Below are 72,089 nucleotides of genomic sequence, written 5' to 3'. Positions count from 1 at the left end.
TACTTATTTTTTAGCTCAGCACAGCTGAGCCTTAGCAAAATAAACTAGGATTTCACAATGAAAACCTGTCTTAATGTCTATAATTACCTGTGTCAGATGGAACCTCTAATGACTGGAGTGGCTCTCTGCCAAACTGGTCTTCCCTTTCTTTTTCTTCCTTTAGACACTGAAGTCCTTTTCTTGAGCTCTAGCCCTAATAGTTGTTTATCTGTTATACCTGTTGACAAATCTTTCAGAAAATGAATAACAACCTATGATTTTTTTAATTTGTTAATTAACAACATTTGTTAAATATCTGTGTACATTTGCAAAGCCCCAGGGATACAAAGATAAAATGAAACTATCTTTGTTATCAAAAAGCTTTCTTCTTCCCTAGCTGGGTAAGGCAGAGGCACACTTAGATAAATATTATGTAGGTTAAATTGAGGTATAAGAGAAAGAGCTAATAATGGGAGAGATCAGAAAATTTTTCTTGGAAGGGGTAGCACCTGAACTGAGCTTGGAGGAAGACAAAATAATTATGAGATAAATTAGCCCATTCCAGACATAGGATAGAAGTAGGAGGGATGAGCATAGAGGGATAGGGCACCATATGCAAATGCACAGAGGTAGGTAATAGAGTGTTGAGTTTGGGTGGAGTCCAGTTTGGCTGGAATTTAAAGTTCATGAAGGGAAGCAGTATGAAATTTAAAAAGTGAAATAAGAGTTAAGGCAGAAAGTTAAGTAAGCATAAGAGTGTATAATTTTTTTTTTATGTTAAAGGCAGTAGGGAATGATTGAAAGAATATGAATAGGCAGCTCACTGGATAGAGAACCAGGTCCTGGGTTCAAATCTGGCAGTAGATACTTCCAACTGTAAGACCCTGAGCAAGTTATTTAACCTCAATTGCCTAGTCCTTTCCTGCTCTTCTGCCATGAAACTGATATTTAGTATTATTTCTAAGATGGAAGGTAAAGGTTTGAAAAAAATGAATATCAGGAAGATTGATAAACGGTCAAAGGCTATGAATAGGAAGTTTTCATATGAAGAAATCAAAACTATCTATAGTCATACAAAAATGCTCCAAATCACTATTGATTAGAGAAATATTAGAGAAATACAAATGAAAACAACTCTGAGATACTACTTTATGCCTTTCATATTGGCTAATATGACCAAAAAGGAAAATGATAAATCTTGGAGGGGACGGGGGAAAATTGGGACACTCACTAATACACTGTTGGTGGAGTGTGAACTAATAAAACCTTTTGGAGAGCAATCTGGAACCATGCCCAAAAGGCCACAAAACTATTCATATCCTTTATGCATATTTGATCTGTCTCCCAAAGGGAACAAAATAAAAAGAAAAGAAAAAAAGGAAAACAAAGAAAAATATAAAAAAAAATTATAGTAGCTCTTTTTTTTATAGCCGAAGAGATGTCCCTCAATTGGGGATGGCTGGCCACATTGTGGTATATGCCTGTAATGAAATACTAATGCTTTGTAAGAAATGACAAACAAGATGAGTTCAGAAAAACCTGGAAAGATTTATATGAACTGAAGCAAAGTGAAGTGAGTAGAACCAGGAGAACATTGTATCTGGGAACAGTAATAAAGTATGATGATCTGCTGTGAAAGACTTGCAAAGATCTAAGACAAACCCAAGGGACTCAAGAGGAAAAATGCTATCCACCACTATAGAAAGAACCATTGGAGTATTGTATAAATGGAGATTTTGAACCTTTGATTTTATTCCCCAGAAGTCCTTAGTATTTCCCCAAATTCCCTATAATCTCTCCTGCGTCTCCACATTGGCAAGATCACCTTATTGATATTTAAGTGGATGTTTGCTCCTCCCAGGCTCTCTCTTTGACCTGCGACTGGGCTGAATTCAGGAAGTTCTTTTGCTTTAGTTATTATTAATAAAACTTTATAAAATATAATATTTAGTTATTGTTTATTAATTTTAATATTTACAGTATGAATGTAGATCAAAGCATGCCATTTTCTCTTTATCTTTCATGAGTTTTTTCTTGTTTGCACAATGTGTATCTTCTTTCACAACATGAGAAATATGGAAATATGTATTCCATGACAGCACTGGTATAACCTATATCAGATTATTTACCATCTTGGAGGAGAAGGGAGGGAGGCAGAGAATCTGAATTGCAAAATGTCAGAAAACTTGTTAAAAATAGTTTCTACACTTATTAAAAAAATTAAAAATAAAAATAAAAAAGTTTATAAGGAAGAGAGTTACATGATTAGATCTGTGCATTAGAAAGATTATTTTGGCAAATATGTGAAGGGAAAAGACTAGAATATAGGCTGTAAATCCTGGTGAGAGGTGATGAGGGATAGAACTGCCTACATCTCCACCTACCATCTGTTACCTGATTTTGGGGGCACTTACTGGAACATAAAACCCATTGTCCACTGTTAATCTGCCTTGATATAAAGTGTTTTTTCTTTAAATCCTTAGTTATAGTTACATGATGAGATCTGCTGACCATCCTCGATCTGCTCTATTCTACTATCAGCTGAGCTCTGGTCCTAACCCAAACTCACCGCAAGCCTATTTGTTTATTCTTTAGAGTTAATTTCATTTGAATCCTAACAAAAGATAGAAAACAGTTGATAGCACACAAAAAAATTTATTAAACACTTACTGTGTGCCAGACACTATGTTAATCAATGAAGAGATAAATAAAGAAAGGCTCTAGGAGCCTAGATTCTAATAAGGAAAAACAGCACATATAGGGTATGAATTTTCTCTAGGTCTGCTCTAGTTCATTAATCATGATGAGTACCACTTGTGCATTTTGGGGAGTATATTAACATTTATCTTAATTTTCAAATTAGATTAACCAGTATTTTATTTTATTTGTTTTTTTGAAGTACCTGCTCCTACTCTTATTGTTCAATATTTCTTTTATTTTAAATTTTATTAATTTATCCTTTGATTTTTAATATTTCCACTTTAGGTTTTATCTTGGGGTTTTTAATTTGTTTTCTTTCTAGATTTTTAAGTTACATGCCCAATTCATTGATCTCCTCCCTCTCTATTTTATTGATATTGGCACCTAGGGATATAAAATTTCCCCCAAGTACTGCTTTGGGTGTATCTCAACATTTATTTTCATGTATTTAATAGGTAACATTTATAAAACATTTTTTAAGATTTTTATAGCATTTTCAGTATTATCTCATTTGATCTTCATGACAAGCCTGTAAAGTAGATGCTATTATTATCCCCATTTTAGAGATAAGGAAATCAAGTCTTACAGCTTAAGATATTTGCCTTGCATCACATAGATTGTAAGAGACTGAAGTAATATTTGTACTCAGTTCTTCTTGACTTCAAATCTAGCAATCTACTCTGTCTAGTGGTCTCAAAAAACTTTCATTAAGTGACTGCTACATACCAGGCATTGTGCTAAGTGCTGGAGATACAAAAACAAAAATGAAACAGTCCATGCTCTCAAGAAGCTTACATTCTCCTGGAGAAATATAACATATTCATAAATAATTGAAAATAAATTGATGACATGAGTTGTAAGTATTGAATTGTAGTCTCATAAAAGGTCTTGCTCTCTTAACTCTATAATTATTTTTATCATAGTTTATTCATTTGAACAGTTCACATTTTTTTAGTTTCTCAGCAAAGAATTTTTTAAAAAACACAACTTCCACTATAGAATGGTACTATATATTGTTTCTAAGGAAGAAGAGGGATGAGGGTTAGGCTAAGACTTCACCCACACCTTCTAAATGTAATTCTTTTCCTTTTTCTCCCATTAATCAGCCAAAGGGTCTCTAACCAGTCTACTGAGACTTTCCTGTAGATTTACTTTCTAAAAAAGCTCTTTCTTTCCTAGCAACAATTCTAAGACAGAAGGGCAAACAGGATTAAGTGATTTGCCCAGAGAGGAAGTGTCTGAGGCCAGATTTGAACCCAGGATCTCCCATCTCCAGACCTGGCTCTATCCACTGTGTCATCAAACTACCCCCCCCCCCCAGCATAGAATTAAAATAAAAAACTATTGGGGCAGGTTCATTTCTGAGATTTCATGCAGGTACTAATATTTGTTTTCCAGAAAACTGTGATTTGAGAATTTATAAAGTAGATATTGAGCCAGGGGTATATGCTCATAAACCTGGTTTTAAAATAAATAAAGTTTCCAAAGTACTGAATGATAATAAGCATTTGCATTTTGGTTTTGTAGCATTTCTATATAACATTTATTTTGTTAATGCCCATCTTTTCTTTTTCATTTTCTTCTTTCTTTTTTTATGGCTATTTCTTAGAGAATTTTAATGGATGTAAATCATTTCTACAACATGGAGGCCCAAAGAACCCAGAAACCATTTCTACCAACAAACACTTTCTCATTAGTAAGAGAGATAAGGTAGCCAAGGACTACAAGTGGTTTAGAATACTATTGTATTAAAAAAACATTTTGAAGGAGAATGAAAAATTATGAGCATCATTGCTTCACAAAACAACAAAAAGCAATGGAGAGGAAAATGAGTATGCAGAAAATTTGGCATGATAGCCAATGTACAGATTATCCCAAGACTGCTTATTATGGATGAATAGATGTGTTTAGATAGGCTGCTTATGTAGTTAGAGTAAGAGATAACAGATGGGCAGCCCAACTGTGGTGCTTCTATCTGTGAAATAGTAAAGACTCTGAGGCAAGCTTCCAAAGGGTAAGGTCAAGCCTCCATGGAGGATTTGTGGAAGGACACAGAAAAGAATTCTACATCTCATTCTCATCAAATTTCATTTTACAGTCTATAAAGCAGGTAATCAACATCCATTTGGTGAGTCCATTGGCACATTTATCTTGGACAGTCACTACCGATGGGTAATACATTGATTCCAGAACTGAACAGGTGGAAGAGAGTGAGTGGGATTGTATGTGGAAAAATCATTTAGCATTTTCAGCAATCCCAAGCAGCTTTTGGACAGGAAACTCCATCTTTTTAAGGCAAATAGTCTCTTGGTGGTGCAATGTGGCTATGAATGGTTTTTAAGAGATGTTAAGAGTAAGTCTGGAAGGATATTGAGGTGGCACAATGGGTAGAATGCCAAGCTTAGAGTTAGGAGAACCTGAGTTCAAATCTGATCTCAGATACTTTCTAGATGTGTGAACCTAACTAAGCAAGACACTTAAACCCATTTACCTAGCCTGTACCATTTTGTCTTTGAATTGTTACTAGGATAGAAAGTATGGGTTTTTTTAAAAATCTAGAGGAAGGTCTCAATAGATTAATTAGAGACTCTATGGTTGATTAATAGAAGAACAAGGGCAAGAATCACATTTAGAAATGAAGGTATTAGAATTAATTAGAAATTAGAAATGAAGGGTTTCAGCTGCACCATTGGTCAGAGATGTACTAAATGCACTGATGCTTCTCTTTCAATAGATATCATTTCAATGACTTTCATCTCTGAGCAAAATCTTTCAAATTACATTTGTTCCCTTATCTTGTTTGTACATTAGGTCTCAAAGGCCTCTTTAAGATTCAATTATACCCATTCCTCTGTATGTAACAAAATTTTTAGTTGCCATGAAAATCGTATTTCAACAAAGATGCTAAACTTATTGTATATTTAAGAGATATAAGCTAAACCAGAAACTAAAAGGTTTTATATAAATGTGCCAATTAGAATTCTTCTTCTAAAGCTTCCCTTTGGTATTGTAGGTTGCTCCTTGTAAATAATTTTTTAATTCACATTTCTCCTCTCAAGCTGGATATATACTTAAGGGATTCCTTTAGGATGCAGTTCACTGACCATCGCAATAAACTAGTATGTTTTAATAATGTCCTGTGCTTCTTCAATGATCATTTCTAAAATTTCTGGTTTCTTTATATAAGCTTTGAGTGGTTTCTGAAAGCATTCTCTCTGTCTCTCTCTCTTTCTCTCTGTCTCTTTTCTCTGTCTGTCTCTTTCTGTCCCTCTCCCTTTGCCTCTCCATCTCCATCTCTTTCTCTGTCTCTTTCTATCCGTCTGGCTCTCTCTGCCCCCCTCTCTATAAATCCCCAAGATTCATGTCATTTTGTAATAAATGATAATAGCAATTATACTTATGGAACATGTTAGTGTTTTCAAAGAACCTTCCTTATAACATTGTTATGGTAAGCATCAATGTTATTATGCCCATTTTACAGATGAGAAACCCAAGACTAGGAACAAAGTGGTCTGCTCAAGGTAAGTATTTAAGGCAGGATTTCAATCCAAGTTTCTTAATGCCAAGCCTAACATATTTTCCATTGTGCCATGCTGTTCCTTTGTAAGAGGTCTAGTAAGTGTAAAATAATTGCAGAAATAATGGAATAATAATAATGTTTTGAGTCTTTATTTTGTTTATTTTATCATCCTTGTCTTTGACATCTAAACCCACATGATCCTGAAACATTTTTGACTCTGTTTTTTAGTTATTAACACGGGGCCTTTTAATATTTAAAGCTAGGTGACAAGTGGATAGAGTATTGTACCTAGTGTCAGGAAAAACCTGAGTGTGAATTATGCCTCTGATGTATACTTAACTATGTGATTTTAGGCAAGCCCTACAATCTCTCTCAGCCTCAGTTTCCCCATCAGTAAAATGGGGGAAAATAAAAGCACTTACCTTATTGAGTATTTAAGGATCAAAGGAGATAATGCCTGAAGAGTGTTTTGCAAACTTTAAAGCACTGTATAAACATTAGGTACTGAAATAATAATAATAATAATAATAATAATAATAATAATAATAATTTCTTTCCAGTTGTTCTTGCTCTCTTCATTCTTGAATTATCTTGGATTGATTTGTTTGTGTAAATGTTGAATGTAGAGTGTTTACTCTTAAAGGGCAAGGATTTTTCATTGACTTGTCTTTCTGTTTCCAATGTAGAAAGCATGTATGCCAGATCCTAGAGAGAGTAGAAGGAAAGGGACCCCCTAGTCCATCTCCATTTTACATAGGAGGAAATGAAAGCCCAAAGAGAATAAATAATTCTTTCAAGGTTACGTGGGTAGTCAGGGTCAGATGTAGAATTTGAACTCATGTCTTTTGAGTCAGTATACTTGTTTGTGTGTGTGTATGTGTGTGTGTGTGTGTGTGTGTGTGCAAAAGTTTTTAATTTTATATAAAAAAATCAGGAATAGATTGTGAATAATGGTGAAAGGTAACTACAAAGAAACTACAAAAAGCCAGGATGCACCCATTCCTACTATTTAGTAATAGCTTTGGAAAACAAGGTTGGGGATAATGGTTGATAAGAGAAGGAGGGGGCAGAGGAGGCCTGAGGTACATTGTTGTTGTTTAGTCATTTTCATGTCTGACTTCATCTGGGTTTCTTGGCAAAGATACTGGAGTGGTTTGCCATTTCCTTTCCTAGCTTATTTTGTAGATGAGAAAACTGAGGCAAACAGAGTGAAGTGACTTGCCCAGGGTCACATAGCTAGTAAGTGTCTGAGTCCAGACTTGAATTGAGGAAGAGTAGTTTTCCTGATTATAGGTCCAGCATTCTATCCAGGGCATTACCTAAAGATAGAGAAATAAGGCCAGTGGCTTGAGAACTGGCCACTCAGATGAGGTGGGATGAGCCATCCCAAAGGAACAAAGACATGAGCAGGTGGGTAAAGAAAACTGCCCAGCCTGATCAGCAGGGTGGTGATGGGATGAAGAATCCCTCCAAAACCTCCTCTCACCAGAGGTCCTTGGTGCTGGCTTCCTGGGGTTTCTTTGATCTCAGAGAACAAAAGACAATTCAGGACTCTGTCTCACTCAACAGTCCCAAGAAAATCCCATCCTTGTGGAATCCCAGACCAGGGCTAGAAGGCTCTCAACATCATAGGTATGCTCATTCAAATTGTGAGGAGATACTAGAGGAAGAGACCATACAGAGAAGGCAGATCTGAAATTAACTATTCCCATTCACCCAGCCATCCTATTTAAAATTCTTTATTGGAAAAATAAATCTCCATCTAGAACAAGGAGAAAGAATAGCATATTACCTGCTAGCATAAACAGAGTCCCACCATTGCCTACAATACACTTTGGGATCTGCAAGAATCCATTTTCTAGATATGAATCCAATGACCTTGGATGAGTTTGATTGAGGTTGAGGGCAATTTTTGAAGTATCAAAAGATGAGGAAACAGTGAGAGGGGCAAGGAGTATCCACTAATAATATTTTCCCCTTAAAAACCACACCACAGATCTCTTCTTATTTCAAATAAAAATGAAAGAAAAAATAAAGATACATAAGTAATAGGTTGCTGGAGGAAATAGGAAGACACTAGAGGCATCTAGGGCAGGAGCAACTTGAGGCCATGCTCAAGGAAATTTTTTTTTTAATTGGAAAGCTGAAAGGAAAGTTGACTTTTTTCCTTAAAAAAGAAAATGACAAAAATCATTTTTATATAAACACTTGCCTTTCTGTACCTTCTCTCCATCTACTTCATTTTCTCTAAAGGCTAGTTCAACTTGTTCCAAGTTTCCTCCTTGACATTTACACAAAAGTAATAGCCAGGGTTGTGCTGAAGCCAGCTCAAAATAGAGCTGGTTGTAAATTTCCAATGTGAGCAATTAACACCTCAGAAATTGGCAAATGTTACAAATTGGGACTTAATTTATTATTTTGTTGATTTCTAGACTTAAGGTACAAGAGAAAATGTTAATAATGTAGTTTAAACTTAAAAGTGAGTCTTGTGTACATTATTTTAGAGAGCTAGTTTTTAAACATTTACCAACACATCACTGGCTATTTTCTATTCTCTCTGCTTCTTGATGGAACCCTAGGAATAGTCATAAACATCTCCATTTGTTAATACCTCTATCTCCCTCGCCCACTTCATTAATTGCAGTGTCTTGAATATCCTGTCCCTTCCTCAAAGGGTATCTCTGCCCTGTTCCCACACAGTAGGATAGCTTGGACAGAAATCAGAGATCTACAAGGCACAACACATTTGTTGCCTACACCACCCCCCAGAGAAATGATTAGGTCCTCCATGTTCCCCTTATCTGAATTGTTCCCTTCCAAGTCATTAGACTCCAGGATGCTGAATATTAGACCAGGTATAATAAAATCCTAAGATCAAAGTTGAAAGAGATTTCCTTTTCTGGTCTTCACTTTCAGGCTGGTGTATTATGGTAATTTTTCAGTGAAGCAACTGAGGCTTAGAGAGACATGATAGGAGCTGGTCAGAGTCTGGGGAATAGGATAAGGAAGAGGGACATTTCTTGTATATCTTTTAAAACATACATTTCTACCTTTCCCTCCTGATTAAAAGCACTCAATTTGGGGAAAGAAGGGAAAATAAGTTGGAAAGAAAGTGGAGTCAGTGAGATGGGGCTCCTGTCTCCTATTTCCATCAAATGATGCCATATTTCCCTTTTCCCACTTAGCACCCAAGTGAACTGCTCCCTAATTGAAGGGCTTCATATGTAGAACTCACTTGTAGGGGCTTTCTTATACGTGGACTTCTTCCCTATATAATGGTTACTTCCATCCTTCCTTTTCATTCATACAGCAGTAGAAACATATATAGTACAAACAGGAAATGCATGACTCCACTAGCAATGGCAGCTGTCTAGACTTTGGTCTTCTCAATGATGCCCACAATTTTCTTCCTTCAAGGAAATTCCTTCTTGGAAATGATCTTATTGTCTTCTGAACCCTCAGAGTCCTAGATTGAAGGTTTTCTTTATGATGACAAGGAATTGGAAGTTGAGAGGTTGACCATCATTTGGGGAATGGCAAACAAGTTGTGGCATATGATTGTGAAGTGATATTACTTCACCATGAGAACTGATAAGCAGGTTAATTAAAAAAACATGGAAAGACCTACATGAAATCAAGAATGAAATAAACAGAACCAAGAGAACATTATATACTGCAAGAGAAATATTCTTTGAAGAATAACTTGTGTAGGTCTACCTCTAGGGAAAGAACCAATAAATAGAAATAAGCAAGACAGTTTTATACATATGTCTATCTTTTTGTCAAATTATGCCTTCTCTAGTGTGTGGGGAAGGAAGATACATTGGAGTTTTAATGTAAAAAACATAAATTTGAAAACTAAAAAAAATTGAAATTGTATCAGAATATCTCATAGGGTAGTTCAAAGTTATTAGTTTCTTGCTCTTGGGGAGTCCCTTTTATATTCCTATGATCTAATGGGGCTCAGTGTAAGTTTCACAGGCTTCACACATCTCTGGAGTCCATCACTTTCATGTACTGGATGGACTCAACCATGGTTCTGGCAGTTATGAGCAGCTGTAGAGTGAGAAAGCTATGTTGGGGTATGGCGCCTCAGAGTGCTGAATGGCTGATGTGTATGGAGCTCAGGATGGGGACCTAGCAAGAGAAGTCATCTGTACACTTCATTTTCTACTGTAACATGGTGCCTACTGAGTTAAAGTGAAATAAACTAAATGAAATGAGATGACTTGTCATCGGTCCTCATTCTACTTTTCTCAAAGCTGTGTCTTCAGGTAATTACTTTTTTCCTCCACTAAGAGAATGAACCAATGGGTCTTGTCATAATCCTTTGAATTTAGTATTTCACGATTTGAAAAAATGTGAATAATTTCACACATAAGTTTGGTTGTGAGTTTAAAAAATTATTATGCAGAGTCAGTGATCTTTCCTTTCCTTGGGGTGGTTTCCTACTCACTTTATTCATGCCTTTTAGGCAAGAAAATCTGTAATGTTCTGGAAAATATTTTTCTCTGGGGCTTGGCTTTAAACTGGCTATAAATATCACATTCTCCCTCTCCAAACATTCTATTACTTCTTTCTAAATAGTACTGAACAAGTTTTGGTGAAATCCATGCTCAGATTAACACAACAATATGGATAGTCAAATGATTTGGCCATACTGGTAGTGGTAGTGATAGGATCCTCAGGGCATCTTCTACTCTCTCATTTTACAGATGATTAAACTGAGGCACAACATGACTTGCAAATTATGCCAATTCCCAGTCTAGTATTCTGACTACTACTCTGCTTTATCTCATATTACTGTTTAAATTAGTATAGTTATTTTAGAAATGAATTATAGAAGCACCTTTTCTAATCCTTTCTGATTTTCCTCTGGCTAATATAGAAACACAAATATTCTGATTGATATCACTAAATCTTGAGAATAGGTTAACTTTGGAAATGTAATATAGATAGCTCCCAAATATCAGAGCTGAAATTTGGAATTCTATGCTTGGGACAATTTAGTTGAGCTGAGGCCCATTGTGGAGGAGGTTAGAGAATCTATAGTAAGATCACTCATGTAGTTGAAATAGACTAGAGATAGCTATCATGGGATTTGAGGATATTGAGGAACTATGAGGCCAGGGTATTTGAAGAGGGTAGTTGTTAATGTATTGAAGAGATTGAAAATTAGGAGAAGGAAGGAGGAGGAACCTGAAGGTTCATAGAGGAGAGCAGTAGGGATATCAGTACACTTGAGTTAACTTTAATAAGAATTAATATAAGGCAAACTATTTCTTTAAGTCCATTTTCATTAATGTTGAAAATGGCAGAATAGTGCTTTTTGTATGTAAAGGAAACGATTTCTATGAATTATCCTTGGATGTAGAAAATTGTTGCTATTGTGGATGAACATGTTGGTACTTAATATTAAGAGAAAAAGAATTTTGTTTTAATAAGCACTGCTAAAATAGGTGTATGAAGAAACACCATTTTCACATGGAATTTGAACTATTTTGGAGAACAAATGATAGGAAGTATAGATTTGAGGATTCTGGGATATCTTAGCAAGGTGGATTGATGCTTGAGAGAATAGTCTAACATTATAAAGAGTCAGAGAAAGATCTTTTATTTGTTAAAAAATTTAAAATATACATTCAACAGTTTCATGGACACTAGAAATAGAAACCCTTGGTGGAGACTTCAGAGCTAAGGTATGATGGGTACCTCCTTTAATTTGCATAAGGAGGTAAAAACTAAGAAAATAAAAATCATAAATATTTGGAGACTAGAATATGGTAAAGAAAAAAGGACTATCTATTTGAAAGGAGAAATTTGTGACTTTTTAAAAAATGAAAAGTGAATTCTTGAGAGTCAAGAGGTTTTCCTTTAAACTGTTAAAACAAATAGTATCAGTAACAGTGAATAAGTAACCCAAGGAGAAAAATGGAAGACAGTAGGGGATCTGAAAAGCTGCTTTTTGGAAGTTGGAAGGTGTGGAGAAGAGAGAAATTATAAGAAAATGCATGCAAAGGACAGAAGCTGGAGATGGGTCATCTGTCAGTCAAATGAAGATTCCATTTGGAATGTGACCGGGAAAAATAGTTTGGAGCAAAGTCAATTGCTGGACTTTTTCTAAGTTTTTTGCTTCTGGCTGATATGAAGCAAGAAACTGGGTTTATCTCTGGGACTTGGGATAATCAAGTTGGAGGTGACCTGGCTGATTTGAAGAAAGAAGGACAATAGTTCTTACATCTCTCTCTCTGACTGACTCTCTTTCATTCTAGTGACTGAATTGCCATTTCTCTCAATATCCTCCAACCTAATACTCACTGTAGAGAATAGGGATATCCTGTCCCTCTTACCTTATCCTTCACCCTTGTCCTGTCTTCCCCAAATAAAACCCTTGTTTGACAAAGAAGATTAAGAACTATTTCAATTGAAACCTCACAGCTCATACTGTGTGACTTGAAGGAAACTCAATAAGGAGGGAGGGGAGGCTGGAAGGCTTCTGAAGATGGAGGTACAAAAAGGGAGGAGGTTAGGCAAAAATAAGATAACTACCTGATCCATTAGTTATCCAGTATCCATCAAATATACACCCTTCAAATCATCTGTTACAAAGGTGAATGTTAGAAGTATCTGTTGATGTAGGACTTCAGCTGAACAACTTGTGATTGGAGAATTAATTGATTAAATTTTTTTTAAATTCAAAGATATTTTATTTTCCCAATTATGTTATGATAATTTTCAACATCTTTCCCCAAATTATAAGATTTGAAACATTTCCTTCCCCTTATTTCTTCTTCTCACTCAGAAATAGCAAGCAATTTGATTTGGGCCATATGTGTATTATCATGCAAAAACACTCCCATATTGGTCATTGTTTTAAGAGCACACTCATATAAAACCAAAACTCCCAAATAAAACCATAAATGTGAAAATGAAATGTAAATGTGAAAAATAGTTTGCTTTGATCCTCATCCATCCAACTCAATAGTTCTTTTTCTGGAGGTGGATAGGGATAGCATTCTCCACTTTCAGGATTATCTAGATCATTGCATTGCGGAGAGCAGCAAAGTTTTTACAGATAAATATAGTCCAATATTGCTATATACAATATTCTCCCAGTCCTGCTCATTTTGCTCTGAATAAGTTCATACAGATCATTTTTTTCTGAAATTATTTTGCTTATCATTTCTTATAACACAATAGTATTATATCACCATCAATTTGCTCAGCCATTCCTCAGTCATGGTGAGTTGGTTGAAAAGTCATGAGTCCTCAAACACTTCCTGGCTGTGTGACCCTGGCAAGTCACTTTTGCTTAGCACTTGCCTTAATGTATTAGAGTTGTTGTTTAGACAGAAAGTAAACATTATTTTTTTAATCATTTAAACATTTATTAAACAATTATTCTCTGCAAAAACAATGTGTACCAAAGTAAGCAGTAAAATCTAGTTGCTAACCAATATGAATACCAGGAACTTCATTTCTGTAATTATAAACAGAAGAAAATAATAATCTCATTACTAACCAATATGAACACTTTAATTGTTTTATGATTAAGAGATATTCAATTTCTGGGGCAGCTAGGTGGCTTAGTAGATTGAGAGCCAGGCCTAGAGATGGGAGGTCTTCATTTCATTTTTGACCTCAGACTGGTCCTAACTAATTTGACTAACTAAAGTGACCCTGAGGAAGTCACTTTAACCCCAGTTGCCCAGTTGTTTCTGCTTTTCTTTCCTTTTAAAAGAAAATTTAAAAAAATTTCCCCATAATTACATAATTCTTATTGTCTTCCTTCCCTCTGCCCTCCTCCTCATGGAGTTGACAAGCAATTTCACTGGTTTATACTTATATTTTATTCATTTTTGTAATAGAGTAAATCTTTTAAAATTAAAACCCCAAATCAAATACCCATATTGAAATAAAAATCCTTCCTAGATGAATGGGAGATGATAAACATCCACCTAGGAACCTCCCCAGGGCCAGTAAAGCACAATTCTTGCAATTATAAAAACCAAGTTTATTGAGGGTAGAGAAATGATAAATAATGTCCTAAATCTATACAGCTATAGCTCCTCCCACCAATTTATGGTCTCCCTTAAGGAGTTTGTTCTTATGATCTTCTCAAGTCCTTCCTATAGCTTCCTGCTCTTATCTAAGATCCCAAAAGCTATCTGATTATAAACTAACCTAATTAATATGGATTATCAAAAAGAAAAAGAGGAAAGACTCTCAGGTGTATTTGAGTCCTTACCTAAAGCCTGGGGATGGGTTCACTGGGTAACCCAGAATCCTAGGTGACAAACCCTTGGGATTATTTTAGCCAAGTGGATTTCTGACAAATAGATCTCAGGCAGATGGTCTCTGTACTTGAGGGAAGAAGCAGTCTACTCCAAGACAAACTCTCAAACAAAGGAATCACTAATCTCCCCATAAGATTAGAATTGCCAAGGGAAAATTGTCAGAGCAAAGATCTCCTTCCAGCTCAGTCAAAGCAGGAGAGAGAGTGACCTTTAATGCCAGTACAAACTCCCACAATCCTTTTCTCCTTGTCAGAATCTTCTTCCAGGGCTTGTATCCAAATTCTCCTCTTTTCCTCTTAAAACTAACTCATGAGATTTACTCTATCCTTTACTTACTTCCTACAATATAAACAAGTGATAAATCAAATATTTTCTTCTGGATTTCTACTCCCACAATTCTTTCCCTATATGTGAATAACATTCTTTCTCAGAAATTCCTCAGTATTGTCCTGCATCATTGCATTGCTACAAGTAGCAAAGTCTATCACATTTGATTATCTCACAATGTTTCACTTACTATGTATAGTGTTCTCCTGGTTCTGCTCATTTAACCCTGCATCAGTTCATGTATGTCGTTCTAGTTTGTATAGAGATACTCCAGTTTATCATTCCTTCTAGCACAATAGTATTCCATCACCATCAGATATCACAATTTGTTCAGCAACTCCTCAATCAAGAGACATCCCCTTGTTTTCCAATTTTTTGCCACCACAAAAAGAGCAGCTATATATATTTTTGTACAAACAGATCCTTTCCCATTAAAAAAAAAACTCTTTGGGATACAAATCAAATTACCTTCCAGAGAGTTTAGATCAATTCACAACTCTACCAGCAATGTATTAGTGTTCCAATTTTGCCACATGCCCTCCACCATTTGCTGTTTTCCTTTACTGTCATATTGGCCAGCCTGCTAGGTGTGAGGTGGTATCTCAGAGTTGTTTGGATTTACATTTCTCTAATCAAGAGGGATTTAGAACACTTTTTCATATGATTACTGATAGTTTTGATTTCTTCATTTGAAAACTTCCTATTCATATCACTAAACCATTTGCCAGTTGGGAAATGATGTGATTGCTTACAAATTTGCCTTAGTTCTTTGTATATTTCAGAAATTAGATCTTTGCCAGAGATTTTTGTCATAAATAGATCCCCCCAGTTTGTTGCTTCCCTTCTAATTTTCATTTCATTGGTTTTGTTTGTATAAAAATGTTTTTAATTTAATATAATCAAAATTATTCATTTTATATCTTATATATCTTATAATGTTCTCTGTTTCTTGGTCTTAAATTCTTCCCTTCCTCATAAATATGATAGGTATATTATTCCATGTTCACCTAATTTACTTATATCACTCTTTATGTTTAATTCACATACACATTTTGACCTTATCTTGGTTGTCAAATAGTGGGTTCTTGTCCCAAAAGCTGGGATCGTTGGGTATATCGAACACTAGCTTGCTGAGGTTATTTACCCCAAGTCTATTCCACTGATCCACCCTTCTGTCTCTTAGCCAGTATGAAATTGTTTTGATGATCACTGCTTCATAGTACAGTTTAAGGTCTGGAACTGCTAGGCCACTATCCTTCACCTTCTTTTTTTCATTAGTTCCCTTGATATCTTGATCTTTTCTTTTTTCCAGATGAATTCTGTTATTTTTTCTAATTCTATAAAATAATTGTTTGGTAGTTTGAGAGGTATGGCATTGAATAAGTAAATTAATTTAGGTAGGATTGTCATTTTTTCTTATATTAACTTGTCCTACCCATGAGCAATTATTTTTTCCAATTGTTTAGATCTAGTTTTATTTGTGTGAAAAGTGTTGTGTTCATGTAATTCCTGTGTTTGTCTTGGCAGTTAGATTTCCAAATATTTTATATTGTCTAGAGTGATTTTAAATGGAATTTCTCTCAATATTAATAGGTTATTTTTTTAAAAAGGCAACTAGTAAGTAGAGAAACAGTTTCATGGAATACAAATATTCTGAATTAACCAATAACATTGGAGCCTCCAAATATTTGCTATTCAAGGACCAGAATAATTAAGTTTACACAGACTCATCACTGGGTTGGTCATAGGGTGATATAATAAATCTCAAAAGGTCATGTCATAAGCTGTAGAAAAATATGACCAGAGTCAGTAGAAGTCCTACCTTTATCAACAAAATGAGCAATCCTTGAAGCATTGAAAGCAATTTTCCTTTTCAGAAGCTCATCATAATCCTATCATTAATTGACAGAAACATTAATATTCTGTTTTCATGTCCTGCTGCCTTAGAAATGAACACAATTTAAATTTTAATGATAATAATGAAAAAAGAAGGAAATAGAGTAGATCAAAGGAGAGTCTAATCAGTTTTCATAATAAAGGGGAAGGAACCTCAAGTGTTTGTTGATTATCTGTTCAAGAGATGCAGCAAAGGGTCTATCATTGCATTCTTTGATCTATCAGAATATGTGGTTAGAATCTGTCACTTTTCCATCTCCCTTAAAATTCCTACTGGTAATTGAAGGATGAGATTCTTTATTTCAAACCCTTCATAAACATTGTAAGAAATAGCTATCTGCTTGTACAATATTTAATCATTTGTCCATTTTCATTCATCAAATATTTATTGATCATCTATAATGTGCAGAGCTATTGCTTCTGTTTAAAATGATGTATAGGAGATGATAGTCACAAAAATAGCCAGATAGGAAATAGTGTATGATAGATGTCATTCAAGGCTAGTCATTTAGAGCCAGAAGTATTAACAGTGGCAATACCAGGACTAGATCCTATGTGATATAATGACCTGGATTCAAGTTGTAAAGGATAATTTTAGCATTGTGACCTAAACTATATTAATTATTGGTCTCAATGGATATCCCAAATAAAAAAATACCCAAATCAGCTGGAATTTTATGGCGATTTAATTAATATAGTGGAAAGAAATTAAGAAGAAGGGAGGAAAGGGTATAGCATTTCTCCTGCCTGGCTTGTGCCAGGGGGAAGATTATAGGCTCTAGGAAGGTAAGGGTTTGGAGAGTAAAGGGGGAAGGAATTCCAAGAGGGCTCAGCCAAGATGCCTGAACCTGAATTATATCAAGGTATCTCACTGCCAAAACTCAGATAAATAGCTGCCACCATGCCAAGATGTGGGAACGCTTAGCACGCTGCCAGTCAGAGCCACCTCTCTGGGGAAAAAAGTGAAGAGAGGAAGTGATGTGCCCTATATAGATGGTTTTATGTCATTTTCCTGTGTCTCATCTGTACCAATGTTAGCTTAATTTGACCTAGGACAGCCCAGGGGGTCTGTCAGCTGTTTCTGCACATGTCTGTTGAAGGCCATCTTCTTAGATACTTAATCCTTGAGTATGGGTGCAGACATTCCTGACCTTGTTAAACTAAGTAGGGTAGAGCAATGCAGAGTTCCCAAGACCTGATTCTGTTAGACCAAGTATCTCCATTGTTACAAATCAGGAAATAGCTAAATCAAATCTTCTAAAATACAGTCTGAGTACATCTACCACATTGAAATTAAACTCAGGACAATTTGGTTCTAGTCATGATTTTGTCACTCTTTAAAAAAATATTTTTTAACTTCTTTTATTTTTTAATTAAAAAAATTTTAAACCCTTACCTTCTGCTTTAGAATCAATATTATGTACTGGTTTCAAGACAGAGTAGTGGAAAGGGCTATACAATAGGGGTTAAGTGATTTGCCCAGGGTCACATAGCTAGGAAGTGTCTGAGGTCAAATTTGAAACTAGGACCTCCTGTCTTTAGGCCTGGTTTTCAATCCACTGAGTCAACCAGTTGCCCCCTATTTTTGCTACTCTTAATACTTCTGGCTCTAAATAGATACCCTTTTCTTCACTAACATCTTTGCTTCTGTAATGGAGTAGCTGCTAAATTCTGTGTGAATCTGACTATGACTCCACATTGTTTGAATGGCTTATTTCTTGCTACTTGAAACATTTTCTTTTTGTCCTGGGAGGTCTGCAATTTGGCTATGATGTTCCTATGAGTTTTCAATTTGGGATCTCTTTCAGGTGGTGATCAGTAGATGCTTTCAATTTCTATTTTGCCCTCTGGTTCTAGGATGTTGCAGTAATTTTCCTGGATAATTTCTTGAAATATGACATTTAGCCTTTTTTTAATCATGATTTTCAGATAATTCAATAATTCTTAAATGATCTCTCCTTTCAGTTTTCTAAGTCAATTGGCTTTCTGATTTCACATTTTATTCTATTTTTTTTCTTTCTTTTGACTTTTCTTACTTTTTAAAAATTTTAAACATTATTTTATTTGGTCATTTCCAAACATTATTCACTGGAAACAAAGATCATTTTCTTTTCCTCCCCACCCCCCCTCCCACCACCTTTCCCTCTCCCATAGCCGAAGCATGATTCCACTGGTTATCACATGTGTTCTTGACTCGAACCCATTTCCCTGTTGTTGGTATTTGCATTAGAGTGTTCATTTAGAGTCTCTCCTCAGTCATATCCCCTCCACCCCTGCAGTGAAGCAGTTGCTTTTCCTCTGTGTTTTTACTCCCACAGTTTATCCTCTGTTTGTGGATAGTATTTTTTAGATCCCTGCAGATTGTTCAGGGACATTGCATTGACACTAATGGAGAAGTCCATCACCTTCGATTGTACCACAGTGTATCAGTCTCTGTGTACAATGTTTTCCTGGTTCTGCTCCTTTCGCTCTGCATCACGTCTTGGAGTTTGTTCCAGTCCCCATGGAATTCCTCTACTTTATTATTCCTTTTAGCACAATAGTATTCCATCACCAACATATACCACAATTTGTTCAGCCATTCCCCAATTGATGGGCATCCCCTCGTTTTCCAATTTTTGGCTACCACAAAGAGTGCAGCTATGAATATTCTTGTACAAGTCTTTTTCCTTATTATCTCTTTGGAGTACAAACCCAGCGGTGCTATAGTTGGATCAAAGGGCAGACAGTCTTTTATCACCCTTTGGGCATAGTTCCAAATTGCCCTCCAGAATGGCTGGTCAATTCACAATTCCACCAGCAATGAATTAATGTCCCTACTTTGCCACATCCCCTCCAGCATTCATTACTTTCCATAGCTGTCATGTTAGCCAATCTGCTAGGTGTGAGGTGATACCTCAGAGTTGTTTTGATTTGCATCTCTCTGATTATAAGAGATGTAGAACACTTCTTCATGTGCTTATTAATAGTTTTGATTTCTTTGGCTGAGAACTTCCTGTTCATGTCCCTTGTCCATTTATCAATTGGAGAATGGCTTGATTTTTTCTATAATTGATTTAGTTCTTTGTAAATTTGAGTAATTAAACCTTTGTCAGAGGTTTTTATGAAGATTTTTTCCCAATTTGTTGTTTCCCTTCTGATTTTGGTTACATTGGTTTTGTTTGTAGGAAAACTTTTTAATTTGATGTATTCCAGATTATTTATTTTGCATTTTGTAACTCTTTCTAAGTCTTGCTTGGTTTTGAAGTCTTTCCCTTCCCAAAGGTCTGACATGTATGCTATTCTGTGTTCGCCTAATTTTCTTATAGTTTCCTTCTTTATGTTCAAGTCATTCACCCATTTTGAATTTATCTTGGTGTAGGGTGTGAGATGTTGATCTAAACCTAATCTTTCCCACATTGTCCTCCAATTTCCCCAGCAGTTTTTATGAAATAGTGGATTTTTGTCCCAAAAGCTGGGATCTTTGGGTTTGTCATATATTGTCTTGCTGAGGTCGCTTGCCCTCAGTCTATTCCACTGATCCTACTTTCTGTCTCTTAGCCAGTACCAAATTGTTTTGATGACCGCTGCTTTATAATATAGTCTGAGATCTGGGACTGCAAGGCCCCCTTCCTTTGTATTTTTTTTTCATTATTTCCCTGGATATCCTTGATCTTTTGTTCTTCCAAATGAACTTTGTTATGGTTTTTTCTAAATAAGTAAAAAAAAATTTTGGAAGTTCCATGGGTATGGCACTAAGTAGATGAGTTTGGGTAGGATGGTCATTTTTATTATATTGGCTCGTCTGACCCATGAGCAGTTAACGTTCTTCCAATTGTTCAAGTCTAGTTTTAGTTGTGTGGAAAGTGTTTTATAGTTGTGTTCATATAGTTCCTGTGTTTGTCTCAGGAGATAGATTCCTAGGTATTTTATTTTGTCTAAGGTAATTTTGAATGGGATTTCTCTTTCTAGTTCTTGATGCTGAGCTGTGTTGGAATTATATAGAAATGCTGATGACTTATGTGGGTTTATTTTGTATCCTGCAACTTTGCTAAAGTGGTTGATTATTTCGATTAGCTTTTTGGTTGAATCTCTAGGATTCTTTAAGTAGACCATCATGTCATCTGCAAAGAGCGATAATTTGTTCTCCTCCTTGCCTATTTTAATGCCTTCAATTTCTTTTTCTTCTCTAATTGCTACTGCTAGTGTTTCTAATACAATGACAAATAATAGAGGTGATAATGGGCATCCTTGTTTCACTTCTGATCTTAATGGGAATGTATTTAGTTTATCCCCATTGCAGATGATATTAGTTGATGGTTTTAGATATATACTGTTCATTATTTTTAGGAACGACCCTTCTATTCCTAAGCTTTCTAGTGTTTTTAGTAGGAATGGGTGTTGTATTTTATCAAATGCTTTTTCTGCATCTATTGAGATAATCATGTGGTTCTTGTTGGTTTGCTTGTTGATGTGGTCAATTATGTGGATAGTTTTCTAATATTGAACCAGCCCTGCATCCCTGGTATAAATCCTACTTGATCATGGTGGATGACCCTTCTGATCACTTGCTGGAGTCTTTTTGCTAGTAACCTATTTAAGATTTTTGCAACTATATTCATTAAGGAGATTGGTCTATAATTTTCTTTCTCTGTTTTTGGCCTGCCTGGCTTTGGAATTAGTACCATGTTTGTGTCATAAAAGGAATTTGGTAGAACTCCCTCTTTGCTTATCATATCAAATAGTTTGTATAGTATTGGAGTTAGCTGTTCTTTGAATGTTTGATAGAATTCACTGGTGAATCCATCAGGCCCTGGGGATTTTTTCTTAGGAAGTTCTTTGATGGCCTGTTGGATTTCTTTTTCTGATATGGGATTATTTAAGAATTCTATTTCTTCTTCTGTTAGTCTGGGCAATTTATATTTTTGTAAATATTCATCCATATCACCTAGGTTGGTATATTTATTGCCATATAGTTGGGCAAAGTAGTTTTTAATTATTTCCTTACTTTCTTCTTCATTGGAGATGAGATCCCCTTTTCATCCTTGATGCTGTTAATTTGCCTTTCTTCTTTCCTTTTTTTAATTAGATTGACCAGTACTTTGTCTATTTTGTTTGTTTTTTCAAAGTACCAACTTCTAGTCTTGTTTATTAGCTCAATAGTTCTGTCACTTTTGATTTTATTAATTTCTTCCTTAATTTTTAGGATCTCTAGTTTGGTTTTCTTCTGGGGGTTTTTAATTTGTTTGTTCTCAAGTTTTTTGATTTGCATTTCCAATTTCTTGATCTCTGTACTCCCTAATTTGTGCACTCAGGGTTATGAATTTTCCTCTAAGTACTGCCTTGGCTGCATCCCATAAGGTTTGAAAGGATGTCTCACCATTGACATTATCTTCAATGAAATTATTAATTGTTTCTATGATTTCTTCTCTAACTATCTGATTTTGGAGTATAATATTATTTAATTTCCAATTAATTTTTGATTTGGCTCTCCATGTATCCTTACCGATCAATATTTTTATTGCCTTGTGATCTGAAAAGGCTACATTTATTATTTCTGCTTTTCTGCATTTGAGTGCCATGTTTCTGTGACCTAGAGTATGATCTATTTTTGTGAATGTGCCATGTGGTGCTGAAAAGAAAGTGTATTCCTTTTTGTCCCTATTTATTTTTCTCCATATGTCTATTAACTCTAATTTTCCTAAGATTTCATTCAACTCTTTTACCTCTTTCTTGTTTATTTTTTGGTTTGATTTATCTAAATTTGATAGTGGTTGGTTCAAGTCTCCCACTAATATGGTTTTACTGTCTATTTCCTCCTTCAATTCTCCTAGTTTCTCTATTAAAAATTTGGATGCTATACCATTTCGTCCATACATGTTGATTAGTGATATTTCCTCATTGTCTGTACTCCCTTTTAACAGAATATATTTACCTTCCCTATCCCTTTTGATCAGGTCTATTTTTGCTTTGGCTTTGTCAGATATCATGATTGCAACTCCTGCCTTCTTTCTATCAGTTGAGGCCCAAAAGGTCTTACTCCAACCTTTAATTATAACCTTGTGACTGTCAACACGCCTCATATGTGTTTCTTGAAGACAACAATGGTAGGGTTTTGGGTGCTAATCCAATCTGCTATTTGTCTACGTTTTATGGGTGAGTTATCCCATTCACATTCAAAGTTATGATTGTCATTTATGGATTCGCTGGCATTTTGATATCTTCCCCTAGTTCTGACCTTTCTTCTTTAGCTATCTCCTTTTGAACCAGTGATTTACTTTAGGTCAGTCCCCCTAGTCCCCTCCCTTGAGATGCTTCCCTTTCTAGCCCCTCCCTTTTTGTGCTCCCTTACCCTCCCCCCTCTCCTTCCCTCCCTCTTTATACTCCCTCCCCCCTCCCCCTCCTTAATTTTCCTTTCTTTCTTGCCCTGTTGGATAAGATAGAATTCAGGATCCCACTGGATCTAGATGTTCTTCACTCTCAGATTTGATTTCACTGAGAGTAAGGTTTAAGTAATTCCACTTCACACTCTCTTCCTCTCCTTCTCATATGAGAGTTCTTCCCCTCCCCTTCCCATGTGTATCTTTATATGGGAAAGATTATTCTATTAAGTCCCCACCTATTTCTTGAAGTAAATCTTAGTGTTATCGACGGTTCCCCCCCTCCCCTTTCCTTTCTTTGCCCCCACTTTCCCCAAACCTTCTTAATGCCCCAATCTTTCCCTATGCATGTTTCTTCTAACTACTCTTATGATGCATACAATTTTTGAGAGTTACACAAAACATTTCCCCCACATATTAATATATATAATTTGATGTAAATGTAGTCCTTATAGAAGAGAGTTTGACTTAAAGAAAAAAATGAGATTTATCTCCTTTTCCCTTTCTTTCATATTTACCTTTTCATGTTTCTCTTGCTTTCTGTGCTTGGATATCAAATTTTCCACTAAGTTCTGGTCTTTTCTTAGCAAATGCTTGGAAATCTTCTATTTTGTTGAATGCCCATACTTTTCCCTGGAAGTATATAGTCAGGTTTGCTGGGTAGTTGATTCTTGGTTGGAGACCCAGCTCTCTTGCCTTTCTAAATATCATGTTCCATGCTTTGCGGTCTCTTAGTGTGTTAGCCACTAAGTCATGTGTGATCCTTATGGGAGCCCCCCTATATCTGAAGCTCCTCTTCTTGGCTTCTTATAGGATTTTCTCCTTTTCTTGGAAGCTCTTGAATTTGGCAATTACATTCCTAGGGGTTGTCTTTTGGGGATTTAGTATAGAGGGTGTTCTCTGAACCCTTTCTATTTCTATTTTGCCCCCTTGCTCCAGAACGTGTGGGCAATTTTCTTTTATAATCTCCTGTAGAATAACATTGAGTTTATTGTTTATCTCTGTTTTTTCTGGGAGACCGATAATGCGGAGGTTGTCTCTTCTTCCTCTGTTTTCCAAGTCTGTCGCCTTCTCAGTGAGATATTTTATGTTTTCTTCTAATTCATTAATATTTTGGCTTTGCTTTATTGATTCTTGGTGTTTTATGAACTCACTTTCTTCGAGTTGCTTAATTCCGGTTGTTAGGGACTGGTTTTGCTTTTCAGCTTTGTCTGCCAATAGAGGATGCTTCGAGCTCTTTTTCCAATTGAGCAGTCTTATCTGTCAGACTGCTGATCTCTTTCTCCCATTTTTCTTTCCAGGTTTCCATCTTTTGGGTAAGTTCCATTTTGAGATCTTCCAGAGCTTGTTGATAGTTTCCATTTTGGGAGGCATGTTCTGATTTTTTTTTTTTTTTTTGGATTTCATCCTCATTCTCTTCTTTTCCTTGGGTACTTCCACCATAAAAGTTTTCAATAGTCACCTTTTTCCCTTTCTTCCTGGAGGCTTGATTTTGGGCCATGTAAGCCATCCCTTTGGTGGTTTTATTCCCCTTTCCTTTTTGGTCTGGGGTCTGGGTGATATGGGTGGGTTTTCTGTGAATTTAGGTTGCCTCAGACTAGTTCTTCCCAGCCTCCGAGGTTTCTTAGAGAGCTGGGCCACTGATTACAGCCAAACTGCCCAGGTGTTTAGCTCCGCCCAGATGCGCAGCACAACCGCCCTGAATACAGCTCCCTGGGCCCCCTGTGCTCAGTGCAGGATTCTCCCGTGAAACCGCCCTGAGATCTTTTTTCCTGGCAGTCCCCAGATCCCAAGGACCCTGGAGTGCCCCCCCAGAGAGAAACATTCCCCAAATCACTCGCTGTCCCAGTGAGAGCTCCAGTAGCTCACTCTGGTTTGGTGGGGGAGGTGGGGGGGGAGGGAGTCTCAGTTCACGTTTCTGTGCAAGCTTTCCTCCTTCTTATTATAGTGTGGAAATGTTCAAACCCCACGTACCTTTGCCTCTGTGGGGTACTGGGGAGTCCTTCTGTTCCTCCAAAGGTGATTTTTATGCTCCTTTGATGTAGTCTATTTTGTTCGGTGCCAGGGAGAGGAAGTGTGTGGCCTCTAGATTGCAGCCATGATTACCCGGAAGTTCCGACTTTTCTTACTTCTTAATGTCTCATGAAGTCACTTGGATTTAAATTCCATATCTACGATTTACTACTTTGGGAAAATCACTAATCTCTATGGGCTCAGTTTCTTCATTTGTAAAATGAGGGAGCTAGACTAAATAGCCTTCTAAGGTCCCTTCCAAATCTGAAATCTACGATTTTGCAGTTGTGTAATACTAGACATCAAGTCATGACTTGCGGCTTCATTTTCCTCATCTCCCAAATGAATGGATTGACCAGGTGGTCTCTAAGATTCTACAATGACATTCCCTACCATTTATGGAACTGGGCATTCCCTTTCTTGTAACTTATCTATTTTATACTTTTTCACACCTAGGCTATTTCTTACAACTCCAGAGGGACTTTAGGGACTAGTGAGAAGTATGGCACATATATAGCCATAGAATTCAGTATTTATATTGAATTAGATTCCTCCTAATTAATATCAAAGGCTGATTTCCTCTCTCCCCATTAAGGATGCTCTATCCCTCCCTGATCCCTTCAGTTCTGTGACCTAGGTCTAGAGGTTGGGCTATATTTTATAGAGCTTCGGAACGCAGCATCAGGATAAAAATTTGAAGGTCATGAGGCTTTTATGGGGAATGGGGAGTTGGGAGTGGGTAGCACCTGGAGAGGAAATGGGGCTGAGGGAGCAGCTGGTGCTCTGCAGAGGGAAAATCGAAACAATTTTTTTTTTACTATTTTACCATCTGGGGCAGAGCGCCTTAGGTACCTTGTTAGTTCTGGTTTTGGAATTTAGCATTCCAATCACTGCTGATGTTTAGGTCACTAGCAAATTTGATTCTTCAGAGATTGTGGCATTCTAAGTTTTGTGAAGTATAAAACACTTGGAAGAGCATTTGTCCTAAAAATATTGATTTTTGTGTTGGGGAGAAGCAGAATAATTAAAAGGACTCTACAGTTTTCCAATTTCTTTCTCTTCTATTTAATCCTGGGTCAAATCAACTTAGTATAAATTTTTGTTTTGATATATTGATGGATAGACTTAGTAGCTTGGTCTTTCAATTGCAAGGAGAAAGGATGCTTATATGGCAAGAAAGAGAGGTGTAGATAGCTTGAGAACTTCACTGTACACTCTGGAGTGGAAAAAGACATCAAGGGGAGTATGGCACTTATATATAGCCATAGAATTCAGTATTTATACTGAATTAGGTTATTAATTAAGGTTGCTCTATCCCTCCCTGATCCCTTCAGTTTTGTGACCTAGGTCTACAAGTTGGGCTATATTTTATAGAGCTCTAGAAGGCAACCTCAGGATAAAAATTTGAAGGTCATGGGGCTTTTATGGGGAATGGGGAGCTGGGAATGGGTAGCACTTGGAGAGGAAATGGGGCTAGAGGAAATCCTCTAGAATATTGTGTAAATGCATTGGTTAGTTGGTTGCTGTCCTTTGTACTCAAAGAAGACCAACATGACATCACTGTGTTGGGGTCAATGTGTAGTCTGTCTGACTGTGGCTGATCAGGCTAATATGAGCTTGGATGACTCTACCACAGATTCGCACAAATAGCCTATTTGAAAATTTGGGATGGAGCTGTCTCTAGATTTGAGGATCGAATTTTTCTTTTCTTTTTCTTTTTAAACCCTTACCTTGTGTCTTAGAATCAACACTAAGTATAGATTCCAAGGCAGAAGAGTGGTCATTATGGGGCTTGTGACTTGACTAGTATCACACAGCTAGGAAAGTGTCTAAGGTCTTATTTGAATACAGGATTCGCATCTCCAGAGAGAGCCTGGCTCTATCCACAGAGCCACCTAGTTGTCCCTCTCATGTTTCTTTTGAGCTACTGCAATTCTTCTTTGCTTATAGAGCACAGAGTCTTTTTTGATGTGGGTGTGCCATACTGGATGGTCCTTTGCTAGTGTCTCCTGTGTTCTTCAGAGTTCTTCAGAGAGAACTTGAGAGTGTCTTTGCTTCACTTCCCTCTGATCTCTGTGTGAGTGCTTACCTTGTGCAAGTTCTCTGTAAATAATCTTTTAGGAAAATGTGTTTTTAGCATGTATTATACAAGTAAACATGGGTATATGTAAACGTGTACATGTTTATACATTATATACACATGTAGACATGTGGGTAAATATGGCATACATAGGTAAATATGCATATCACTCAGTCAATTTATGAAGCACTTACTGTGCTTAGCACTGAGAATATGGATACAAGTAGACAGAAAGACAGTCCCTGAATTCCAGGAGCTTATATTCTGATGGTAGAAGATGGCACATAATGGGATATGAATAAAGGGGAAAGGCAGGGGGCAGCCAAGGTATCCAGTTTGGGGCCATGGTAGAGAATGTGTATGTCTATATATGGAATATGCAGATATGTGCATTATATTCCCTAAGCAGAATGAGAGCTTCTTGAGAACAGGAATTGTCTTTCCTTCTACTTATTTTTGCCTCCCCACTGTTTAGTGCAGTGCCTGGCACATAGTGGATAATCAATATTTTCCCATTCCATTCCATCCTCTCTGGAAGTTCTTTGGGAGAACAAATTGCATATTTATAAAGAGGTGATCAATTCCTTTACAGAAGGATTCTTCACTTTATGAATGTCTTGATAAGATTTTCTTCAGATAATCAGCTTCTATCATGTGTTAAAATATTCATACACCCTGGCCTAGGGGGTCTAATAAGAGAAGAGCTTTGGGTTTTGAGTTCATCCTGGGTGTATCTGACTCCAAAAAGGGGAGTCGGGTTTCTTTCTTGCTGTCTTCTAACTGGAATTTAATTCCAGGTAAACCTTTAAAACAAAGTTTAGATATTGTGCATGCCTAGTGTTTCCCGCAAATGCACTTATCTATGGCTTCTCAAGGAAAGGTATTTAAGACATATGTATAACACCCCTTAGCAAAGATAGTGATGGAATACTATTCTGCCATAAGAAATGACAATCAGGCTGATACATACTATATTTTCCTTTCTTTTTTCCTTTAAGATTTCTAGTGCAAAATGACCAATGTGGAAAAATGTTTTACATGGTTGCACATATAAAATCTATATCAAATTGCTTACTGTCTCAGGGAGGGAGGAGGGTAGGGAGGAAGTTAGAGAGGGAGGATCAGAAGAAGGGAGAGAATTTGGAACTCAAAAATTTTAAAAATTAATGTTAAAATAATTTTAAATGCAATAAAGGAAAAAAATTATTAAATATATCTGTAATACCCCTTGGGGCTCACTCATTCAACTCACACCACCATTGGCAGGTTGGGTTTCCAGAATTTTGGCTCCTATATATCACTCCCCTGGATCTAAGGATCTTCCTAAATTCTAGCTCACGAGTCCCTACCAATGTGCTGCATGGATACAAGTCCTCCTTCTAACACATACTGTGTGATTTTTAACAAATCACTTAACCAATTAGTTCTCTGCAACTATAGTTGCTGGAAAGGTGTCAACCTATATTGGTTGAACAAGTTATCTCACCAGAGAGATCTCCTATACCATTGAAATCACAGGTCAAGTTCCTATCCCTGTCCATATTAATATGTAAAACATAAATAGATAATACTTTTCCACCTATTCTGGCAGGTATTGTATAAGTTTCTACTCAGAGTCTTAGAGACTTAGCTTTGTCTTTTGGACTCAATGGCAGATTCCTGTGTTATCTCTCACACTACTAGGACATTTACATCCATGTACTGGACCAGGAAAACAGATGTGGACATTGGGAAAAAGAACCCATTGTTTTCTTGTGTTTTTCCCTCTCTTTATTCAGATAGGACCTTGCAGTACCATTTCACACATCTCATGATATTTTCATTGCTGTGAAAATGTCATTGGTAAAAATAAAAATATTATGTCTTATTTCCTTTCCTGGTGGTTTTATTTATGTTGTTGAAGTCTTCTTAAAATTTGTTCAGGGGATTATTTGCTTTTTTACCTTAGTGTTTGGGGAATTCCTATATTATAAGAATATTGTAGATTAAATCTATCATACATAGAATGAAGATTCCCTTCCAAATTTTCTTTAGCTTGGCTAGTTGTGCTGATCTCAGCCTGGACATCCATTTTCAGGTCATTTATTTGCTAAATACACATTACCTTGAAGAAAGTTTGGCAATATAACTGCACCACACATGCCCTATAAGCATTATTCATAGAAAACTGGCCTGATAGAATGCCAGGGTACTAATATTGGTCTGTATCTCTCTAGTTTCTTAAATTCTCCCAAGACCTCATTCACATTTTCAACCCATAGGACCACTAATCTTGCACTGGCATGGTTTAAACAATGACACAAAACCTGGACCAAACTTGGCCAAGGACCATGTGCCCTGGGCATATCACCACAGAATGGAAAGATGCTCTTTGGTCAAGTTGTTGTAGAGAGGCAGAGTAATGAACTTGGTTGTCTATACCAACTTTAAATAAACATTTTCTACCCTGGCAAACATTGTGTTTTAGATCAATATTTCTGCTACTCTATGGAATTCAAAGACAAATATCTGTGAAATAACTCAAATATAAAGCTATAACATAAATTTTATCTGAGAATTTTTAAATGGAAATTTTTTAAAAAGTATATCTATTTTGTTAAAAGGACCATTTGATTCTCATAATTTTTATTGACTATTGATCATAAAGGCAGAGGGGACCTCCCAGCCTACTACTACTACACTTTTATCTTATAGTAGTAGAAACTGAGGCTCAGAAAGGTAATTGACTTATTGAGGGACAAATGGACAATATCAGAACTTTGAACTTTGAAGTTTTGAACTCAGCTCCTCTTACTCCAGAATCAACCCTTTCTCTGGAAATAGGGAATAGAAATATGAAAAGGGACTGGACTGTGATTCTGCTGGTAAGAGTTGCTCCTAGTTGAGTCTTTCTACCAGTGTAGGGAGCCATTATTTTTTTTTGCAACTTTAGAGTTTCAGAGTTTCCTAGATATTAAGAGATTTGTCCAGGATTATACATGAATGGTTCTATAAAAGACTAGATTTTTGGGGGAGAAAAAGTGGATTACCTGGATATCAGTGGCTTGGGACAAAGACCTAATTATTCTACCTTAATTATGGATATTTGGATGTACCTTAGGAAGTCTTTAAAGAAGCATTTATTAACTACCACCCAAGTGCCCAGCATTGTCTTAAGCACTGCAGATACATGGAAAGCTAAAAAGTAGTATTTGTCCTTGAGGAATTCACAATCTGATGGTGGATAGAGGGGACACAACTATGTACAAACTATATATGATAAATAGAAAATGATCAGCAAAGAAAAATTTTCCTTCCTTCCTTCCTTCCTTCCTTCCTTCCTTCTTTCCTTCCTTCCTTCCTTCCTTCCTTCCTTCCTTCCTTCCTTCCTTCCTTCCTTCCTTCCTTCCTTCCTTCCTTCCTTGCTTCCTTCCTTCCTTCCTTCCTTCCTTTCCCCAGCTAGAATTGTAGTAGCTACTGATATATCTTTTCTCGTACCTATTCAGAATTAGAATTAGAATCTTTGACTTACTCTATTTCCAGCCTAATCTGGTTCACTCCTCCTTGGGTAGATTATTGGCTTCCCTGTTTACAGATGCTCATCATATTTAGTCCAGACATAACATGGATATTTGGTTTTCTTGGCCAGCTTTGGTCACTCCAGTAGCAAGGAATATAGGCATGAGCACCACCATGCCTGTTTGTATATAATTTAATACTCAGATGTTTATTTGCATTTCTCAGTAAAATACAGGTTCCTTGATAGAAGATATTATTTAATTTTAATATTTATTTTCCAGAATTTAACATTCAATATAATAAATATTTGCCAACTGCAATTGGACTAAATCTTAGCCAACAGAAGAAAAGATTATCATTTGAGTAATGATAATGAGTAATTAGGTAGTAAAAAGTGGAAGAATAGAAAAGGGATTTTCTTTTTTCTTTTTGACTCATCTTCTTAGTATCAATTATATGATAGAAGAACAGTAAGCGACTTGCCTAAAATAATATGGTAGGAAGTGACTGAGGTCAAATTTGAACCCAAATCTTCCTGTTCCTTTATGCACTGTATTAACTATCTTGAAAAGGAATTGCCTTAACAGGAGAGTAAGGAGAAGAAGAGCTAAAAATCTGGAAAGGCTTTGGGTAGGGGGGGTCCTAATGATAATCTTTTTTTTCCAAACAAAGTTTGGAGACCCTCATTTACACCTTAGCTCCAAGATGATGACTTTTTTCTGCCATAGCAATCCTGAAATATCACAGTCCTAGAGGGGACTGTCTCCTCTAGTAAATCCCAGAAGGCTTGGAGTAAATATTTAATAAATAACCTCTCTTTGTGTTTGGCCATTTTTGTGACCAATGAAAACAAGAGGAAGGGAAAAAATCAGATACTTATTTAAGGAAGCAAAATTTAAAAACATATCAAATCATTAAAATCATTAACAGCGGGCAGTGAGTTGGTACAGCAGATCGAGTGCTTAGTTAGAATGGGGGAGACCTGAATTTGAATCCTAACTTAGACACTTATAGCTAGTGGGCCCTGGGTGAGTCACTTAACTTTTCTCCACTTCAGTTTCCTCATCTGTAAAAATGAATATAGTAATAGTAGCTATAGGCAGCTAAGTGATGCAGTGTACAGAGAGAACAGTTGGCTTGGAGTCAGAAGGATTTATCTTCCTTAATTAAAATTTAGTCTCAGACAGTTACTGGCTGTGTGACTCTGGTCAAGTTGCTTAACTCTGTTTACCTTAGTTTGCTCAATTGCAAAATGAGAGGAAGAAGGAAATGGCAGAGAAAATGGCTCTGCCAAGGAAACCTCAAATGGAGTAATGATAACTGAAAAATGGCTGAACAACGATAGTCCCTACCTCATGGGAATGTTGTGCAGGTCAAATGGATAAGATGTGTAAACCTCTTTGCAAACCCTAAGGTGGTAGGTAAATGAATATGCTATTATTATACTTCTATGATTAAAAGGTAAACTGTTTTCTTCTCAGCAAGGACATATCTTTATCTTGATTGTAGTTTCATGAATGCAGTTATGAATTTTGGAGATGTCACATGATTTCATTAATACTATTACCATGTAAGACTTATTTTCAGAAGTTCATATTTTCTAGGTCTTACAATGCAAGAAGTAACTTGCAAGGAAACCTCCAAAAATGTGTGCTAAAGATTGTGCAAAAAATCTGTTGTGACTCTTAAAAAATTAAATATAATTGGATATTGGTATCAGTTAATGCCATTTTCTTCCCTTTTCTCCTTCTCCTTTGCATTCCCTAGTATCCTTAGTATTATTTACTGGACTATGGAAGTTCTGAAATATTAAAAGGAGCTGTATTTATGTTTTCAGTGAGGCCACTGGAGAAAAATGTTTGCAATTAGAGAAAAGCTCCTAGTCCTAGCATCAAGTGGTTCATTGGCATGTCCTCCATTGTTGTACATATAAAAAAAAATGGCCATTCAAAACATCTATCTAAATATCCCAGAACTTCCCATTATCTTCCTTAACCAATTTACTAGCCACTGCATCTTATTTCATGTTGTGTTGTAGGGATGAAAACATACTTACCTCCTCATAAATGTGGTTTCTAGAAGTTGTGTGGTTTAGTGAAAAGAGTTCTAGACTTGGAGTCAGGAAAAAACTTTGGGTTGGAAAGCTACATCTGGGATTTACTAAGTACTTTAAGCTTAAGTTTCCTCATTTGTAAAATAGGTTTGAATGGTAGGCAGCTAGGTGGCACAATGGATAATGTTGGGTCTAGAGTGAGGAAGACTGCCCTTACTGAGTTCAAATATTGCCTTAGACACTGTCTGTGAGACCCTGGGCAAGTCATTTAATTGTTTCCCTCAGTTTCCTCATGTGTAAAGTGAGCAGGAGAAGGAAATGGAAAACCACTCCAGTATCTTTGTTAAGAAACCCCAAATGGGGTCACAAAGCATCAGACACCACCTCACCACTTGGACAACATGAAAGATTGCTAGAATTAGCATATATGTCATATCAATGTCAATGATAACTAGATGGGAGATGGCAATATTTAGCATGGTGATAGTTTGATCTCCAAGGTTCCACCCTGCTATACAATTTTATGAGATCTATATATCCTTGGATGTTCAGCATGAAGATGTGTGAATGGATCCATCATCCATCAACACAGCCAGTTGGGCATTCCAGATAAGTGCATTCTTTTCATTTGAATGTGCCCTCCTTCAGATGTCAGGTTAGGTGTTTAATATACTTTGAGGCATCCTCCCTGAGAGTGACCTGACCTCCTCTTATCAAACCAAGCAGTTATATTGTAAAGCAATTAGATTTTCCCCTTTAAGACATTTTCCTTTAAGTCCTGTGTAAACAGTTGATGGAACTTCATTATTTTCTCTACAGGAAGCCCTGCTTCCATACCAAGTGTGCATTTATTCCCAGAATATCTCTCTATTGATAGATAACTTTTTAATAAAACTTAGTTGAATGGATTTAATCTTTGAGGCTTGCTAAGCAACCAGTACAAACCAGAGCAAAGCTTAGTGTTTATGTTTTAGGAAGCTGCTGGCTTTGTTGGATATCATCTGAGATTTTGCAAAATCTAGTTAAAAACAAAAATGCCAGCATATGAGAAAACAGCCTAATGTGAATGCTATTTTCACCACTGGGTAACTGCAAATCCATGAAAAATTGCATAAGCGGTCTCTACAATGGTTTCATCATCAGTAAAATATGGATAGAGATACTTGCTCCAATAAGAGAGGTAGTGTGGTATAGTAGAAAGGAAGCTGGAGAAAAACCAGGAAGATCTGGGTTCAGGTTTTGCCTCTGACACTTCCTGGTTGTGTGACTTTGACATAATCACCTACATACTCAGTATTCTGAGACCAAAATTTGAACAAAATATGCTAACCTGCATTGGAAAAGGAGGTTGCCTCATACAGAAGCTCCCTAGATCAATGAAATCACAAATCTGTTCCTTGACCTTATCCTATCCAATATGATACATAGAAATGATGGAAAAATCATGAGGCGATACTCAGAAGATTGTTTCCACCAGGGAAGGGGATGGAGAAGATAAAAGAGAAATTACTTAAGAAGGAGAGGACTTCAATAGTATAAAAGTGATGGAAATGGAAACCTGTTTTGAGGAGTATATCAGAGGAGCATAGGAGAATGATTAGCACCAACACTCAATATTGGCAAGAGCTAGGAACAAATGTGTGTGGGAAGGGAGCAACAGAAAAGAAGACTCAGACACTTAAGCATTTACTATGTTTTAGGCACTGTGCTTAACACTGGGGATAGGGGAAAAAATATAAACAATCCTTGCACTTGAAGAGATTATATTACAAAGGAGAGATTGTTGTTGCTGATCATTCTTTTAAAGAAGACTGATGACATCATGAGTAATGCTTTGATTTGCTTGTAAAATGGATTTAAATGAGGCAGAGTTGCACAAAGTCTTCAGCTTCATTGCATCTTCCAGTGTCATTCGAGTCCTGTGGTAGGGCTAAAGTTGGGACAACTTGTGATGGCCCAGAATGCAGTGATGACATTGTTTGGCGTCTTCAATATATGACTCTAAACACTTCACAACAACTGCTTCAGCTGTCTTCATAGCTGTTGGAACAAATTGTTCTCATTCACTTATTCTGCCCGGGGGTGTCTTCATATACTTGCAGTAGAGAGCATCAGTGACAGTTTTGGGACCTATTGGTTACCTTCATCTTGGTAGCCTGTAGGCTGAGATGGTTTTTCTGGGGTGAGGTCAACTTATTTTGTGTCCCCGTTGCCTCCCAAATATGTCTCTCTTAATCCCAAGACTTTACTCAAATTCTCTCCCCAGTTATAATTGTATTTCTTTCTCTCCTCTATTTGTGGGCTATTAATTCTTCATTTTCTAGATTAAACTCTGCTTCTTCCAATAATCTTTCTTTAAGAACAGTACAAAAGTGAAATGGACTGTCATAGGAGATAGTGGATGGCCATCCTCATTGGATGTGTTCTCTGAAGTACAGGTACTCCTAGGAATGGATAAGAAAGTGGAAGTACTACATCTTTTCAGAGTTTTTGAAAAGATAACTTAAATTAGTGCTCCATGAATACATCAGTTCTCTCTGCATCCACAGGTAATGAGTGTTTCTAAGATAAGAGAAGAGAGAGTTCTTTTTTTTAATTCTTTTTTTTTCTAAAGCACCAGCAAGCTTTCTTTCTAAACGCACCTGCTATTTCCTGGTCTATTCCTATTTCTTGGGTAGTCAGCAGGTGCATTGGGAGAGAAGCAAAATGAAAAAAACAGACATTTTCTAAACCTTTGACCACAAAACAGATTGTTTCTGTGTTAATCAGCATCCATCTGGGTAAGTGCACACCTTTCAGCTTTAATAAAAATCTGTTGAAAGATTTTTCCCCTCTTTTCCACACATGTCCTTTATTTTTTCTTATAATAGCAACATTCAGAGAGAAATTGGTATGATTGAGAACCCAGCACTACCACCCATACTCTTTTTTTTTAAAAATATATTTTATTTGATCATTTCCAAGCATTATTCAATAAAGACATAGATCATTTTCTTTTCCTCTCCCCCCACCCCCCCTCCCATAGTTGACGTGTAAATCCACTGGGCATTACATGTTTTCTTGATTTGAACCCATTGCTTTGTTGATAATATTTGCATTAGAGTGTTCATTTAGAGTCTCTCCTCTGTCATGTCCCCTCAACCGCTGTATTCAGGCAGTTGCTTTTCCTCGGTGTTTCCACTCCCATAGTTTATCCTTTGCTTATGAATAGTGTTTTTTTCTCCTGGATCCCTGCAAATTGTTCAGGGACATTACACTGCCATTAATGGAGATGTCCATTACATTCGATTATACCACAGTGTATTAGTCTCTGTGTACAATGTTCTCCTGGTTCTGCTCCTCTCGCTCTGCATCACTTCCTGGAGGTTGTTCCAGTCTCCATGGAACTCCTCCACTTTATTATTCCTTTTAGCACAATAGTATTCCATCACCAACATATACCACAATTTGCTCAGCCATTCCCCAATTGATGGGCATCCCCTCGTTTTCCAGTTTTTGGCCACCACAAAGAGCGCAGCTATGAATATTCTTGTACAAGTCTTTGTGTCCATTATCTCTTTGGGGTACAGACCCAGCAGTGGTATGGCTGGGTCAAAGGGTAGATATTCTTTTGTCGCCCTTTGGGCATAGTTCCAAATTGCCCTCCAGAATGGTTGGATCAGTTCACAACTCCACCAGCAATGAATTAATGTCCCTACTTTGCCACATCCCCTCCAGCATTCACTACTTTCCTCTGCTGTCATGTTAGCCAATCTGCTAGGTGTGAGGTGATACCTCAGAGTTGTTTTAATTTGCATCTCTCTGATTATAAGAGATTTAGAACACTTCTTCATGTGCTTGTTAATAGTTTTGATTTCTTTATCTGAGAACTGCCTATCCATATCCCTTGCCCATTTATCAATTGGAGAATGGCTTGATTTTTTGTACAATTGATTTAGCTCTTTATAAATATGAGTAATTAAACCTTTGTCAGAGGTTTCTATGAAGATTTTTTTCCCAGTTTGTTGTTTCCCTTCTGATTTTAGTTACATTGGTTTTGTTTGTACAAAAGCTTTTTAGTTTGATGTAGTCAAAATTATTTATTTTACATTTTGTGATTCTTTCTATGTCTTGCTTGGTTTTAAAGCCTTTCCCCTCCCAAAGGTCTGACATGTATACTATTCTGTGTTTACCCAATTTACTTATGGTTTCCTTCTTTATGTTTAAGTCACTCACCCATTTTGAATTTATCTTGGTGTAGGGTGTGAGGTGTTGATCTATTCCTAGTCTCTCCCACACTGTCTTCCAATTTTCCCAGCAGTTTTTGTCGAATAGTGGATTTTTGTCCCAAAAGCTGGGATCTTTGGGTTTATCGTATACTGTCTTGCTGAGGTCGCTTTCCCCCAGTCTATTCCACTGATCTTCCTTTCTGTTTCTTAGCCAGTACCAAATTGTTTTGATGACTGCTGCTTTGTAATATAGTTTAAGGTCAGGGACTGCAAGGCCCCCATCATATGTGTTTTTTTTTCATTATTTCCCTGGATATCCTTGATCTTTTGTTCTTCCAAATGAACTTTGTTATGGTTTTTTCTAAATCAGTGAAGAAGTATTTTGGTAGTTCAATGGGTATGGCACTAAATAGATAAATAAGTTTGGGTAGGATGGTCATTTTTATTATATAGGCTCGTCCTATCCATGAGCAGTTAATGTTTTTCCATTTGCTCAAGTCTAGTTTTAGTTGTGTGGCGAGTGTTTTGTAGTTGTGTTCATATAGTTCCTGTGTTTGTCTTGGGAGGTAGATTCCTAGGTATTTTATTTTGTCTAAGGTGATTTTGAATGGGATTTCTCTTTCTAGTTCTTGCTGCTGAGCTACCACCCATACTCTTAAGGTATATGTGAACCTCTTAGACACAAAACTTTTCATTGGCTTAGCATTTCCAGGTGACAGTCAGCCTAAGTCATGCTCCTCACATGTATGCCCTGAGGTGACTTTCTAGAGAAATAGCTATCTCTAGACAACTTGATGAAACATTTTTAAGATTCAAAGGTGGGACAAAGTGGAGGATCTCTCCTATTTGGGCTGATTGGCCTGTCAGGGGTTCTTAAAAATTTTTTTTGGACATTTTTAGTAGTCTGTGGACCCCTTCCCCAATAACTAGTTTAAAATAATAAAACTTAGGTTTATAAAGAAAACTAATTCTGTTGAAATAGTTATCGAAATATTTTTTAATAAAAGTTCCTGGACTTCAAGGTAGGAATGCTTAAAAATGTTGATCATGATTCATACATGAAACTAGACAGTTTTCTGTTTTGCTTTAACAGCACAGAGCTGACCATCAAGTAAGAGAGGAAGGCCAGAGAAGAACATTTCTCTCTTGGGTTTGAAACTACTTCACCCAACAGACACCATTTGCTTCCCTAGAAGAATTTTTCAATAAGAAATGAACTTTTCTTCCAGGAAGAAGCCATCATCATTTGGTAATAAGGGACTTAATCACCATTTCTAGTAGATCCTTTGACATCTACATGAAGTACAAATAAAATAAGCTTCATTAAAGGCATTAGTGTACAATGAGCACCACTGAAGCCTTTAATAATGTCTGGTTTCCTGAAATGCTACATAATAGAGCATTCTGTGTACTTAGTAGAGAGAAACAACTTTTATTCATTTCATCTTATGCACATGTTGAAGTCATCTGTGTAACATAATTTGATAGCAAGGAGGCAACATAGTACAGTAGAGTAGGCTGAACTTGGAGTCACAAGATCTGAGTTTGGCTATTTGTTCTGTTCTCTAGGTCACCTTGGACAAATCACTGCAGCTAGTTCCTTAGCTGTAAAATAAGGGGGTTGAGCTATATGGTTGCTGGGAGCCATCAAGACCACACTGTTTGACCTGGTCCACATGGAAACTGGGGACTGCAAAGCAGCCCCCATTGTGAAGATTGGATTTAGCTATTTCCTGATTGTAACAATGAAGATACTTAGCTTAACAAAATCAGGAATGTCTTGGGGAACTCTAAATTACTCCACCGTACTTAGACCGTACTTTAGGGGAAGATAAAGTTGTAAACTCCTGATTGAACAATGAAGGTACTTAGTTCTCACCTTATAGTGAAGCTAGAACTTTAAGCTAAGTCTGTTTTTAGGTCTTAATACTAAAAGATGTTAAGTAAATATAAAGGTTAAATTAATCACAAAAATGTCAAGCAACTAACAAAAGGTGAACTTAATAAAAAAGTGTTAAGTAACTCTAAAGATATAATCTAATCAAAAGAAGATGAGAACTAAAAGTATGAGCAGTCTTGGAGAAAAGCATTTAATGTGATTGGTAGACATGAAAATTTAGAGGAGGAGACACAAAGGTGAAAGATATATATATATATATATATATATATATATATATATATATATATATATATATATATATTTGGATCACTTCCTCTCTCTGGCACCCTTTGTGGAGGAGAATTGGCTGATAGCAGTGTGCTGACCATCTTAGCTGAACCTATTGTCCGGTTTGGTGGTGAGTTTCTGGCTGAATTTTCCTCCTTTACTTTTCCAACTTTATCCCCTTAGAAACCTCTAATTTTCTTCAGAGACCTAGAGGAGGGAATTTTAAAACTCCCCCTGGCACAGGCCAGGCAGGAGAATCCTATGTGCTCTTCCCTCCTTCTCCTTAAATTCTCTCCCTCTATATTAATTAAATTACCATAAATTTCCAGATTGACTTGGGTATTTTATTTGGCATTTTCCCCGGCAACCAATTAACTCTAGATCTTTAAGTCACAACCCTAAAATTATCTTTACACCAGGAAGGATGGAAACACCCACGGAAACCCCCCTAAGTGACTTTCCTTATTAACATCTCCTTATTATTGGAATTGCTATGATTATTATTCTTACTTAGCCCCAGAAAAAATAGATGAGAGAAACATGCTTACAGGGTTAATACAGATGTCCTATTCTCTTCCCCTAGGATATTACCAGGAGATTCCACTTACAAAATTAAACCTAAGGATTCTTATATACCCACTTAGATAGGACCCTCTTGTCTAAGCATCTGGCAAATCTGGCTCTGAATTCCCCAACCTATATCTGGGTCATGTTGATTCTACCCTCTGATCCTGCACTTAGCAACAATGTTTCATTGACTATCTCCCTAGGCTTCCTGTCTGTTGTTAGATTCTATGGAAACATATATGTTGTGATAGAGGCTGGCACTAAAAAGTACAAGGCTGAAGAGTGTGTGAAACTGATCACCTTGATGGGGGAGGGGCCCCAAGGGATTGGAATCTTGAGGAAGAGAAGACTCTGGCTGGTAGAGGAGTTGGTCTCTCAGTCTTGAGAAGCTAAAGAGAAAAGGTGGAAAAAGACTTTCTCCTGAGGGTTACCCACTTTTCTTGCTGGTGACTGGAAATCTTTCCCCCCAACATTTCCCAATTGAAAAGACTATTGCAGAAGAAACCTGAGAAGACGTTTTAAATCTCTGTCCAACTACTTCAGCTCCTTTTGCCCTGAGTCTGAACTGTGGCCAAGGGGCCAAACCCAGGGTGAGTCAACCTGACTTTCTTTCAGGGGGCTCAGTTGCCAAAGCCCAAGTTCCCCCCAAACTTGAGGATGGAGGAAAAGGATTTTAGATAGGGACAGGGATCCCTTTTACCACCTTCCTTTCCCATTCTTTCCCTACTAGTTATTCCTTCGTATTACCCTGATTGAGGTGACATTAAAATAGTTATCTTTTCCCCCAAGTTGAGTGTGAGTGAACAGATCAAGGGGAGACCCTTTGGTCTCAAGTAGTGGAAGGGGGACAAGAGGGACAAGAGCAAATCTGGAAGAGTAGCCTTAGCTAAGGAGGAAAGGCAGAAGAGCGAAAATCTTCAAACCCCCTCTCCTCTCTCTGAGGTAACCTTAAACATCAGCTGTCTTCCCTGAACCCTGCTTTGAGAAGGAGGGTTCTCCTCTCTTTCACCTTCTCTATACTGAAAGTCTTACCCCTCTAGTACAAATAAACAACCCCCTTAATACAATGTTGAGAATGAAACAGTGTGCCAAGTAGATGTGTGATCATGAGGGTATAAAATAAAGCCAGGCCTTAGCCAAGGTGGAGCAGTTTATCCTGTGAAACTGGTGCTGTGGGTTGAATGCGAAAGCTGTGTCCCATCCATCATTTCACCAAAACTGTCCCACCTCCAAAATCCCATCTCCTGTGGGAGGCTGATTCACCCCACAGCATATGGCCACTAAGGTTCCTAGCAATATAGTTTCTCCCATCTCACATGAAGAGATGGCTCTTCATCCTTGCCATGTTAAACTCTTTACATGCGCAGGTAATTTCCATTCCATCCCATTGGCTCAAACAGATTGCCTCCTCTATCATTCTCACTCTCACTTATCTTTGATCTCTCCCTGTCTACTTCCTGCCTTTAAAACATGCTCATGCATCCCCATCTTCAAAAAGCCCTCCTTTGATCCATCTGTCCCCTGTAACTCTTGTCCCACCTCTCTCCTCTCTTTTGTAGCTAAACTACTTGAGAAGGCTGTCTTTATTATGTGCCTTCATTTATTTCCCTCTCACCTATCTTCTTCACTTTCTACAGTCTGGTTTCTGACCTCATCATTCAACTAAAACCACTTCCTCAAAAGTTACTAATGTTCTCTTATTTCCCTAATCTAATGCCTTTTTCTCAGTCCTCACCCTTGACCTCTATACATTGTCAAATACCTCTTCTCGATACTCTATTCTCTCTAGGTTTATGCAACACTATTTTCTCTTGTTTTTCTTCTGACCTATCTGAACACTCTTCTTAGTCTCCGTTGCTGGACCTTCAGCCTTTGATATCTTGAGGGATTCTATCCTGGGTTCTTTCCCTTTCTCCCTCTATATGATATTACTTGATGATCTTGGCACCGTGATCTGATTCCACAAGATCTATCTGATCTTGTGCTGATAAGACCAGATCTCCAGTCTTGTATCTCCAATTGCCTATTGGACATCTCAAACTGTATATCATATCGATATTTTTTTTTATTAACCCTTACCTTCCATCTTGGAGTCAATACCTTGTATTGGCTTTTCCCAACAACTCCTATTAATTTTAATTCCTTCTCTCTGTTTATGATTTTCAATTTATCCTGTATACAGTTTGCTTGTACACAGCTGACTGTTTTCTCTCCCATTAGATTGTGAGTTCCTCTTGGGCAGGGATTTTTAGCTTTCTTTTTATTGACTGGAACTTAGTAGGTGCTTAATAAATCTTTATTAACTAAATGACCCACTAGCTGCTGTGAATTCTAAAACTATGTCTCTTTCTCACAGTTTTTGTACAGTTCATAGATTTACCACAAAACTGCCCGTTGGCTAGCTATGTTGTTATTTCACAAGACACCATTTAAAATAAATTATATTTACCTTTTAAAGTTAATCTGGGAGGAGGCAGGCAGGGATGTATAGGAAAAAGGAGAGAATTCCTAGCAGAGATTTCAAACCTCCTTCTAATGAAGGCATGCCCTGAAGGAATATTTGATTTCATATTGTTGTTTTGTTTACATTCTGCAGCTGGGATCCTTCAGGTCCATTTGCATTTTCTCTATTTTAATAGAAGTCTGACTTACATGTCTCTTAGGGAGGGAGGGAGAAATTGCTTTCCCTTCATTGTCATTGAAGTAAAAGCTAATAATAGACAACACTAAAAAGGCATAAGACTTAAGTGCTAATTTTATATAGAAGTTTTCCAGAAAAGGTCAATTGCAATCACATAATCAGCATGAATCACTTATGGGTGAATAATTGGTTTGAACCAGCAGAGAGAAGGAACCTCATATTTTCAAGTCACAGGTTCTGATTATATGAATTCTAGAGCACTTAAAGAATTGACTGTAGTTATCAGGAGCTATTAGCTGCTTTTCTTAAGAACTAGATGAACTACCTGAGTAAAGATAGCTTATTTTAACGAGGGAAATGTAGTGCCCATCTTGTATAAGGTAGAATTACAAAGCAGGAGTCTGAAAGCTCCCAATCTAATTTTGAAACCTGGAAAAACATTAGGAAAAACTCAGGGGTCATTTTTCATATAGCCAGATCAAATGGGGCCCAAATACTAAACCATGTTTCTTGTGAAATGGCAATGCAGTTGACAGGCAAGATTTGTATATTACCCCTTCACACCAAGAAAAATAATTGGCTCGTATAGACATAAATGGTCTTGGATTCTCACTACCAAATTGCAATTTGGTTCTGCAGAGTAATTCATGATGCCCATGGGGTTAGCTGTATCCTAGGAAACAGCCAGCATGATTTTTTTTTTGTAGTTATTGTTCTCCAGATCTGTGTTTCCTTTTAAAAACAGATGACTGACTTTTTATATAGGAAGGGAAGACTACCAAAGACTTAAACTAAGGTTTAACATCTAGTTCTGAATGTCATGCTTAAACCCACAGAAAATATTGGATATATAATTCTTGTAGTGATGCAAAGTAAAAAAAAAAATAAACAAATACTCCTTAATCCCTCCCCCACTGAACAAACAAACAAAATCCCTAACCCTATGAGTGATGATTAGCAATGTTCACCTTGGTAGTGGGGGTATATGAAATACATTCTTGAAAGATCTTTTATGCACTCACTTAAAATATATTTATTGATATCTTTTGTTTTACATCACCTAATTTCCCTTTCTTATCCTTCCCTACTCATCTACCAGAAAGTCATCGAATAGAGCAAAGAATATTTTCAAAAGAAAAAGAAAAAAAATCAGTTTAATTGATGAAGACATAGAAAAAAATCTGAAAACATGCCATACTCCACATTTGTGTTCTGCAAAGGAGAGGAACATTATAATCTTCTGCACCCACTCTTTAAGTCTTTATGTTATTGGTGTCAACATGGAACCTAGAAATCCCAAACTTGTGACCTAGTAAGATCTGATGAACCCCAAGTTTTAGGACTAGCTGGTAAGTTGGAGACCCCAAAGCTTGTACTTGTTCCTGTTCTGGTGAGAATCCACCCTGAAGGGAATCTTAGGCTAGCAGTTTCAGACCCTAAAGTAAAAGACAATCCATTTGAGGTGGAGGTTAAGCCCAAGCCAAGTGACTCTTTAGCACAGTAGGCAGCAAGTCAGTCTTGAAAGCTTAAGGTTCTGAGTTTGATCCTCGGAAGGAGGGTGTGATATACTGGGAAAGGTTTCTGGAGACAAGAAGAACAGGGAAACAAATACAGGCTTTGGGGTCTCTAACTTACAAGCTAGTCCTAAAACTTGGGGTTCATCAGATCTTACTAGGCCATAAGTTTGGGGTTTCTAGATTCCATGTTGACACTGGTTAGAGTGATAGGCAAGAGAGCAGACTAACGAATCACAAATTACAGATGACAGCTTATTCAGGTGGCATCAGGGAGAGGAGAGACAAAATGATTACAATATTGGAGAACTGATGAAAAATAAAATATAGGGAGTCTCAAAAGTCTTAGGGCAGTTTTACACTTTAATAACTTAAAACTGCCCTAAGAAGTTTTGGGACATCCTGCATGTAAATATAATACATATAAGGTATCAAAGCCCCTCTTAAATATTTTTCAGCAATATAAACTACAATTAGAGAAAAATACTTTGGAATCTAAAGTCACGAGAATGAAATCAAGAATAATAAAAAGTATTTTAAACTGGATTCAGTATTGGGAAAGTTTGCCACAGATTGTGACTTTCTTGAGGGTAGGAACCAAATCTTATCCCTTTAGGCAGTTAACATGGTGCTTTCCAAAATCAGCACTGCACAAATATTTGTTGAAATCCATTAAATGCTGAGTTTGGCTTTTCTCCTTTTAAGAAGTGTGGGACAAAAGAGGAGAGGGTTCTGAGAAACACACACACACACAGACACACACACACACACACATGACATTTAAAGGACTGAAATATAAGAAAAGGTCCAATTGGTTTTTTTCCCCTATGTTAAGTTCTCATTGAATACCACAAAACTTATATGTGTTTCCAATGCTCAGGATTCATATATAAGATGATGTGACAGGAAGGACATACACTTTAAACTGCTTTTTTTTTTAATAGTGGGCTTTGGTTGATTCATCTATATCTTAGCTGGGACCTTGGTAGATCTCCTATTCTCAAGGAATGACAGTCTGGTCCCCGAACAGAGAATAGCTTACTGGTCTCTCGGATTAGTTCCCATCTGACCATTCCCCTGGCCATCTCTTTGGACAGCTAGATGGACTGACTCTTAAACTGTGGTTAATCATCAGTGATGATTTCATGGGTCTTTGAGAAGGTTTATAGGAATTATAGCCCAAACTCAGTTTTCAGCATGGCTTTCTCATATCATTATTTGATGTATCTTGCCAATAATTCCCATGAAATTATCAAGCCTACTAAGACTATGTTGTGGTTGATTTAATCTACTCAACTTTGAAACCACCATTTTTGGGTCATGCTATATGTGGTGAATCAGCAATGTCTAGTAAGTTTGGGACCCTGGACCAAAGTTCACACCCTATGTGACAGGACACCCTAGATAGCTTCTTGTGGTTTGTCATTCCACTGTATTTCCTCATTCCCTACCTTCCTACCTCTGGTTTTGTGAACATTAATCAGTTCAGCTAGATGGTTCAGTGGCTAGAGCACTACATTTTGAGTCAGGAAGATTCAATTTCCAATGTGACCACAAACACTTATTAGCTATGGAATCCTAGGTAAGTCACTTCACCTCTCTGCCTCAGTTTTCTCATCTGTATTTGTTGCAAGGATAAAATGAGATAAATTTATAAATTTCTTCACGAAAGTGAAAGCACTATACAAATGCTAATTTAAAAAAATCACCTTGAGGGCAAGGTCTGTCTTGCTTTTGAATCCACAGGGTTTGGCACCTAATAAACCTTTAATAAGTGTTTTTTATTCATTAGTAATGTCCACCCAACAGAACTCCTGGTTATGGTTGGCTTAGCTTTCTCTAAAGATGACCTCCTGTGCATTTATACAAATGTAGAGCTTTCTTCTGTTAGTTTGACAGTCTTGTAAACACACCTTCTCATTTGCCATGTGCTCCGATGGAAGCCTTCTGATTATTCATGTTCATTCCCTCCCGAAATCACAGTTATTCCAAAAGTGAAACAACAACAAATTCTGTCCCAAAATGCAATCAGACAGAGACAGGAAAAAAAGCATATATTTCTCAGTCTAGGCAAAACCTCTTTGTTACCTCACTTGTGGTGTCTTTGGCTGGGAAATTAATTTTTCATCTTGTCACCCACTTTGCTGTCAGAAATCATGCTGGCTGAGAAGAGGATAACTGAAAAGCAGAACATTACCATAAAGATGTTCAGCCTTTTCCTTCAAGGCAATTGAGTCCAAGGAAAATGCATTCTGCTGTTAGCTGCAGTTAAACGCTACTTGCATATTTTCTTTCTTCCCCCCTTGAGTATTGTGAAGGAATTCTTTTATATGTTGTTCCAACAGCAGTTCTACCTTGAAGAAATCAGTGTCTTTTATTGTTAAGCTGTTTTTTTTTTTCTAATTGAAACTGACACCAGAAGGGACCAAATGTCTCATTGTTCTTCCTTAACAATGTTTTGCTAACATTTTGTCATGGGGAAAATGTAATTCAACCATTTCCTTTTCAGCGATCATTTGACTTATTATCATGGGGAAAAAAGAATTCACCCTTTTCTCCTTGATTTATTTCTCATTGATCATTGGACCTACTGTTGTGCAGAAAAAAGAATTCACTCATTTACTTCTCATTGGTCATTGGACATATTATCCCAGGGAAAAAATAATTTCCCTACTCCCAGTCCTTATTGCCTCATATTTCTTTACAATGGCAATAGTCTTGTAATTGGACTCATTGCCTTCATTCACCCTCCCTCAAATCCAGGCGAACATGGTAGGTGTTCCTATAGCATCTCTTGTTATTGTCTGAGCCCCAAGCTTTCCATTACACTTCAAATTCCTTAGCACTCCTCAAAGAAGCTAATTTCATTTCTACCCCTCAGATTTGCCTTGTGCCTTCTAGCCTTACTACCTTTTAAAATATTGTAGAATCATAGTTATAGAACCGGACAGAAACTTCTGGATTACTTTGTCCAACAGCCTTCTTTTACAAAAGGAGGTACTGAGGATTAATGAGATTAAGTAATTTATTCAAGGTTTTATGAATTGTAAGTGGAAGAGTGGAGATTTAAACTCAGATCTTGTGTCTCCAAATTCAATTCTCTTTCCTCTGTAACATGCTGTATATGATTCCCTTCTATGACCTCATTTCTATCTCTTCTGCAAAGTTCAATTTAAATACTCTTCCTCCTAAAATCTTTTCTAATACCCCTTGCTAGAAGTGATCTCTCACTTCTTTAAATTCTATATATTGAAGTTCATTGGATAGAAAGCCAGACCTGGAGGTAGGGGGTCTTGGGTTCAAATCTAGCCTCCAACACTTCACAGCTGGATGATCCTGGGCAAGTCACTTAACCCCAATTGCTCTTCTGCTTTGGAAACAATATTTAGCATTGATTAAGACAGAAAGTAAGAATTTTTTAAAAAAATCCTATATATCAATAGTTCTATATCATTTATATACTGCTTTGAAGTATCATTATTAAATAGACTCGAAGCCCCTTCTCCAGGGGACCTCAAATGATATTCTTATTTATCACTTGCAGAGATAAGTAGTCTCTTGAACATAAGACGTGCTCTATAACTAATGAAAGAAAGGATGGATAGAATGTCAGGTTGTAGCTGGATAGCAAGACAGGATAACATAAAACAACCTTGGGCAGCAGTATGTCTAAATAAACAAACAAACAAAAAAAAAGGATAGGAGTTGAGCTGAGATTACTTTGATGTTTTTGCTATGTAAAGTCTTAACTGGAAATTGGTTGGGTATATTTGATTTTATATGAAGTGTAAAGGCCTTATGACATTTATTTTGCTCTGGTTTCAGGTAGGATGCTAAAAAACAAACAAACAAACTTGGTTGCACTTTCAAGTTGCCAGCAGGGCAGGTGCTGTCTGTTACAAATGGACATAGTCATTCTGTTGTGGAGGGGAATTGAGGTGAACCCCTGGTTTTAGGACAGGTACCCTTTGCAAGAATGTAAGACTCCAAAACTTAGTTTAAAAAAAAAAGAGAAATTTATTAATTTAGAGAGTAATGTTGAAAGGTCTGGAGACAGGTTCAAGAGAGGGCACTGCCTCCTTGGGGGATGGATTCTGGGTTTTTTTATACCTTATTGACAACAGGTGCTACATAATTTGGAGAAGAGACTGTTATGGTATGGATTTAGCCAGAAGTGGGGGTGTTGATCACTGACTGGGACTAGAGTGGTGTTTGTGTCCCCAAAATACAGGATTTGGCTGGGCATAGTTTAGAGGACAAGTAGATGTCCTAGATTACAACCTGATGGTATCAGGACATAACAAGGAGATGCATCTCTGTGTTCATCTCAAAATCTAGGGGAGGATCCAAGGGGAATATTCCTTTCAGAGGTCTTTACTTATGGTGAGTCTCAAGCCCAAAGTTACCTTATCCTTAGCATCACAAGAATTTAAGGAAGGAAAGGAATTTCCTGCTTTAAGCTTGACCCAAAAGACTTCAGATTCAGGGCCCCTAAGTGAACCCTAGGGTCTCTTGTCAATTCCATTTAAAGTCCCTTGTTTGCTTAGTGTGGAATTAGGAAAGAGAAGAGAGGCTTTTGGAGTTGAAGCAGACCTTGTGTATCTTCACAAAATTGAGGAAATCGAGGCCCAAAACAATTTTTATTCTATAGTTGAATATTGCTTCTTTCCTTATAAAACAGTGAGCTATCTCAGATTTTCATTCCTGAAATATAATCATCAAATTATCCATATAGAAAAAAAAATTCAGTTTGTTAACACTTTTAAAGCCATCTAGTTGGAAAGTCCAGTTGCCATATTTAATGACACTAAGTCATTGTCATTTCTATTATCTTAACAATTCATGCCTTGTAAACATTTTTTTTGGCTATAATTTGTACCAACAACTTTTTTTTTTCTATTCACAAGGAAAAAGCTCCAGTCCATCTTTTAATCTTTGTTTGAAAAATTCCTGACATTAACGAACTAAACTGAAATGTATTAATATTCCTCTCTTACATTTCAATGACAAAAACAGAAAAAAAATTCATGAGCCCCCCCCAAAAAAACCAAAACCAAAACCAAAAAAAAAACCCCAAACAAACAAAAAACAGGGAGAAGCTTATAAAACTAAATATGGTTCTCAGCCTTAACAGCTGAACAGAGAAAGGAATTAACACGCTATGATAAAAAAATCACGAGTGGATGATAAAGTTGTATAGAAACTGAAAATTCACAAACTATTTAAAACCTGGAATCGCTGAGTGTTCAGAAACTACATAGATGGATCATGGGTGGTGAACAGCAGAAGGGGGTTATGGGTGAGTCTGCATTGTTCTAGCTGCTCCCCACACCTGTCTCAGAGGAAAGCCTGACATTGATTAGATACTGAGCCAGGCTAATGCTGGCAGCAGATCCAGTGATGGTAACCTGCCTATCAGTAGATCCTTCCACTGCATTGGCACTTTTGATCTGAGCCCCAGACATCTGACGGCGAATCTCATTGATTTTGGCGCCTTAACGCCGATTATGCAGCCAATTAAGTCATTTGGAATGGCGAATTCATGAGCAGATGCATCCAAACCTGCCCTATAGCCTTTCACCTCTGGAGAGCTGGATTCAATGCCACTGAATCAGGTGTTGCCATGCGTCATGGGAAAGTGAGACTGTTGCATTGCCAACTGGTGCAGCTTGGTCAAATCTGGCTGTGGAATGGCATACTGTCCTTGAATGGTATAGGACTGACCACATGCAGATGACTGGAGAGCAGGACAGCTTGGGCGGGTACGGGATGGTCCCGCCCTTCGGGGGAGACTGGGAGAGAGTTTCCAACATGACCACGCAGATCTGTTTTGATAGATTGCGGGATGCCAGCAATAGTGATGGCCCCCTAATTGAGTTTGGTAGCATATCCCCTGCCACCTGGACCTGAGCCCCTGCATTTCCTTGATCTTGCATCCTCCTTTTCCAATGAGAGAGCCACACTGGCTAGCAGGGACCACAAGCCTCAGAATGACTGGGGGTGGAGGGGGTGGTCTACTGGCAGCTCTACTATTGGTCATAGAGCTGCTGATGTCCTCTTCCAGTTTGTCAACAATCATAGCAAAGGCTTTAAAGATGGCATTAGTGGGTCCAGCCAGAGTAATTGTTCTCTCAGGACAATTCCCTTCTGAGATGTTGATACTCGCACCACTCTCTTCACGCATTTTCTTGACTGATTCTCCTTCCCTTCCAATAATGCTTCCAACTTCCTTTCCATGCATAAGTAGCCGGATGGTAATAGTGACATTTAATCCACTTTCAAACACACGGGTGCCCATGTGGAGCAGTGTTCTGGGGATTTGGACTTTGTAAAGTGGTCAAGTCTTTGGTCACTGGTGGGACTGGAAGCCAAAAACTTTTTGCGAGGCGAGTGAAGGGAAAAGGGGGAGCCAGCGGGAAATGGAAGGGCGGGAGGCCGGGGGCGGAACAATAGGGGCAGGCGGGAAGGCGAGGAGGCACCCACGGGCAGGTGGAGGAGGAAGGGGGGTGGAGGAGGAAAGGGGGAGAGCAACCTCTGGGCGGGCGGGAGAGGGCGCGGGTTGCGGCTGCTCGGGCTGCTGCCTCTTTTGGTCTGGGGCTGTACCAGCAACTTTAAAGACTCGAGAACATCAGTGATTCCAAAACCTTCTTTGAAAGTTAGTATATCCAACTGTCTACCCAGGTCATCTTGCCACTTGCCCCTCTAATGTATTACTTCTTCCCACCTGGAGTAGCATCCTTTGGACTGGACCTCCAGAAACCATGCTCCCAGGTTCCAGGAGGAGTTAATTCATTTGGCTTTGGAAATCTTGCTTTAGGGTAGAACTGTGTTGATTGGTTAGCAAATGAGCAAAAACTCACCTACCTCACTATGTCTTGTTGATTGGAGATCAGACCTTGTTCACATTCCATCTAACCACCATCCACTTGGGCTCTCCTGCCATTTTCTTTACTTTGATGGCTATACTATCCTCTCGCCCCTTAACTTTTCTTCTTGCTCCAGGCACAGTGATCAAATCAAAGTCATTGTTGCTATTGGGCAGTGCTCACAAGTCATGTGGCTCCCTAGAATAAAACTCTTTCCTCTGATTACTGCTCCTCTCTCTCTGTATTGTGTCTCCCTTTTAGAATGACAGAAGGACAGCCTCATTTTTGTATTTGCATTACCACTGCTTAGCACAGTTCGTAGAACTAGAAGTACTTAACAAGAACTATTTATTCATTCATTCAATGATTTGTTAAGATCATAGAAATGAAATATCAGTGGCTCAGTGTCATGAAATATGATTACTGAACTTTCAAACTAGATTGTTTTAAAAGCATTCATGAACTAAAATGTTTTCTACTGTTCCAGGGTGGCATATAAAATCACATAAAATGTTAAGAATTAGAGCTGTTTTTGAGAAAAGCTAGCAAAGTAGAGACTCAAGTACCTAAATTCAATTAAACAAACATTAATCAGTCACCTACTGGGTTAGGCACTGGGGGAGACAAAAAAGACAGAATCCTTGTCCTCATGGAATTTACAACTTCCTGGGTTTTAAAAAAAATTAAATTTCCATGTTGATGTACTATTGTTGTTGAAGCACTATTTTCAGAGAACTCTATCTATATTTAAGACAGACACAATTGGCAAATAAGAATCTCATATTATGTGTTTAAATCAAGAGGTAAAATCTCTATGAACTGTTTTTGTTTTTGAAACTTTTACCTTCTGCCTTAGAATTAATACTAAGTATAGTAAGTAAGGGCTAGGCAGTGGAGGTTAAGCATCTTGACAAGATACCACAGCAAGGAAGTATCTGAGTTCACATTTGAATCTAAGATCTCCCATCTCCAGGCCCAGCACTCTTTCCATTGTGCCACTGGCTGCCCCACTATGAATTGTTTATGATAACTCCACTGAGGGAAAACAAACAAACAAACAAACAAACAAACAAACAAAAAATTGTAAGGCAGTTTATGGGAAAATGTTGTTAGTATGATATATTTTTATTTTTATTTTGTTGTATTGTAGTTTTACTTATTTTGTTAAACTCTGCAAATACATTTTTAAATTGAAAATTTTTATTCAATTAATTAAATTAGCACATTTTTTCCATGGTTAAATCATTCATTTTCTTTCCCCTCCCCTCCTCACCCCCTCCTCCCTGTAGCCAATGCGCAATTCCACTGGGTTTTACATGTACCATTGATCAAGACCGATTTCCTTATTATTGATAATTGTACCAGGGTGATCATTTAGAGTCTACATCCCCAATCATATCTCTCATAAACTTCATGTGATCAAATAGTTGTTTTTCTTCTGTGTTTCCACTCCCACAGTTGTTTCTCTGGATGTGGATAGAGTTCTTTCTCATTAGTCCCTCAGAATTGTCCTGGATCATTGCATTGCTACTAGTAGAGAAGTCCATTACGTTGAATTTATGTCGCAGTGAATCAGTCTCTGTGTACAATGTTCTCCTGGTTCTGCTCCTTCCATTCTGCATCACTTCCTGGAGGTCGTTCCAGTTCACATGAAATTCCTGCAGTTCATTATTCCTTTGAGCACAATAATATTCCATCACCAACAGATATGACAATTTGTTCAGCCATTCCCCAATTGGAGGGCATCCTCTCATTTTCTAATTTTTTGCCACCACAAAGAGTGCAGTTATAAATATTTTTGTACAAGTCTTTTCCCTTATGATCTCTTTAGGGTATAATGCCAGCAGTGCTATGGCTGGATCAAAGGACAGGCAGTCTTTTAAAGCCCTTTGGGCATAGTTCCAAATTGCCATCCAGAATGGTTGGATCAATCCACAACTCAATCAGCAATGCATTAATGTCCCAATTTTGCCACTGTATGATGCATTTTTAAAGGTGGTGGGAAACAAACTGAGGTACATCTAAACCTAAAAAAATTGATCCATGTCCCTGACCAATCAGGATTTATGAGATAAAGTGGGAAAAAAGTATTGCTTAATTAATATAAAATCTGGATTTTTCTGGTTTGATTTGTTTGCTTCAAGTTCTGAGATATCTGAAAAGTTTGTGTGTATCTGTGTGTATCTGTGTGTGTGAGAGAGAGAGACAGACAGAGAGAGACAGACAGACAGAAAGACAGGCTGACAGAGAGACAGAGAGAAAGAGAGAGAGAGAGAGACAGAGGCAAAAAGATAGCGACAGTGAAAGGCACATAGAGAACAAGTGCCTATTTTAATATCCATTTCCTTTTTATCATTCCCATCTCTTTGTTCTTCTAAGAAGAGGGGATGTTGGGCAGGTTAGAAGTAGCAAAAATTCAGACCTCTGTAAACCCTTCCTCACTGATCAAAAAATAGTTCCTCGAGGGGACTGAAAACCAACTCTAACTACAGGACAGAGCTAGGGAACCCTCCTCCTGGAGCCATCTTAAAAGATATGCGTGGGTTTAAGGGAAGGAAAATGAAAGGTCCCAGGATCCCTAGCCCACCTACAGCTCTGAACCTCCAACAGTGGCTGGAATCTCTGGGTGAGCAAGGACGCTCATCCAGAGGGAGTACCTTGCTGGCAAAGCTATGCCAGGCTCAGGATTTTGAACACAGGTGGCATAGAGGCAGGTGGGGGAGAAACGCAGAGCAGGCAGTCCAGTTTCAGCTGAAATGCTCCATCTTGTCTCCCCCCCCCCCTTTTTTTCTGGAGGTTTTGGCCTCAGGGCACACCTTGCTTTGCAGATCAACTCCTCTCTGGCTCGATCTCATCAAAAAGGGCAGATAAGAAGCCTTCAGAGGGCAGAGAAGCTCAAACTCCAACACCTTTCCCCCCACAGACTGATCTGAGAGGCTCACTGACTGAGCTCCAAGGGGCAAAGGTTGCAACAAACTACAGGCAACAACCTTGACAACAGGGCAGGATTCCCAGATCCTTCTCAGATTCTGCTGTCAGCTGGGGAAGATTAGACTACCTGAGCAAACAACAGAACAGAGAAGAAGCCCCTTCAGGACAGAACAGCCCAAACTCACAGATTCAGCACAAAAATGAAAGAGCAAGACTATAGGCAACTACAAGGAGAAAAGAAGAGGCAAATATGAGTAAACAGAAAAAGAAAAAAGAAATTACAATTGACAACTTCTATCCAGGCAATGAACAAAGAGCAAATGAAACAGAGGAAGATCAAGGAGCATGAAGCAAAAAAAATAGAAAGTCCAGTGAATTGGACACAGGCTCTGGAAGAACTCAAAATACAATTCAAAAAACAATTAAGAGAGGTTGAAGATAACTGGGGAAAGAACTTAAAAGGCAAAATAATCATCTGGAAACAGAAAATAATGTCTTGAAAGCCAAAATTAATCAGCTTGAAAATGAGGCAAAGGAGATGAAAGATGACCTCCAAAGAAAATCAGACCAGAAGGAGAAGGATGACCAAAAAGCCAGGGATAAGATTCAGTCTTTAAAAATTAGAGTATAGAAACTAGAAGCAAACAACTTCAGAAGGCAAAAGGAAACTATAAAACAAAATCAAAAGCATGAAAAAAAATGAGGACAATATGAAGCACCCCATCCACAAAACAGAAGATTTAGAAAACAGGTCCAGGAGAGACAACTTTTAAGAATCATTGGTCTACCCAAAGATCATAGTGGAAGAAAAGCCTGGACCTCGCTCTATAGGAAATTATCCAAGAAAACTGCCCCAACATTCTAGAGCAAGAGGGAAAAGTGGAGATTGAAAGAATCCACAGATCACCTCCTGTACTTAATCACCAACTGACAACATCCAGGAGGAATGTTATAGCCAAATTCAAGAACTACCAGACAAAGGAAAAAATATTACAAGCTGCTAAGAAGAAGTAATTCAGATATCATAGAACTACAGATAGGATAACATAGCATCTGGCTGCATCTATGCTGAAGGACCAAAAGACATGGATTGAATATGATATTCCAGAAAGCAAGGGAACTAGGTCTACAACAAAGAATCAACTACCAGCAAAAATGGCTATATTCTTACAGGGGAAGGTATGGTCATTTAATAAAATAGAAGAATTCAAAGTATTCATAAAGAAAAGACCAGAACTGAATAGAAAAATTTATGCCCGAACAGAGAACTCAAGAGAATCACCAAAAGGTAATTAAGAAAGGGGAAAAATAACAACAAAAAACCCACTTTTTTTAAGGGACCCAATAAGTTAAAATGATATGTATCCCTATAAGAAAAGAGGATATTGGTAACTCTTAAAAATTGTTATTATCACCTGTGTAGCTAGAAGAATTATACTTAGAGGCAACAATGACAAATGACAAATTGTATAGGATGAAATGCCAAGACATAAATATGTATATATATATATATATGTATATATATATATATGTATGGATAAATATATATGTGTGTGTATATATATAAAACTAGAGGTAAAAAAGAGGTTAATACTAAGAGAAATGGGAAAAGAAACAATGGGGCAAATTTATATGTCATAAAGAAGCACATGGCTGGAGTGGGAGAGAACACTGAAATTGACTCAGAGGGAAGAACAATCAAATCCATTGGGGCAGAGAATTGATTTGTGCCCTATGGAGAAGTTGAAGGGTAACAAATGGACTGGTGGGGAGGGAAGCAATACAAGGGAGGGAGCGGGTGGGGGGTAGCTTAAAAAGACTATAAGGAAAATAAGAGGAGAATAAGAAGGGGATAGAAAGGGAAATAAAGTAAGCTTGGGAATTAGGGAGACTGATTTAAAACAAAACACTGGTATAGAAAGAAATAGTGAAAGAAGAAGGGGCAGGGCTAGGAGTAGAAATCAAAATGTTGGGAAATACACAGCTGGTAATCATAACTCTGAATGTGAATGGAATGAACTCACCCATAAAAAACAAGCAAATAGAGTGGATTAGAAACCAAAATCCTACCATATGATGTCTTCAAGAAATGCACAAGAGGAAGGTAAATACAGATAGGGTAAAGGTAAGTGGATGGAGCAGAATCTATTGGGCATCAACTGAGAAAAAAGAGGCAGGGGTCACAATCATGTTATATGACAAAGCCAATGTAAAAATAGATCTAGTACAAAAAAATCAAGCCATTCCCCAATTGATAAATGGGCAAGGGACATGAATAGGCAATTTTCAGATAAAGAAATCAAAACTATTAATAAACACATGAAAAAATGTTCTAAATCCCTTATAATCAGAGAGATGCAAATCAAAACAACTCTGACATATCACCTCACACCTAACAGATTGGCTAACATGAAAGCAAAGGAAAGTAATGAATGCTGGTGGGGCTGTGGCAAAGTTGGGGCATTAATACAGTGCTGGTGGAGTTGTGAATTGATCCAACCACTCTGGAGGGCAATTTGGAACTATGCCCAAAGGCTGCTAAAAGGCTGTCTTCCCTTTGATCCAGCCATAGCACTGCTGGCTTTATACCCTAAAGAGATAATAAGGAAAAAGACTTGTACAAGAAGATTCACAGCTGCGCTGTTTGTGGTGGCAAAAAAAAAATTGAAAAATGAGGGGATGCCCTTCAATTGGGGAATACCTGAATAAGTTGTGGTATATGTTGGTGATGGAATACTATTGTGCTCAAAGGAATAATAAAGTGGAGGAATTCCATGTGAACTGGAATGACCTCCTGGAATTGATGCAGAGTGAGAGGAGCAGAACCAGGAAAACGCTGTACACTGTAAACCTTAAAATTTCTTAGACTTATGAATGTTGGAAATTTCCCCATTGGGAAATCTCATACTGGAAAAAATTTCCTACTGATAGTAAGAACCCCCTTGGCATGGGAGGATCCTTCTCCTCCCTACTTGGGACTGCTTTAGGACAGAAACCTTTTGCTGAACAATGGAAAGGTCTTTGACCTATGCTTAAGCATAGAACAGGAAGTTCTTTGAGTCATGATTGATTTTAGAATTAATACAATAGAGATACTTGGAATGAAAGAACCAGGTCTTGGAACTTCCAATCTCCACCCTACTCAGGGTAACAGGATTTAGAAAGGGCTGCAGCAAAGAGATCAAGATTTAATTATTTGAGAATATGACCTTCAACAGACATGTGCAAAGCCACAGACCTCTGGGCGGTCCTGGGTTAAGGTAGAGCCACCATTGGCACAGGGAAGACATGGACAGTGATTGGTAGATGTGAGAACTGAGGGGAGGGAACTTAGATGGTTTCCTTAAAGATAGCGGGGTCTGAGGACTGGGGGGAGTTGAGAGGTTTTGCTCTGAGAGGTTTGTTCTGAGAAGCTTGCTCTGAAGGAGGCTGGAGGTGGAGGCCGCTGAGACTGTTTCTCCATTTTGGTCACGTGAGTGATATGGACTGATCTCTTTTCTTTGCCTCAGCTATCTAAGAGCTTGGGCCTTTTGGCCCAGCCTAAACAGAGGGGGCCTTTAAGCCCTATTCCCTTCTCTCCCTCTCTCTCTCTCTCTCTCTCTCTCTCTCTCTCTCTCTCTCTCTCTCTCTAATACATTTCTTCCTCCTGTTTGTAATTAAAAACTCCATAAAAGGTTAAAAAATATTTAAAAAATATCATTATTTAAATTGCAAAATTTAAATTCCTATTGAGAAGAATTTTAGGTTAAGAAGATGCTACCTCTCTGAATCCAGAACTGAACTGTTGGAGAAGCCACCATGAAGAAGCCTCCAGACCACAAGTTGCACAAAATTGAACTTTGGGTGTGGTTGATTGAACATTTATTTGTATGTATACTTTTATGCCAAAGGGGACTGCCCCCTAACGGCTTTTTGTCAATGTGTTCAGCAATTATTGGTTTTATTCTTTTTTCTCTTATCCTCACACTATTGTAATCTTTTAAGTTTATTATGTTTTTATGATCCTTTTGGGGAAAAATTAATTTTTCCAAAAATGATCAAATGGGGAATGTAAAAAATAGACTCGAATACAGGACTACAATCCCCACGAGCCTTTGCTCCACTTCCCCAGAATGCTTTGTAATCTCACCTGGGCTGAGATCGAGAAGGTATTTAAGCTGATTCAAAGGCTTTTGAGAGGCGCTCTCCTGGCTCTTTTTGGACTTCCGTTTTGGAGCAGGCGTGTCTCTTGCGTGATGTGAGGTTATTTTGTCTAGGCCTCTGGACCAAGCACATGTTTCTTACTTGTATATTCTTTAATCTTTAACCTTTAATAAACCTCTAAAAAATATAATACTTCTTGCAGAGAGAAACTAATTTCTACCTGCCTCAGATGCCTCAGTCTGCCCATATTCCCTAAATTTTAATCTTTACAACACAGAGACTGACACACTGTGGTACAATCGAATGTAATGGACTTCTCCATTAGTGGCAAAGCAGTGATACTGAACAACTCAGAGGGATTTGCAAGAAAGATCAATATCCACAATCAGAAGAAAAACTGTGGGAGTAGAAACACAGAAGAAAAACAACTGCTTGATTACATGGGTCAAGGGGGATATGGTTGGGGATGTAGACTCCAAATGATCATCCTAGTATAAACATCAACAATATGAAAATAGGTTTTGATCAAGGACACATATAAAACCCAGTGGGATTGCTTGTCGGCTAGGGAAAGGGGTGGGGTGAGGGGCGGGAAAGAATATGATTCTTGTAACCAAGGAATACTGTTCTAAATTGACTAAATAAATTTTTCAAAAAAGAAGAAGAAGAAGAAGAAGAGGGGATGTTATAGTAAAGTAATTGGAAGCTGGGCAGTCCTAACAGAAAAGTCCCAAAAAGGAAGCTGCTGAAATTTCAGAGATGTTTTGAAGCCTCTTACTAACTTAAATATAGTGCCTACTCAGTAAGAAAGATTTCTGTAGCAGACATTGATAGCTTTTAAAACTGATTCAGAAAACAGAGGGACAGAGCTTCATATGGTGATCTTTGAAAAGATGAAATCATATCAGTAAGTATTCCAAGATTAAATCATTTATCTCTTCATATCAACATCTACTATAATTAATTTAAAAAAATTGAAAAAAGTGAACAGATTTTAGGTTAAGAACCTCTGTTCTAAAGAAACAGTCATCTAATAACATGTCTTGTGAAAACTACTGTCATACCTAAATTTCCAACTGGAAATATTTCAAAATTCAAATACAATATTCTGGTTACTTCTTTGCAAAAATAAAAAAGAAAGGAACATAATGTCTAGTCAGTATTAGAAGAAATATGGTATTTGTTTTCTAAATGAGTAAAAAAAGATACAGGGCCATAATTGAATCCAGCATTCATTCTACTGATATTTTTAGGTTTCTACTGTTTCTACCTTTTCCTAAAATCATTTGCTAATGCATAGCTCTGGTAGGAAGGCATCTCCTACTTATATGCACCTAGCACATTCAGCTTTGCAATGTAGTAATTTGCATATTTTTTTATGCCTCCTCTTAGATTATAGTTTGATGAAGAGTTGAGATGATACTCAAGTATCTTCCCTGACCCCCTCTTTAGCACATAGCAGGTGCTCAGGAAATAACTATTGAATGAATAGATGGGTGTTTGTATGAGCTGAATTCACTCATGTTTCTTGTTCACATAATGCTTTTAAAAATTATTATTTTGCACTTGCTGTCTCCCTTCTTTCAACCATGCCCTTCAACTTGCCTATTAAAGTTATATTCTTTATAGAGACAGAAATGGAGTGATTCAAGAAGTCTTATTCTTTGAAATGCACTGAACTTTTTGAAAAAGATCAATTAATTGATCAACAAATATTTCATGACCCTGTTATGTCCTAGGCATTTCTTGGAATGGAAAGATGCTATTTGAGCCATTAGAAACAATTTTGATCCTTTTAGTACTAAGGAAATGTACAAAAGGGAAGGCTAGTGTCCTTTTAAAAATGTAATGGGTAAACAGTTTTTATAACCCATTGACCAGTCTTCCATTTTATAGTCAAAGTCATTGAAACAACTAGCTTTCTTTCATTAGTCATAAAGAATGAAATTGAATTCTACTCTCAATTTTCCACAGTGATGGTAGAGTACATAAGATGATCTCAACTGAAAAAGCACCAACTCTTTTCTCCAAGGAGAATGGTATTAGAACCAGAGTATATTTAGTATTAGCATTTCAAGGAACATTTGGTTATTTGGACAATTTCCTTTATAAATACAGCTTACAAAGTGGACATGATGTTTATAATGTTGCTTTGCACTTTTTTGAGAGAATGAGATTAATTCTGTAGTTATAATTCAACAATAAACCAATGGTCCATGATTTAATGGGTTGAGCCACAACTTCAGTACTATTCTCCCGTCACTACAGGTAATATAGCTTCTTGGCCTATGTGGACAAGGAGAGAACTATTAAAGAAAGGACAGGAACCTGTTTGGAGTGATGCATTGATTACAAAGGATAATGGGGAGAAATGTATTATTCAATTCTTCTTAAACTTTTATTTTCTCTACCAAGGGGGATAATCTTCTGATTGGTAAAATAAATAAAAAATATTTAAAAGAAATTAAATCCATAAGTTGGGAGGGAACATGATTCCTTGAAGTTTCTCTTAAGTAGTTTAAAAGGCCAGGCCTGAAGGAATTACATCCCAGGGTACTGATAAAACTTGGGGATGTGATCACTGATCTGCTGCTACCCAAATCATCCATCAGTAAACACATTTGTTGATTGTTTATTACATATGAAGTATTCATGGAGGACTAACACCTCTGGTGTGAGGGTTTGCTGAACCCTTTTCATGGGTTACTCATTTACCTTTGGCCTCCTCTACCTGCCACTCACCTCTCGCCTGTGGCTCCAAGGAGCTGTAGCATGTGCTATGTACCCTAGTACCATCTTGGCAGGTTGGAGCAATTAGATTAAGGATAACCAATAAACCTCAAACCCATCATTGGATTGGGGAGGATGTCTACCCCATGCATCAGAAGACTTTCCCTTGGTAGAATGGGTAGATGAGAATAATTTGTTCATACAGCCACAAAGATGGCTGAATAAAGTGTTGTGGAGGACTTAGAGTTTAGTCAGACATTGAAGAATCCAAAGTCATCCACAAAATTCAAAGTCATCACCAAGTGTCCTGACTTTTGTCTTGTCACTGGACTTCATTGACTCAGGAAGAGAGAGTAAGGCTGATGATGACTTTGTGTAACTCTGCCTCACTTAAATTACCCCATAATGTCATTGGTCCTCTGAAAACAAAGGGCAAGGGACAGCTAAGTGGCTTAATGCTTAGAGAACCAGGTCTAGAAATGAGATGTCCTGGGTTACAATCTGGCCTCAGATATTGACCTTGGGTAAATCACTTAAAACCAATTGCCTAGTCCTTTCTACTCTTTTGGTTTGTAATCGAAACTTAGCATTGATTCTAAAACAGAAGGTAAGGTTTTTTAAAAAAAGAAATAAAGCCAAATAAGGACCAACAAGATGTCTTAGGCATTGACCTAGGTGCTGGGAATACAAAAACAAAAGTAAACTATCTCCATCCTTAAGGACTTTACATTCTTCTGGGGGAGCTCTCTATGTAGATCTAAATATATGCAAAATACATACAAGATTATTTGGTTGTCTCTCCTGGAATGATTTTCTAAATATTCTGTTTTTTGTATAAAATGTTTCATATTTTCCTCAATTTTTTCATTCTTTTGATTTTGTTTTATAGTTTCCTGCTGCCTTGTGAAGTCTCTTGCTTCTAATTGTTGTATTCTGGTTTTTAAAGACTGCATCTTGCTTTTTGATCATCCTTCTCCTTCTGCTCTGATTTTCTTTGGAGGTCATCTCTCATCTTCTTTGCCTCATCTTTCATCTCCTTTGCCTCATCTTTCATTTTCTTTGTCTCATCCTTTATCTCCTTTGCCTCATTTTCAAACTGATTAATTTTGGCTTTCAAGACACTATTTTCTCTTTTTAGTTCTAGTGCCTCTGTTTCCAGATGACTTATCGTGCTTTTTAAGTTCTTTTCTCAGTTGTCTTCAGCCTCCCTTAATTGTGTTTTGAATTGTATTTTGAGTTCTTCCAAAGCCTATGCCCAATTTGCTGTGGTTTCTGTGTTTTTGTTTGGTGTTCCTTGATCTTCCTCTGTTAGATTTGCTCTTTGTTCATTGCCTGGATAGAAGCTGTCGATTATAATTTATTTTTCCTTTTTCTGCTGTTTTCTCATATTTGCCCCATCTTTCCCCTCTGTAGTTCCCTGCCCTCTTTCTCCTTTCATTGTGTGCTGAATCTGTGGGTTTGGGTTTTTCTGTCAGCCTTTACCCTTGGAGCTTAGCAAAGCACACAGAGCAGTCTGTGGGGGAGCGGTGTTGGAGCTTGAGTTTCCCCAGCCCTCATAAGGCTTGATGAGATTAAGCCCAGCTAAGTTGAACTTGCAGAGCTGGATGTGCCCTGAGGCCAAAACCTTGGGAAGGGGGGGTGCGGTGTGTGTGTGTGTGTGTGTGTGTGTGTGTGTGTGTGTGTGTGTGAGAAATATGGAGTGTCTCCACTGCTGTAACTAGGCTGTGTCCTCTGTGCTTCTCCTCAAGCTGCTTCCAAACTGCCCATATTCAGAGCCCTGAGCCTGGCACATCTTTGCCCACAAGGTACTCCCTCCAGGCTAGCATCCTTGCCTGCCCAGTGATTCCAGCCACTGCTAGAAGCTCAGTACTGTGGGTGGGGGAGGGGTTTTGGGACCTTCCTTCTTCTTTCCCCTTAAACCCAAGTATTTTTGAATTTTTTGGGGGGTGGGCTTACCTTTTAAGTTGAGTCCAGCAGGAGGGTTCCTTAGCTCTGTCCTGTTGTTATGTTTGGTTTACAGTCCCCTAGGAGCATTTGGTTAATAATTGGTGAGGAAGGGTTTTCAGAGGTCTGACCTTTTTGCTGCCTCTATGCCACCATCTTGACTCCACCTCCCATACAAGATTATTTGGGTTAAAGGCAGGGATGAAAAAGAAAGGGAATACACATTTATTAAACACATATTTGATGCCAAACACTTTACAAATATCTAGTTCGATTTTTTATAAAACCCTGGGAAGTAAATGCTAATGTTATTCTAGTTTTAGTTAAGAAAACAGAGGCAAGCTTGTCCAGTGTTATCTAGGTAATAAGTGCCTGAGGCCAAATTTGAACTCAGATTTTTTTTTCTGACTGCAGGCCCAGTATTCTATCTACTGTGCCACCAGCATATATGCCAGCAACTATGGGGGAATTAAGATCTTGATGGGAATAGTGCTTCAGGCAAGCTTTGAAAGAAAGTAAGGATTCTGAGAGGGAGAGATGAGGAGGAAGAGTATTCTAGGTTTGTCAGTCTATGAAAAGGCATGTGGATAGGAGATGGAATGTACTATGCAAGGAACAATAAGAAGGTAAAATTGGGCAGGGTGGCACAGAGGTTTGAGTGCTAGTCCTGGAGTCAGAAAGATGAGTCCAAATCTAGCCTCAGATACTAAATGTATAACCCTAGGCAGGTTACTTACCTCTGTTTGCCTTAGTTTCTTTAGCTGTAAAATGAGCTGGAGAAGGAAATGTCAAACTACTCTAGTATCTTTATCAAGAAAACCACGTTTTGTGTGTCATGAATAGTTGGATGCCACTGAAACAACTGAACAATGACAAATTTGGTTATATTGTAGAATAGGATGGAGAATTAATATATAAAAAGCCCAGAGATATAGATTGGAAACAGATCAGGAAAGACGTAAAGCCAAAACTTGGAGTTTATATATAATCCTAGAAGTAATAGGGAGCCATTGTTAGTTATTAGAAAGGGGATTGATATGGTCAGACTTGACCTTTTACATATTGGCAGCTGTGTGGTGCAGTGCAGGAGAGTGGTGCATCTATGGCTAAGGAGATTAATTAGAAGCACATTGCAATAGTCCAAAGCAGACTACTGAAATATTGGTAACTTTTGAAAATTCATGGAGGATGAAGAAGTGTCATAGGATTGGAGTCAAGTAGATGTGCTCTGTGTATGTGTGATCACAAAAAAATTCCTATTAAATTAATCCCTGGAGACTTTAATAAAATGTATACTTAATAAGTATCTAATTTGGTTGACAAAAAAGGTAATCAAGTTTAAAACCCATTTGTAACAGTATGGTGTCTAGAATGAAAGAGGTCAGTCTTATTGGATTCTGTCCTGATTAGACCTCATCTTGACTGTCATTACTCAGTTCTGAGGACTACATTTAAGGAAGTACATTGATCTATATCTAGACAAAGGAGACCAATACAGTGAAACCAGTTCTGTAGAACCCATTCAAAACCATGCTACATAATGGTGACTTCATGGTATAAAGGTGAAAATTAATGGTTGGACAATACTTTTATGAAATTATATAGTCACCATTATTTATTATATCTTGAATCAGAAATTTATTTACAAAATAGAGAGGAAACAATAAAGCAGAGAAATGTGAAGGGGATAGACAATTATCTATCTTATCTTAACCCAGGGAGAGATTCTCTCTCAACCAGGAATGCCAGCAGTGAGTAATCACGGGGCCTCCTCCAAGATAGAAGCTAGTTTCTTCAGAAACTAGGAAATAAGTCAGCATTTCACCCACCCCAAGAAGTTGCCCAGGAGTCAGAGTCCAATTTGAAGCCAAGCACCAAGCCCATGATCCAAGCCGCAGTCTCCAGCTAAGCTCCCTCGAAGAGTCTCTTCAGTCAGGAGACAATCTCCACAAGACTGACCCAAGCCACAGGATTCTTGGCTTTTTGTGGTGATTTTGTCTCCCTGCCTGTCTTCACAGGGGCCAATCACAGTTTCCAAATTGTCTAGCATTGCCCAGAGGGCAGTGTTTGTGGGAACCTGTTCTCACCTTCTGGAGAGGTGAATACTTATCAAAATGGTTCACAGATTCCTGCCTGATTGAGTTTCTGAGGGTGTTAAACTCTGATCATAGGATTCACAATTTTGAGACTGAGTTAAAAGGGTGGAGCTCTCTAAGTAAGTGACTGGTGAGTTCTCTAAGTGCCTTGCTAACTTCTCACCTAGTACTAAGTAGGGTGTTCAATCTTTTGTTGATTCAATTCAAAAGTAGACAAAGGAGAGTTAATCCTGTCTTCACAGTCTAAGTAAGGGTACTTAAGTTAGTATTAACTCAAATTAGATAATGGTAAGAAAGAATTCCCTTTCCTGAGTATAAACTCAGAGAGAACAAAGAATTCCCTTTTTCAATGGAACCAGAGATATTCAATCAGGGGAAGAAAAGACTTAGGGGGATATGATAGCTACCTCTAATATTTGAAGGAGTATCATAGTACAGAGGAATCAGTTATTTTGCTTGGCTTCAGAGAACCTGCAGCATTGGGAAGAATTTGAAAGACACAGATTCTGACTCGATATAAGGACATCTTCCTAACAATTTAAACATGGAATATGCTGCCTCCCACAGAAGTGAGTTTACCACTGGAATGTCTTCAAGATGAGTTGATCACCCATCAGCAATGTTGTAGAAGGACCCTTCTTCAGAAATAGGTCACTTTTACATCTCTGAGAGTCTACAATTCTCCAAAAGAACAGGGAGGAAGATTTCACCCAATATGATGAAAAAATTGACTGACCAGTATTGTAGAGGGCAATGACCTGCTTTGTAACCATCCTGGGACCTATTGTGATATAATAAAACTTTCCCAGATCTTTCTGGACAGTAGTAGTAGTAGTAGTAGTAGTAGTAGTAGTAGTAGTAGTAGTAGTAGTAGTAGTAGTAGTAGTCTCTCGGAAATCGAGGATGACGATTGTCTTTGTGCATTTTCATCTATGATAGATGAGTGTGCACAAAGATACTTGTGTGTGAAGGAGATTTAAGTGGAAAAGTCGAGGCACAGAGACAGTTCCACTCTCTCGATGCTGGAAGCCTGGGTCCAGTGGCACGAAAAATCATTACACCTGGAGACTTCCTCAGCTGCATTGGATGGCCGTGTTGTCCTTTGTGCTCCAACACACCCTAAGCACTCCACAGTGCTTTGCTGCGTCGCCCTCTCAGCCGTTGAACCTTCTTATTGGTTTCTTCTGTCTGTTCCGCTGAAGCAGTCTTCACATGCTGGGTGAGCAAAGCCTTAGTTCACCAGGGGTTTACGACCCGATGGCTACTCTCACAAGGTTTAGCTGGCCTGTCGAAGCTGTTGTCCGGGGTGTGGCCGCTGCCACATGCTAGCAGCTACTAGGAGCCACAAGTGAGAGCTGGGTGTCAGGTGAGGGTCAGAGGCTGAAGAGCTGCCCTAGGAGGGCACGACAAGCTCTACTACCCCTCCCTGAACACATTCCCTTTGTATTTACTGTATTCTCATTCTTTGGGTCACTGACCTAAATGAAACCCTCTGTCCAGCTATTGATCCAAATTCCTAGTTTTCATCACAGCTATCTTTCTCTTTCTAGTGCCTAATATAACACTGTCCAGATAATGGGTGTTTCAAACTGATAATTACCTTAAAATAAGGGGCTTTCCCCTTCTGTTTCAAGTTGGGGTGGATTCTGCTTGTGTAGTATGATGAATGAAGTCAAGAACCCTTGGGTTCAAATTCTATCTCATACACTACATGAATAACTCTGGGCAAGTCACTTAACCACACTTTGCCTCAGTTTTATCATCTGTGAAATGGGTGGGTTTGTCCCTATGACAAAAAAAATTCCTTCTAGTTTGATTTCTATGAACCTAAAGTCTTTGAGGTCTGCCCCATCTCTGAGATTCTGTTTTTCTATTCACATGGCACAGAGGACAGAGAACTGAGCCTTGAGTCAGGAAGATGTGAGTTCACATCTGGCCTCAGACACTTCTAACTATCTGACTCTGGACAAGTTACTTAACCTCTATTAGCCTTGGTTTCCTCATCTCCTTATCAAAATGGGGATGATAATAATGGTACTTGCCTCACAGGGTTGTTTGAGGATTCAATGAGATAATAAATGTAAAGCCTTACACATAGTAAGCTCTATATAAATGTTAGCTATTGCATCCATTTCACTTATTGCATGATGGGTCATGTACTTTATAATAAAAGAACAAAAAATAATAAAAAAGAATAAACTTCCTGCCCCCAAATTCCTTCATGTTGTTGAAAGCATAAAAAATATGATTTATAAGATATTTGACGTCTATATTTCCTGTGAATAATAATGGCTGCCTTCTACATAAGGCTTTAGCTTAATGTAGCATCCCAAGCATATTCACATCTATGAAATATAAATGACTGTATGATTACTGTGTCTCCAAGCATAAGGTTATACCAATGAGGTTTGTGAATGTAACCTTGAACTGGCCATAGGGCCCTTGGCTAAGACAAACTCATTAACATGCTCAGACTCAATTCCCAGGGAAAGCATGGTTTGGAATCTACACGCCCAAAGGTGTTCCCTCTACCTTGCCACCCAATCTTAATTGTCTATACTTTGTGCTGTGGTTACTATGTGCTTGGGAGTACCGCCCAAGCAGGATAGGAATAAATTCAGAGGCAAACCCATGAACTTCCTCTTGGCTTTTCTCTCCCCTTCCATGGAGCTCCACTGGGCTCCTCAATGACTATGTCTCTCTCTCCTTTTAACCTTCTCCTTCTCCGAGGCTGTAACCATCTCGGCCGGCATTCCCTATCTTAATCTCCTCATCCACCTCATGTTCCTTTGTACTCATACTCTCCTATCAAAGGGAGTATCATAGGGATTGCCTGCCCTATCCAACCACTGACTTGTCGGTGTCTTTCATTTCCACCCTGTTTCTCGGGTCCTACCTCTCCTTGGGTCCCATCACAAAGGTGAGCCCCTTCCCTTGTGGGACCCTGCTGGTCAGGGAAGTCCATTAAGGAAAAACTCCACACTTATTTGGAAAGCATTTTGCCAAACATTACGTCATTTGATTGGGATAGCAACTTTGGGTGGTAGATACTACCACAACTGAAATTAAGATAGCTTAAACAACTTGCCTAGGATCATGCAACTAGTAATTATTGAAAATAGAATTTAAATTTAGATTTCACTCAACTTTAGTCTGGTATTCTTTCCAATGTACCATTTACCTTCTCTAATCATCCCCAAAGCATTTCCTAAATCTCTATGCCATGGGATTATTTATTCATTAGAATGGCATTTTCTAGATAATGAAAATTTCTTTCTTCTAAAAGCCTAATCTAGGTGTCTAGATGGCAGAATTGATAACACAGTGAACATGGAGTCAGCAAGATTTAAGTTCAAAAGTTTCCTCAAATGAGAGCTGACAGACAGCTCATATAACAAATGAGATCTAAAGTTTAAATTAATATTAAATAACTCCAATATTATACTTTAAAAAGTTTATTAATGATCACTTGAAGTAGTAAGAAAATAAACTAAAAGAAATAGAAGTTCAAACCTAGTTATCTAACAAAAAGTAAATCCATAGGTGTAGATTCTCCTGCCTGGCATAAAGCCCGCTTTCCCAGTCGTGATCAGGGGGAAAAGAGCAAGAGGTGGGGCTCCACAAAAATTTATATCCTCCCTACGTAAGAATGTAATGTGAGAATGAAAGTGGGATGCTGGGATTTAGAGTCCTGGGGAGCAAATCCTAATTATAGAGAGAATAATGATAACATCAATCTCATAGGTTTTTGTGAGCCTCAAACAAGATGCTATATGTACAATGCCTTGCAAAGCTTAGAGTGTTGTATTTGCTTCTCTGCCTTCTTAAATAGAGGATGCTGATGCAATCAAGTCTTTGCTTGTTGACTTACAGTCATCATTATGACCATCAGTGATTCATTGAATTATAGAATCTGAGAATTGGAAGACACTTTCAGTAATCATCTGGACAATGGTTTCCTCATCTACAAAATGGGAATAATAATAGCCCTTACTTCACAGGGTTGTGAGGTATATATAAAGGAACAATATCTAGTCTGTCTTACCCAGCTAGTATTCATCTGACTTCCTGACACCTCCAGTGGAGGAAAGAGGAAGCCAATGTTGTTATGCTCCAACAGAGTGGCATTCTGTGGAATTCTATATGGTGGTTAGCCTTGGATTTGGTCATTCTTTGATTATACCAATTCCTTCCCTTTGGTTGTCAGACATTTTCCAGTGTTCCCATTACTCATAGCTTCACTCCTAATCTCCTAACACACCATCTCAAGCTTGCAATATTAATAAATTGTATTTTATATGTAACTAAAAATCTTCCCTCAGTCCTGATGATGGCTCATTTTACTCTCTAATAGATTTAAAATCTTTGTTTGTACCACTCAGAATGCTCCTAATCTTATCTGATCTCTAAAATTAAATAGGTTTGGGTATGGTTTGTAGTTGGATGGGAGACCACATATGAATAGCTGATGCTATTCTTTAGGAGACATTCTGATATGGAAAAAAGAGCAGTAGTCTTAGAGTCAAATTACCTGGTTTTAAATTCTTCCTCTTGATGCTAACTAACTGGGGTACCTTGGGCAAATTCCTTTGCTTCTGTAAATCTTAGTTTCCTTCTCAGTGAAATGAGAAATGGTGACTTCAGGTTCTAGAAATAGAATCTTAAAGATCATAGTATATATGCTATCCACCAATGAGCTTATTTCTCCTTTCCATTTCTGTAGTAGCTTTGTTGCAATTGCCTCTGAATGAATGTAAGAGTGTTACTATGTTGGGGAATAGGAACCAAATCTAGCTATTGTAATTCATAGTATGAAAGTAAATTGTTAACTTGAAGGGTCTTGTATAAATGCAAAATAATAATGGCTTAATTACTGTCAGAAGCAATGCTAATTATGGTGCTGAGTTTATGTGCTAATTAATTCTGAATGCAATTCTCTTCCTATTCAGTGCAAGTTTTATCAAATGGGTCTTATATTGAAGGTTAATGGCCAGATACTTCCTAGTTGCATGACCCTGGGCAAGTCACTTAATCCCAATTGCCAAGCCCTAACCACTCTTTGATCTTGGAATCAATACTTAGAATTAATTCTGAGACAAGAAAGTGAATGGCAACAACTTTGGCCATATAACAAATGTATAATCTGGAGAAAAAAAGTGATTCACTTTAAGTAGGAAGTAGTGTGGCATAATAGAAGAAACCCTTGGGTATAGAACAGAAGACTTGAATTTGGTTTTGACTGCTACCACTACCATTAGTGAGCATTTATATAGTGCTTTAAAATTTAGAAAGCTTTTCATAAATATTATCCCATTTTTTAATCTTCACAGTAAGCTTGGGAAGTAGGTATTGTTATTAACCTCATTTTATAGATGTGGAAATTGAGGCAGACAGAGAGTTTCAGGGACTTACCCAGGGTCACATAGCTAGTGAGTGTCTGAGGCAGGATTTGAACTCAGATTTTCTTGGTTCCATGTCCAGTATGTAACCTGTCAATTGTAACCTAACTGCCTTTAGTGGGAACCAGGTGAATGCCAAGGTCCATTCCGGATCTCAAGCTTTGTGATTTTTTTTTGGTGACATTTATTAGCTATGTAACTTGGGCAAATCATTTGACTCCTGTAAATTCAATTTTCTCCTTTTTGAAAAACAAAGGTGGAGATATTTTGTACACCTCCTAGGCTTGTTACAAAAAAAGTACATTGTAAAGGTTGATATAAATGCGAGCCATCATGGAAGTACCAAAAAGATGTCTGAGTGTAGCAGTGGTGAGACTCATTAAAGGAGTAAGAGAAATTATTAAAAATAACCTAAAGGGAGAAAATGGACTTGAAACATGTTAGCAAGTTCATATTATAAAGAGAACTACACCATAAAAGCTTTAATTTTCTATGGCTGTCTGGTTCCAATTTATCTGATTATATCAGTAACTATTTCTTTGATTGAATTTGGATTCAGAGGACCTACATTGACATCCCAGTTCTCTCACTTACTGTTTTTGTGACTTTGAGTAAGTCACTTTATGCTTTTGGCCTCAGATTCCTCATCTTTACCATGAAGGGTTCAAATATCACTTATATCTCCAAGTCTATAGTCCCTTGATTCTCTGAGTCTTTCCCATTCTCTATAGGGAATGATGCCTTTTAGCCATTGAATAAAATTCTAGTGTTATTTTGCTATTTGAGCCACTTCATCTTCATCATTTCTTTCCCATCCTCGCTGCTTCTCAACACTTGTTCTTGAAAACAACTTGACCATATGAACTGAATGTCCTTGGTATGCATGCCACAAGGAAGATTCATTATAAATAATTCTTTAGGGGGTATACAAGAGATTAAAGGAAAGATTAAGGAACAAAACCTGTGAAATTCCTCCAACCCTCTCCTCACTTTAGGAAACACCTTAAGGTACAACAAAAGAAAACATAGAGTTTAGAAGCAAATGTAGGAAGTTGTAATTCACATTAAAGTTATGCCCCAACATTGACTTCTCTATTCCTTGTCCTTGCTTTTTGAAGAGGACCAATAACATCACGAGTAATGTTTTGACTTTCTGGTGAATTGAATTTAAGTGAGGTAGAATTGCATAAAATCATTCACCTTGCTTGTCCTTTCTTCCAGTGTCATCGAAGTCTAGGAGCAACAAAGGGCTATAAAACAATGTATATTGTTTTGATCCTTTGATCCAGTGATACCACTACTAGGTTTATCCCATAGAGATCCAAATAAAGGTAAAGGACCTGTTTGTACAAAAATATTTATAGTAGCTCTTTTTTTGTGATGGCAAAGAATTGAAAATTGAGGGGATGTCCATCAATTGGGGGAATGGCTGAACAGATTATGGTATATGATGGTGATGGAGTGCTTTGTGCTATAAGAAATGATGAGCAGGATGATTTCAGAAAGAGCTAGAAAGACCTACATGAATGGATACAGAGTGAAATAAGTAGAACCAGAAGAACATTGTACATAGTAACAGCAATATTGTGGAATGATCATCTGTGAAAAACTTAACTATTCTCAGCAATACAATGATCCAGGACAACTCTGAGGGACTTATTAACAAAAAATGCTATCCACCTCCAGAGAAAGAACTGTTGGAGCTGAAATGCAGATGAAAGCATTCAATTTTTTACTTTAGTTTATTTGGGTTTTTATTCTGGGGTTTGGCTTTATGTGAAAATTTTCTTACAAAAATGAACAATATGGAGGATAGAGGATATATATATATGTATATACATATACATATATATATATATATAAACTCACGCTGAATTGCTTGCCAGCTCTAGGAAGAGGGAGAGAGGGAGAGAGACAATTTGGATCATTTAACTTTGGAAAATTTATGTGGAAATTTGTTATTACATGCAATTGATAAAAATTTTTTTTAAAAATCGTATGGCTAAGTTGAGGGGCAAGACAAAAGTCAGGATGACTGGGAATGACCTTGGCCTCTTTGATGTCTGACCAAGTTCTAAGGGCTACACAATACTGCTTCAGCTGACTTTCTGGTTATTGGAACAAGTTGTTTTCATCCACCCATTCACTAGGGGGGAAGTAA

General features: G+C 37.6%; 1 pseudogene; it reads right to left on the bottom strand.

Moving 5' to 3' along the window:
• Positions 1 to 48,990: 48,990 nt before the first annotated feature.
• Positions 48,991 to 50,174, bottom strand: LOC100013815 (poly(rC)-binding protein 2-like; annotated as a pseudogene).
• Between the last annotated feature and the right edge of the window lie 21,915 nt (positions 50,175 to 72,089).

Source organism: Monodelphis domestica, chromosome 6 (assembly GCF_027887165.1).
Source record: "Monodelphis domestica isolate mMonDom1 chromosome 6, mMonDom1.pri, whole genome shotgun sequence".
NCBI lineage: Eukaryota > Metazoa > Chordata > Mammalia > Didelphimorphia > Didelphidae > Monodelphis > Monodelphis domestica.
Note: the sequence above shows the minus strand (reverse complement) of the source record. Positions and strands in the feature narration are given on the sequence as shown.